The sequence below is a fragment of the Triticum dicoccoides genome, chromosome 5A (genome assembly GCF_002162155.2).
Source record: "Triticum dicoccoides isolate Atlit2015 ecotype Zavitan chromosome 5A, WEW_v2.0, whole genome shotgun sequence".
NCBI classification, from domain to species: Eukaryota; Viridiplantae; Streptophyta; class Magnoliopsida; order Poales; family Poaceae; genus Triticum; species Triticum dicoccoides.
The window spans coordinates 349,198,221-349,259,914 of NC_041388.1; the positions used below are offsets into that span (position 1 = coordinate 349,198,221).

The window sequence follows — 61,694 nt, forward strand, 5'->3', positions numbered from 1 at the left end:
TTTTCGCTCAAAGTCCTTGGAGGATGGGATGCTCTCAAATGACAAGTGTCAGTTTCTCTCGGAGCAGCCAACCAGCTAGTGGTTGTAGGGGGAGGCTATTTATAGCCTAGGGAGCAGTCTGACATGATAAGACATAAATGCCCTTCAATGATATGACCGTTAGGTGGGTAGATATTTTGGGACAGCTGGCGCATAGCACATCAATAGTCGGAAATTTGAGTATCAAATTCCTCAGGGCTATCATGTTCCTCACTGTGTAGGCAATCCGCACTGGTGAATTCCTAACTCCTTAGTCAGAACAAATTCCTCAGATACAAGAAGAACTTCGTCTCTGTCACTGAAGAATATGACTGAACTGTATGAGATTTCCAATGGCTTCACTCGAAGGGATTGGTAGGTGTAGGATTTTGAGTTGAGCATCACATGGAAATTTTTCCTTAGTATTTCCTCGACCCCCTTTAACAGTACGGTGTTTCCTACGAATCAAGAAAGAGAAAATGAAACTACGAAAACAAAAGTCTTCACGCTTCATGTTCCTCGAATGAATACCAAGTCTTCAAGGTCACACCAATTTCTTCACTTTCAAAGTCTTCAGAAAGTCTTCAGAAATCCAAAGTCTTCAGTTGAAGAACTTCATTTTTAGGGGTCGACTTTCTTTGTAAATATCAAACTCCTCATAGACTTATAGACATGTGTACACTCAGAAACACATTAGTCTCTTAACCTATAAGTCTTCAATACACCAAAATCACTAAGGGGCACTAGGTGCACTTACAATCTCCCCCTTTTTGGTGATTGATGACAATATAGGTTAAGTTTTCAATGGGGATAAACATATGAAGTGTAGATACCGATATTGAGGAATTTGATTGCAAGATATAGAAGAACTCCCCCTGAAGATGTGCATGATGAGGAATTTGCTTTTGAAGCATTTGCACACTTGAAGAGTAGAATCATGGAGATCTCCCCCTATATCTTGTAATTCATACACACATTTGACATGTCATAATGAAGAATTTGAAATGCATGATGAAATATGGTGAGTGATGTAATTCATCATGCGTGCATTAACATATATGAGGAATAAGCATGCAGAAAAACACATCAAAAGTATCAGAGCACCATCGGGTTTAAGTTTACAACTCGATCCAATAAAGTTTCAGAAGAACGAGAGTTGTAACTTAGCAAATAAAAACGCCCATATAGACAGACCCACTTGAAGACTAACTCAAAATTCTCCCCCTTTGTCATCGAATGACCAAAAGGATCGAAAATGAGGACTAACGCCCCTGAAGAATATCAAGTTGATGAAGGAGCACCAGCGTTGTTGGGGCCGTTTGTCATGGAAGGGCCTGCCGTAGTGTCGTCCAAGTCTTCGTACTCGTCGGTATCGTGTGATGAAGAATATGAGCTGGACACCAAAGAAGGAACCTTGACCTTCTTGAATTTCTTCGGTGGAGGTGCAGACCAGTCAAAATCTTCCTTGAGACCCATTTTCTTGAGATCTTCTTCACCATACAGATATGATAGAATAGCCCAGGTGCGACCGAAGACTTCATGGAGGTAGTAATGGTTTTTCTTCACTGCATTGTGTGTAGCAGTCATTGAAAGTGCTAGTGATCGACTAGAGGGGGGGTGAATAGGCGATTTTTAATAAAGTCTTCAAAACATGGGAGTTTCGAAGACAAACGATAGAAATAAACCTATTACCATGCAGCGGAAGGTAGACTACACTAAGCAAACCATAGTCAAGTATTCAATGAAGTGAAAGCACAACAACTAACGGCAGCTAGGCAGTATGGATCAGGTAGGAAGATAGTACGAAGCCAATCAGAACAAGCAGTCACTCAGTGAAGTCAGAAGATAATGCAAACAAACAATGACTTCACAAAGACCAACTGTAAATAAAGAGATGGGAAGGATAGAACCAGTGACTCGTTGAAGACAATGATTTGTTGGATCAGTTCTAGTTGTTGTGACAACTGTACGTCTGGTTAGGGAGGCTGAGATTCAACTCAGAAGACCGTGTCTTCACCTTATTCCCCTTGAGCTAAGGACACCCAGTCCTCGCTCAATCACTATGGTAAGTCTTCAAGGAAGACTTCCAAACCTTTACAGACTTCGTTCACCGGCGATCCACAATGACTCTTGGATGCTCAGAATGCGACGCCTAACCGGCTGGAGGATTCACAGTCCTCAAGTGTAATAAGTCTTCAGATCACACAGACAGGAAGACTTAAGTGATGCCTAACACTCTTTGGCTCTGGGTGTTTAGGGCTTTATCCTCGCAAGGAATTCTCTCTCAAAGGCTTCGAGGTGGGTTGCTCTCAAACGACAAAAGCACGTACACTAACTCTGAGCAGCCAACTATTTATGGTTGTAGGGGGTGAGCTATTTATAGCCACTAGGCAACCCGACCTGATTTGTCCGAAATGACCCTGGGTCACTAAGGAGCTGACACGTGTTCCAACTGTCAGATTTCAAACACACACGGCAACTTTACTTGGGCTACAAGCAAAGCTGACTTATCCAACTCTGGATAAGATTTGCTCTCATAGTCTTCACTCGAAGACATAAGATTTTGGTTAAGCATCACTTCAGTCATTCTGACTGGTTCTCTTGGACCCACTTAACAGTACGGTGGTTCCTATGACTCAACGAAGAAGAAAAAGAATGACGAAACAACTAAGTCTTCGCGCTCCATAGTCTTCACGCGATGTCTTCTCTTGTCATAGTCTTCAATGTGAATGTCTTCACATACCACCTTTGACTTCAATGTCTTCATACATTTTTAGGGGTCATCTCTGGTAGGAAAACCGAATCAATGAGGGACTCCTACCTGTGTTATCCTGCAATTCTCACAAACACATTAGTCCCTCAACCAGGTTTGTCGTCAATACTCCAAAACCAACTAGGGGTGGCACTAGATGCACTTACAATCTCCCCCTTTTTGGTGATTGATGACAAACTGGTTGAAGTTTTCAACGGGGAATAAAATATGTGAAATTGTAAAGGATAGGGTATTGTCTTCATAAGTTGCAAAGGCTCCCCCTGAAGATGTGCATATAAGTACTTTGCTCTTGGAATGCAAATGCACATGGCAGGTTGTACTTGTGGAGATCCTCTTCAACCTATGATGACAATTCATCATGCATGATATGATGTAACGAAGATAATGACATGCATAATAAAAAAATGGACATCTGCAAAATGACCTAAGTGCGGAATTTATCATCGCATATGCGGAATTTATCATCGCATCACAGAATAGCAAATAAGTAGCAGATGACCATCGAGTTTAAGTGTTACAACTCAAAGAACCAAATGTATCGAAAAGCAAGAGTTGTAAGCACTTGGCAAAAGTAGCAAAAGGTAAAGCAACCACCCATATGGACCCGCTTAAAGACTATCAACTCATATGCTTCTCCCCCTTTTGTCAGTAAGGACCAAAAAGGTTTGAAAACATAGAGCGCCTACTCGTTCCCATGAGGTGCAGGCGAGGCAGCAGGGTCGTCGTTGAGGTCCGGTGGTGCAGAAGAACTTGGTGCAGTGTCGACACGCGCTGAAGTTGGAGGAGGTGAAGTTGCATCATCTTGGTCATCAATGACTCTGGCATTCACTGTCGCAGCTGAGGACGAATAGTCAGAGTCTTCAAGTGAGGGTGTCCGACGCAAGTGAGCATTCCTGGGAGGAGTTGAGTCAAACTTGAATTGTTCGGTGAAGCCATCGTCTTGCAGATCAGCTTCAGCACTAAGTAATGTCAAACTCTTCCACGACCTCCGACAGGTTTCATGAGTGACAAAGGCATTCTTGGTGGCAAGATTGCGAATGCGGTTGACATCCACCAAGAGGCTTTGCATCTGACGCTTAAGACAGTCGTGATGTTTGTCCTGTTTCTGGTGTAGCATGACGAGAAGCTCTCGGCCATTTAGGACACGAGATCGCCTTCGAGGCCTTTGCGCAATGGTGCTACCAGTGGCGTCAGTTTGAGCGCGAGGGGCACGTGTGTTGCCAGCAAGGGGATAAACACGAGAAACTACTGGAACTCCTTCAATAGGCTGGGTGAAGCTTTGGTGATCAGCATTGTGAAGATAAATGGGATCCTTAGCAGGCTCTGGGTAAATAGCTTCAACCGACAGATCAACCTCTGGCAAGAAGACAAGATGATTGCACGCAGACGGCTGATAGTTGATTGCAGAGTGAAGCTTGATAAGGCGCATTACCCATGGAGCATAAAACTTCAGACCAAAAATGTCAGAGCCAGATGCAGCCAACTGTCTGATGAAGAAGTCTTGAGCATTGAAGCTGATGCCATTGAAGATATAGAAAACCAAAGTCTTCATTTCTCCTTCAAGCTTCGCTGCAGATGAATGTCCTTTGACAGGCCATAGAGTCTTTCTAATGATATGGTAAATGGTGCGAGGCAGATACTCTAGGTCTTCAACAAAGAATTCAGACGGGTATTCAGCGTCGTGAGGCAAAGGCTTCATCATGCTCAGCATATGACTCATGTTGGGTTCTGGCTTCTGAAAAATGCTTTCCAAGGCATTCTGGTGTTGTTGACAACCTAGTTCATAGTATTCACCAGGACTGGGCAGGCCTGTGAGCTCAATGATATCAAGAGCTTTAGCTTCATGATGGACATTGCATGTCATCCACTCAAGGACCCAAGTCTTTGGGTCCCTGTTGTAGCCTCGAATGTGAAGAGTTGCATAGAACTGTAGCAGAAGCTCTTCATTCCAGTATTCCTTATCTGTGACAAACTGCAGCAGTCCAGCATCTCTGAAGCAATCCAACACTTCTTCAAGGCAGGGCGGGCCAGCTATAGCTTCAGAGTCGAGGCGCATATGAGGAAATATGCGCCCTTGATTGTATAGGACGCAGGAATAGTAGCTGCGCTGCTAATAGTTCCAGAACCGATCTGATGAAATGCGAGGTTTGGTATAAGGGTTCTTGGCGCTGTTGAAGAAGGTGTTATGTGCCACGAAGCCATTCATATTGAAGACCCCAGGTGAAGTTGCATTGCCTAGGAATCGTGGAAGTCTTTGCTTGGGATTCTGGACGGGAGGTTTGTGATCGACATGATAGTCAAATTGGGGACCCGCAGCGGTGGAGGAACCAGAATGGGCCATCGAACCATAACAGGCTGACCACGATCAAATGCCAGCTCAATGGTGTGAGGTCTTGGAGGGGGGAACAGGAGCATTGGCATTGTCGTTGACATGGGCTTTAGGGGCCACATTGGCTTTAGGTGCTTGCACCTCAGGTGCTTCAGCAATGGCTTCGGGCGCTGCAGTGGCTTCAGGCGCTTGTACTTCTGGCATCGCAGTAGCTTCAGACGCCACATTAGCTTCAGCCATGACAACGTCATTGGCTTTAGTGGTGATGTTGGTGGCCGCCTCAGGATTGTTAACCTCCACTTCAGAAGCTGGAGGGTCGGACATGTTCTCCTCGAGAACAACATCTTGATGGGACGAGGGTGTAGCAACTCTTTCTTCTTCAACTCTTGGTTCTTCTTCTTCATCGGCTGATGCAGCCGGAATTTCTTCAGCCATTTTGGCTTCAGACTCAGACACGTGCATAGTGGGAGTGACTTGGGGCCTTGGTCCTTTGCGAAGCCTGCGTAATGCTGGCAACGCTTGCGGAGATGGAGTGTGCTGGGCCTCAAAGTCATTGTCATCTTGCACTGGTGAGGTGGCTTGTGGTTGGGGAAAACTTGGGGTGTCTTGTCGTTGTGGGTGATCAGCCCACGATGCATCCTGAGTAGTTGGCGTCAGAGGACGACCAATGTTGATGAGTTCGCTGTGCGTGAGCACAGGCGATAATACCAATTGGTGCTCGATCTGAGGAAGGACTTCATCATCTTCAACATTGTCGTGAGGACCAATGTCTTCAGCTGCGATGGGGTCAACAGCTGGATTGTCTTCAGCTTCAGGAGCCTCTGGGGAAGCAGGCTCATGAACTACCACTTGGCGTTCTTGATTTTCAGACACAGGACGAGCCACTGAGATTGGCTCGACCTCAAGGGGCTCTGTGGGAGCAGCCCGATCTCTCTTCTTGGTTTTGCGTTTCTTAGTTGGAGGAGCATCATCAGTGGTGCCCTTGGTTTTGCGCTTTCTGGCTTCAGCTTCAGCTTCCCTTGTTTTCTTCAGTTCTGAAGCCACTATGGGGACCTTAGGCTTCGAGCCTGTCATACTGGCTGGGAAGACAATTGGATGTACTTCCTACCTTGGTGCTTCGGGTTCTGCCATAGCTGGCTTCTTCTTCTTCTTGGCCGCTATTCTGGGGTCGATGCCTGGTCGCCCCAAGGCCTTGCCCTTTTCAGCTTCATTGTATCCCTGAACACATTTAGTAGCAAGATCCTTCATGCACTCACGAGAACCTTTGGCTTCTTCACGTTTGGTTCAGAATGCTTCCTTAAGCTCATGCATCATGGTCTGGAAGTTCTGAATGTCTTCAACATTGAGCTTGGCCATATGCTTCTTGAACTGAGCCTTTTCATAATCTATCTTATGCTTTAGTTCAACAATCTTCTGAGCTAGAGCCAGCTCAGCAACAATGGCTCCATGGAAGGCGACGCTGAGGCCAATGGGAAGCTGAAGATCATCAAAGCTAACATTTGGGCTGTCAAACCACTCATCAATGAATGTGTTGATGATTTCAACATCAAAGAGAGGAAGGTCATTGAAGATTTCTGCCTCTTGCTTTCTCTTGATCAACTTCTCAAGAGCGTCATCGCCAAGATCGTCGTCGCTGGACAGATCAATGGCGTCATTCTCATTTCGCAGAACAGCAGCAGGGGTCAGTGCTTGGCTGGTGGGTTGCATGGGCATCTTCACTTTGGAGGGCTTGGAGATGCGTGACAGATCTTCAGACTGCACATTGTGTTCAGGGGGTGCAGTGGCTAGAGGCTTCACCCGTGAAACCTTTGGTGCAGGGGCAGGCTTCGAAGCTTTAGGCTTCTTCAGCTTCTTTGGCTTCGGTGGTGCAGGCCCTTCGTTAGATTCAGCGTCATCTGCAGGTTGATCCATGACTGCCCCTTGAACCATAATATGAGTGATGAGACCTTCCAGGTTGTAGAAGGGCCCAACAAGATTGGGTTCAGCTTCGCGTGAGCCATCGGCACGAGGAGCAGAGGGACTTGGATTGAAGTCTAATCCCCGCGACTTCTTGTTTTCTTTGGCCAAGTTCCTGGCAAACTGAAGGTTGCGCTTGAACAGATTGCCGTCACGACACCATAGCAATGACGATGGGTCTACATCTGCAGGCTGTGGTCCACGGACCATGCAGGGATAGAAGCCTTGTTTAATGGCTTCAGCTCTGGACCTGGGTTGAAGATTTTTGTATAGGATGTCTCCCCACGGTCGCTTGATGGCATTCTTCTCAGCATACTCCTGGGTCACGAACCTGTACTTGAACCATTGTTCTGCCCAATATCTTCGAATCCATTGGATTCGAGTTTTCCGCTTATTGTAGTCCTCCCCCGGATCTATCTTGTATAACTCATAGAGGTCAGGAGGCAGATCTCTTGAGGTGTTACCACGACGCTGTCTACCACCCTTCCTTGCAGATTTTTCTGGTGCCATGAAGTTTAGACTGAAAGGCTTCAAAACTGTCAAAGTCTTCCGTCTACTGGTCAGACAAGAACTGGCTTCAGGAGAATTTATATGATGCTGTAAGAATTCTACAAATGAATGCAGACTATGAGAACCAAGGGATTCTCCCACGGACATGTACCTGTGATAGCATTAAGGTGCGAGGGAAGGGGAAGAGGTCATATGCATTCTCAGAAGATTTTGAAGATAAATCAGTTTAGAAGACATTGACCTCATAGTGCAAAGACATTCACTCATAGATAGAGAGCTGGTTCCAGATTTGTACGAATCCACGAATAAGTGCAAGTGAGGAATCTAACTACTTTGTGAAGCATAAGTGAACATACTAGGCATATTATGAGATGCAGTATGAAATAGATCCAACTTGTGTGAACAGAAACTGTTTGTGGTAGAAAAGGATGAATCTATCGGATCAAAGAGACTGTAAAAAGGAGGTTTTATTTACCACACGAAGGACTGCTAGACGGAGTGGGAGAGGAGGCCGAGCAGTTTGATCTTCCGTGCCCTAACTTGGGGACGGAGGACACCTACGGCGACGGCGGAGAAGACGATGTCCGTGGCCGGCGTGAGGACGGCGTCGGTGAGGTTGCGGCAGCTAAGCGCTTCGTCGGCAGCGTTGTCGAGGGCTAGCGGTGGCGCTAGGGTTTGTGCGAGAGTGGAAGAAAGGATAATGACTGTGGTGAGGCGTGTATTTATAGGGACAGGGACGGCACAGTGTTATTACACAGGTGCCCCTGGCGGTTCACATCTGAAGGACACGTGGCTATCATGCAACACATCAGAGGTTGTTCCATGTTCCTACACACGCCTGGATTGTCGGGTGGTCGTTCCCACTTCTCCGGGTTTCAGGTGGAAGGATTTAGCATTGAAAATGGATTAATGTTTGTCTCTGTGTCTTCTGCTGACAAGGACGCAGAGAAGACATATTGACAGTGTCAATAGAATGCATATGATTTGGATAGATAGACTTAGGAAAGAAGCATAGAGGGGTTAGGGTTTGATCACATTCACTTAGTTCAAAAGATTCAGCGGTGGAGAGAGATACACGGTTCTGCTTCTTTGAAGACCAACATACAAGTGATCGTCCCAGAAAATGACATGTGCCTGATGTAGACTTGCGATCCACATTGTCACCAGCATAATCAGCATCCGAGAATCCAACGAGATCAAACTCTGAGCCCTTTGGATACTATAATCCTAGTGTTGGGGTGTGAGCCAAATATCTAAGAATTCGCTTCACAGCTAAGTGATGCGATTCCTTTGGTGCTGCTTGGAATCGGGCACACATGCAAACACTAAGCATGATATCTGGCCTAGATGCACATAAATAAAGCAAAGAACCAATCATGGAGCGGTATACCTTTTGATCGAACTCTTTACCATTGTCGTCGGGACCCAGATGGTGCTTGGCTGGCATTGGCGTCGTGTAGCCTTTGCAGTCTTGCATTCCAAATTTCTTCAGGCAATCTTTGAGATATTTCTCTTAAGATATGAAGATGCCGTGTCGGGACCCGATCCCAAGTCACATTGATCTAGCTGGTAACACCTCATATCACTTTGCGGCCTCACGCATGGTATTCCCATGGGTGTCGCCTTACCCTGGCCCGGGACCATTTGCGCCTTTTGGCTCACCTATATGATTGTGTCGCTAGCATCCATATGACTGAGAACCCAGGCCGACATGGCTAGTCGTGAACCCAAAGCGGCACTAACCTATGGGAACATGCATACATGATTCACATCGAGCATGTCGGTCAGCAGCGTGTGAATCCAGGCTGTAGCCCTGGGCTAACAGGACTCGGGATGTCACCGCGTGACATTTCCCCGAAGGGACAGACACAGGAACCAAGTGAAACACATGCTGGCCAGTCAAGTGTCCTAAGCAGTAGTGCTGGGCTAGCAGGACTCCGATGAACCGGGCTGTAGCGGACTACTATGGCTCAAGGAAGCACTAGACTACATTTCCCCATATGAGAGGCTGCCAAGGATAAACAACTAGATTGTCGGATCCCACACATAGCAATACACGTCACACGTACGCATAACATGCAAGTATGTGATGTGCAACATGGCATCACAACATAACGCAACTCATATAGATAAAGGCCCAGAAGAGCCACATAGTATTAAATACAAACAGGGGTCACATGACCCATCATTCAGAGCATACAAGCAACAGGCAGAAGCATTACATGTCTGAGTACAAACAACTACAAAAGAAAAAGGCTAAGAGGCCTGACTATCTACAAGTCCCTCCCAAGGGTACAAGATCGTAGCTGAGGTAACAAGCTACTCGTCGAAGTCCAAGCGGTACTACTAGTGAGACAGATGTCTCACCTGCAAAACATAAATAAAGCAAACGTGAGTACAAAGGTACTCAGCAAGACTTACATCAGATCCTATCATACATGCATTTGTATCAAGAAGGTAATGTGGAGTTTAGTTGCAGCAAGCCAGCTTTGACTCAGTGGCTATCCTATTCTACGACAACAAGAAACTTCTTTGAGGTGAGGCAGCGCACACGAGTCCACTAATCACCACATCAATACGCCACTATGGATTCATCCCCGCCTCTCCACGAGAAGGCCATCCATAGCACTCACACTTGTCTTGAGCATTTTAGAGTATGCACTTTAAGTTGTCTATGTACCACGTAAGCATCCAAGAAGTCCATAACCGAGGACATGGCTATTCGAATAGATCATGATAACCCTGCAGGGGTGTACTTCTTCACACATGCTCTCACCACTTATCTCCGTTTACACGACGTGTACTCGACAACCTTCAAGCGGAAGCCCAGCGAGAGTGTCGGCCATGACATGACTAACCATGCAAGTCTCTCATCCAGGTTTATTGCCTATTCAGGTTCCATCCGCAAGGAGATCCGACCGGGGTGTCGCTCACGACCCCAAACAATGTGAGCAGGGTTCCCAAGCCCACCATCCGGGTGCCACTTGGTACACCATGCCACTTGGTACATCGTGCCACTGTGCCTAGTCTGTCCCAAGCCCACCTGGCCCGGTGCCACTTGGTAGACTACTAACACTACCTACAAACACTAGAAACTATTTGCAACTCCTGGACAGAGATCAAGTTGGCTAATAAGTCGAGAGAGCTTGGAGCGCCCGGAGCCCAATGTGTGGTAGCAACTAGTCATTGGACAACTTACACAGAACTCAGTTCTTAAGGACAGTTCCAACGAGACAACCCACCATGTACTCCTACATGGCCTCTCACCGCTACCTTTACCAAATCGTGTTCACACGCCTAACTCTCAGCACCAGAACATATCGTACCACTCCAATTCATTCCCGATGAATCAGACCTGACACAAACCTAAGCAATAGCAGGCATGGCATGGCAAGAACACAACATGGCTCAATCAACTCCTACACATGCTAGTGGGTTTTAACTATTTACTGTGGCAATGACAGGTCGTGCAGAGGAATGGGTTCAACTACCGCAGCACAAAGTAGCAGTTGAATCGTTGTTGTCCTAATGCAATAAATGAGAACAGGAGCGAGAGAGTAGGATTGTATCAAAATGAACAAGGGGGTTTGCTTGCCTAGTAGATCAACAGGGGGGCACTGCTCCTCCGACAGGTACTTTGGATCGGTCTCCGGAGCAGGACCTATCGAGAAGGAACGGTGTCGACAATCAAACACAAGCATATGCAGCAATATGATGCATGATCATGGCATGAGTATGTGATGTTTGTTTGAGTTAATGCATCTAGCATTCATTTGCATGAAGTCCATTTGAACCAAGATTCAAATGCATTACCAAAATAAGCTCTTTATATAAGCCATTTTAGTGTTTCACTTATACAGTATGTATAGATTGGTTTGTCATGCTTGAAAATGGTACAGATGGATTGATTGGATTTTTCTGATCATTTTTCATATATAAATTATTTCAATCTGAGCTACGGTTGAATTTCTACGAATTTTTGAAGTTTATAGCATTTTCTGGAATTTCCTGATTTATTTAATACCAGAAAATGATATATTGCGTTAGCACAGCGTCATGCTTGCGTCAGCAAGTCAACAGCGCTGACCAAGTCAAACCTGACGTGCGGGGTCCACACGTCCGTGACTCAGTTAGTTAACAGGGGGTTTATTTAGTCTAATTAGGATTAGTGGGCGCCGGGCCCACTGGTCAGCGACTAACTAGCTAACTAACCTAGGTTAATTAGTGTTAAACTAATACTAACTAAATGTCAGGGGGTGGCCCACGCGTCAGTGACACAAGGGGGAGGTCAAACTGGGCCCACCCAGTCACGGTCAGCGGAGTCAAACCCACCGGCGGCTTGACGCCGGCGAGCCCCGAGACAGCGGCACGGCTCGGAAAACGCCCACAGGGCACGGTTTTACTCGTGGTTTGCTGCTACGGCTAGCTGGAGATGCGGCGTATCTAATGGAGCGAACGGAAGGGGTGGCCTGAGCCGACGGCGGCGAGCTCTTTTGCGGCCGCCGGAGTTCGACCGTCGGTGGTCTGACTGCTGCGACGTGCTAGTGGGCGAGCGGATGCACTAGCGAGGCTCTACGGGGTGCGGGGAGAGGTTTGGACTCGCTGGGGCGACCATTTGGTCACCGGAGCTGCGTCGGCGACGAGCTCAGGCGGCGACGGTCACGGTCATCAGCGAGGCAGCGGCTAAGGCATGCAAGAGAGCAAACGGAGGGGGGGGGAGGAGCAGCAGCTCACAGTGGTCTCGGTGGGCTTGACGACGAGCTCAGGGATGCACTGGAGACGGCGGGGCGACGATGGGGATCCACGGCAGCCGGAGATGAAGACGGCGGCGATGGAGGCGCTCCAGGGCCACCTGAGGCGCGTGGCTCGACGGAGAGCTTCAGGGCGAGGTGGCGGAGCTCGCAGACACTGAGAGAGGGCGAGGGGGAGGCAGTGGCTGCGGCGGCGACGGCAGCGCTCAGCCGTGGGAGAAAAGCGAGGGGGAGGCAGTAGAGAAGGGGATCGGCTCGGGAGGAAAGTTGAGAGGGTGGTCGGGGGAGTATGCGGCGGCTCCAGGAGCCTCTCCCGCGTCAGCGGAAGCAGGAGGTGGCGCAGCACATGCGCGCGTGGCGACCACGCGCCCTTCGTCCTCCTGGCAAGAGGAGGAAGGCGACAGGGGAGGTGGGGATGGGCTGGGCTGGCTAGCTGGGCCGGCCAGGCCACACAGTGCCGGGCCAGCACAGGAGCTGGCCGCAGGTAAGGTCCAGGTAGGTTTTTCCATTTTTGTTTTTCTTTTCTATTTTCTGACATTTGTTTGGTTTAATAAAAATACTAAACCAATTTATTTTCTTATGCCAATTTTTGCAGGGGCTAGTGGTATTATTCCAGAGCTCCTCAACCACTGGCATAATTTTTGGACATATATTATATCTATATATCATATATATATATATCCAAGCAAATAATTACTGGATTAATTCCAGAAGGCCAAAATAAATATTTATGAGCTCCTGAAAATATTTGTTTGAATTTTACTTTTGACCAATATTTTCAGAAAGCAACATGAACATTTTCTTGGACCTTTTTGGAGCAATTTTTATCTGGGTCATTTCCAAAAATGAAATCTGAGGGTTTCACAATTCCCCATTTCAATTTTAAATGGAATTTAAACATGATGCACAAATGACTAGCTAGTCTAGGTCATACCAGAACTAGGGATGTGACAACTCGCCCTCACTCGAAAAAATCTCGTCCCGAGATTCAGGAATTGGCGGAAAGAAAGCGGGGTACTCAAGTCGAAGACGATATTCATGCTCCCAGGTAGCTTCTCTCTCGGAATGATGAGACCACTGGACCTTGAGAAACTTGATGTTATGACGTCGGGTGACACGCTCTGCTTGATCAAGGATGCAAATAGGGTACTCTCGATAAGTGAGGTTATCTTGGAGATCAAGCATTTCGTGGTCCACTCCGTGGATGGGATCCGAGAAGCAACGCCTGAGTTGAGAGACGTGGAAGACATCATGTACTCGAGAAATATGTGGGAGTAGTTCCAACTGGTAGGCAACCTCTCCTCGTTTAGCGAGAATGCAAAAAGGACCAATGTAACGAGGAGCCAACTTGCCCTTGATACCGAAACGATGGGTACCCTTCAAGGGAGTAACCCGAAGATAAGCCTTGTCGCCATTTTCATAAGCCACTTCCTTATGACGACGGTCATACTGGCTCTTTTGATGAGATTGGGCTGTTTTCAAATTCTCACGAATGACGCAAACTTGCTCTTCTGCCTCCTGGATCATATCAGGTCCAAAGAATTGTCTTTCACCGGTTTCTGACCAGTTCAAAGGTGTTCGACATCTTCGTCCATACAGAACCTCAAAAGGAGCTTTCTTGAGGCTGGATTGGTAGCTATTGTTATAAGCAAACTCGGCGAAGGGAAGACACTTCTCCCAATCCATATCGAATGAGATAACACAAGCTCTAAGCATGTCTTCGAGAATTTGGTTGACCCTTTCCACCTGACCACTTGATTGAGGGTGGAAAGCGGTACTGAAGGAAAGATGGGTGCCCATGGCAGTTTGGAAACTCCCCCAGAAATGAGAAGTGAAAAGACTACCACGGTCTGAATTGATCTCTAGTGGAACACCATGAAGTGACACTATTCGAGAAACATATAAGTCAGCGAGCTGACTAGCAGTGATACTCTCTCGAACAGGTAGGAAGTGAGCCACTTTGGAAAGACGATCAATGACTACGAAGATAGCATTATTCCCTTTCTTGGTCCTGGGAAAACCGGTGATGAAGTCCATACCAACTTTATCCCATTTCCATTCAGGAATAGCTAAAGGCTGAAGGGTGCCAGCAGGTCTCTAATGCTCTGCCTTCACGCGACGACAAACGTCACAGTTAGCAATAAACTGAGCGATTTCTCTCTTCATCCTAGTCCACCAGAACCTCTGGCGTAGGTCCTGATACATCTTAGTACTACCGAGATGAATCGTGAGAGGAGATTCATGCGCCTCCTTAAGAATCAGTTGTCGCAGATGTTGATTCTTGGGAACCACCAAGCGATTCTCAAAGAAAACAACACCACGATCATCTATAGAGAAACTGCCACCAACTCCCTTGTCAATGTTTCTCTTGATCCGGGAAATTCCCGTATCCTGCTTTTGAGCAGAGATGATCTGATCCACAAGAGTAGGTTTCGCCACCAAGCCTGCTGCAACATGAGATTGTTGCAATAGGACTTACGACTTAGCGCATCAGCCATGACATTCCCCTTGCCTGGGGTGTAGGTAATCCCTAAGTCGTAATCTGAGATCAACTCCAACCAACGTCTTTGCCTAAGGTTTAAGTCAGGTTGGGTGAAGATATACTTGAGACTCTGATGATCGGTGTAAATCTCACAACGTTTACCGAGAAGGTAATGTCGCCAGGTCTTAATTGCATAGACTACGGCTGAAAGCTCTAGATCATGTGTAGGATAACTCTCCTCATGTGGATGCAACTGTCGAGATGCATAGGCAATCACATGGTGATCTTGCATAAGAATGCAACCTAGTCCCTGTCGTGAGGCGTCGCAGTAGATAACAAAGTCTTTAGTGAAATCTAGTGGCACAAGTATGGGAGCAGAAGTCAGGCATCTTTTCAGTTCCTGAAAACTGTGCTCACACTGTGGGGACCACTCAAAGTTTTTATCTTTCTTGAGAAGTTCCATGAGAGGTTTGGCCACTTTGGAGAAGTTCTCAACGAAGCGGCGACAATAACTGGCTAGACCAAGGAAACTCCTAACTTGCTTAACTATTTCAGGCGGAGTCCAATCAAGAACAGCCTGAACTCTCTCGGGATTGACAGCAATGCCCTTACCAGAGATTACGTGGCTGAGATAGGTCACTTCTGGTAACCAAAATTCACACTTGGAGAACTTGGCATAAAGGCGGTGCTCTTTGAGTTTTTCTAACACAAGTCTAAGATGTTCGGCATGCTCTTCCTCGTTCTTCGAGTAAATAAGGATATCATCGAGGTAAACCACGACGAACTTATCTAAGTACTCCATCAAGATCGAGTTCATCAAGCGGGAGAATGTAGCTGGAGCATTGGTTAGACCGAAGGACATGACGGTGTACTCGTACTGGCCATAACGAGTGACGAAAGCCGTCTTAGGAATGTCCCCATTTCTGATCTTGATTTGGTGATAGCCTAACCTCAAATCCATCTTGGAAAAGACTGAGGATCCAGCGAGCTGATCATACAGGTCGTTGATCCTAGGAAGCGGATACTTGTTCTTTATCGTGACCAAATTAACGTGACGATAATCTACAACCATCCGATCCGTACCATCCTTCTTCTTGACGAAGAGGACGGGGCAAGCCCAAGGAGAAGAACTAGGACGGATGAAACCCTTTTGCAAGGACTCATCAAGTTGTTTCTTAAGCTCGGCTAGCTCTAAGGGTGCCATCTTGTAAGGTCTCCTAGAGATTGGAGCGGTTCCTGGGATAAGATCTATGACAAACTCCACATCTCTGTCAGGTGGAATACCTGGCAGTTCCTCTGGAAAGACATCCAGAAAGTCACGGACTACCGGGATATCTTCAAGGTCTGGAAGAGGGCTGGCATTAAGAGAATAGAGTTGACACTTTGCAACTCTAGTGGAGACAGTGACTATCTTGCCAGATGGGTGTGTAAGCTGAACAGACCTTTTGTAACAATCAATCTTGGCATAATGAGCTTTCATCCATTCCATACCCAAGATGATGTTAATATCTGTAGACTTGAGGGCTATAAGTGATGCAAGGAATACAAGTCTGTCAACAAGGATTTCATTACCATTGCTTGCACTAGAAGTTTGCCATTTGGATCCAGGAGTTTGAATGACTAGTGGAGAGGGCATATCACAAAATGAAATGTTGTGCAAGTTAGCATAGCTTTCAGAAATGAAGGAGTGAGATGCTCCAGTGTCAAACAGAACCGATGCTGGATGACAATTAACAAGGAGTGTACCAAGAACGACATCCGGATCATCATGAGCGTCTTTAGCTGAGACGTGATGCACACATCCATGTTCAGTGGGAGATGACTTGACACTGAGCATCTTGCGTGATGGCTTACCACGAAGAACAGACTTCTCGGGCTGGGGTGGAGCATAGTTGGTTTGAGAGCAGTCACGTGCATAGTGTCCTGGCTCTCCGCATGTGAAGCAAGTCCCTGAAATAGGATGTGGACCCGCATTGACAAGCGGTCTACCAGTAGGCCTAGATGGAGCATGTAACTGAACTGGGTGAGGCTCCACATAAGAGGGCCTCGGTGAATAACCGGGTGGAAGAGCGGAGTTCGGAACCCAAATCCGGCGCTTCTGCGAAGTAGAACCGGAAGAAGAACCCAAATCATGGGTGTGCTTACGAGACTCCTCGTAAGTGAGTTGAGCTGTCTCTGCATTAATGGCCTTGTTCACAAGAGCCTGGAATGTATCACAGTGATGCAGGTGGAGATCACGACGCAACTTGGGGTTGAGACCCTTCCAGAACCTAGCCTGCTTCTTGGCGTCCGTGGACACCTCTTCTATAGCATAGCGGGCAAGGTTCTCAAATTCCCTACTGTAAGCATCAATAGCCATCTTACTCTGGGTGAAACTACAGAACTCTTCTCTCTTGTGGTCAATGAGAGCCTGAGGAATGTGATGCTCGCGAAAAGCCTCAGTGAAATCTCTCCAGGTGGTTATTTGTCCAGCTGGAAGCATAGCCTCATAGTTCTGCCACCAAAGACTAGCAGGACCTTCCAGGTGATAAGCAGCATATGTGACCTTGTCACCTTCAGCTACGTTCGCAGAATGCAGCTTGTGTGTGATACTACGGAGCCAGTCATCTGCATCGAGTGGTTCGATGGAATGATGGAAGGTAGGTGGTTTCAGACCAATGAAATCATAGATGGTCGCTGACTCTTTGTGCTGATGGGAGGTGTTCTCCTCAATACGTGCTAACAAGCGGTTAGACTCGCGCTTGTTCCTCTCCATCTCTAACATGAACTCTGCCAACGAAGACTGGTCTGGAGGATCCCCATCCCTACCATCTCCGTGGTTCTGACTACGAGTAACAGAACTTCGGTTAACCGGCAACATCCTGAAGAACGAAACCAAGGAAAACAAAGATGGATTCAACATCATCATAAGGATGTAGAAGGTAGCACAAGAATTTAGTATCTCCCAAACTCCTAGGACAAATCCGGCAGCATAACGGCAGTAAAATGCTCAAAATGAGACATTCTGCAAAAGATGGGGTAGCACCAAACTTAACATCATCCCCCAAGGTTCTGAGATATTACTAAACAGGCTACACCGGAGGTACTCAAACTGGGATAAGACTCAGATCAACCAAACCTTAGAAACTACGGAGTAGTAACACGTGATCCTGAAAGACAGAAGAGGAAGCCTAGTTCCTTAACCCTGTAGGAAAGATAGGATGACTCAGATCAGAAGGGCATGAGGTATAAGGAGTAAAAGAGCCTTATGTTCCCTTCCACAATCAATTCCCTTACATAACTAAAGAATTTCTAGACTCAACTTCGACTAGGTTTGCTTGGAAATCCTACAGGCAGTCAGGCTCTGATAACAAAGCTGTCGGGACCCCGATCCCAAGTCACATCGATCTAGCCGGTAACACCTCATATCACTTTGCGGCCTCACGCACGGTATTCCCACGGGTGTCGCCTTACCCTGGCCCGAGACCGTTTGCGCCTTTTGGCTCACCTATATGATTGTGTCGCTAGCATCCATATGACTGAGAACCCGGGCCGACATGGCTAGTCGTGAACCCAAAGCGGCACTAACCTATGGGAACATGCATACATGATTCACATCGAGCATGTCGGTCAGCAGCGTGTGAATCCGGGCTGTAGCGCTGGGCTAACAGGACTCCGGATGTCACCGCGTGACATTTCCCCGAAGGGACAGACACAGGAACAAAGTGAAACACATGCCGGCCAGTCAAGTGTCCTGAGAAGTAGTGCTGGGCTAGCAGGACTTCGGTGAACCGGGCTGTAGTGGACTACTATGGCTCAAGGAAGCACTAGACTACATTCCCCATACGAGAGGCTGCCAAGGATAAACAACTAGATTGTCGGATCCCACACATAGCAATACATGTCACACGTACGCATAACATGCAAGTATGTGTTGTACAACATGGCATCACAAGATAACGCAACTCATATAGATAAAGGCCCAGAAGAGCCACATAGTATTAAATACAAACAGGGGTCACATGACCCATCATTCAGAGCATACAAGCAACATGCAGAAGCATTACATGTCTGAGTACAGACAACTACAAAATAAAAAGGCTAAGAGGCCTAACTATCTACAAGTCCCTCCCAAGGGTACAAGATCGTAGCTGAGGTAACAAGCTACTCGTTGAAGTCCAAGCGGTACTACTAGTGAGACAGATGTCTCACCTACAAAACATAAATAAAGCAAACATGAGTACAAAGGTACTCAGCAAGACTTACATCAGATCCTATCATACATGCATTTGTATCAAGAAGGTAATGTGGGGTTTAGTTGCAGCAAGCCAGCTTTGACTCAGTGGCTATCCTGTTCTACGACAACTAGAAACTTCTTTGAGGTGAGCAGCGCACACGAGTCCACTAATCACCACATCAATACACCACTATGGATTCATCCCCGTCTCTCCACGAGAAGGCCATCCATAGCACTCACACTTGTCTTGAGCATTTTAGAGTATCCACTTTAAGTTGTCTATGTACCACGTAAGCATCCAAGAAGTCCATAACCGAGGACACGACTATTCGAATAGATCATGATAACCCTGTAGGGGTGTACTTCTTCACACATGCTCTCACCACTTATCATCGTTTACACGACGTGTACTCGGCAAACTTCAAGCGTAAGCCCAGTGAGGGTGTCGGCCACGACCTGACTAACCACGCAAGTCTCTCATCCAGGTTTATCGCCTATTCGGGTTCCATCCGCAAGGATCCGGCCAGGGTGTCGCTCACGGCCCCAAACGATGTGAGCAGGGTTCCCAAGCCCACCATCCGGGTGCCACTTGGTACACCGTGCCACTGTGCCTAGTCTGTCCCAAGCCCACCTGGCCGGGTGCCACTTGGTAGACTACTAACACTACCTACAAACACCAGAAACTATTTGCAACTCCTGGACAGAGATCAAGTTGGCTAATAAGTAGAGAGCTTGGAGCGCCCGGAGCCCAATGTGTGGTAGCAACTAGTCATTGGACAACTTACACAGAACTCAGTTCTTAAGGACGGTTCCAGTGAGACAACCCACCATGTACTCCTACATGGCCTCTCACCGCTACCTTTACCAAATCGTGTTCACACACCTAACTCTCAGCACCAGAACATATCGTACCACTCCAATTCATTCCCGATGAATCAGACTTGACACAACTCTAAGCAATAGCAGGCATGGCATGGCAAGAACACAACATGGCTCAATCAACTCCTACACATGCTAGTGGGTTTTAACTATTTACTGTCGCAATGACAGGTCATGCAGAGGAATGGGTTCAACTACCGCAGCATAAAGTAGCAGTTGAATCGTTGTTGTCCTAATGCAATAAATGAGAACAGGAGCGAGAGAGTAGGATTGTATCGAAATGAACAAGGGGGTTTGCTTGCCTGGTAGATCAACAGGGGGGCACTGCTCCTCCGACAGGTACTTTGGATCGGTCTCCGGAGCAGGACCTATCGAGAAGGAACGGTGTCGACAATCAAACACAAGCATATGCAGCAATATGATGCATGATCATGGCATGAGTATGTGATGTTTGTTTGAGTTAATGCATCTAGCATTCATTTGCATGAAGTCCATTTAAACCAAGATTCAAATGCATCACCAAAATAAGCTCTTTATATAAGCCATTTTAGTGTTTCACTTATACAATATGTATAGATTGATTTGTCATGCATGAAAATGGTACAGATGGATAGATTGGATTTTTCTGATCATTTTTCATATATAAATTATTTTAATCTGAGCTACGGTTGAATTTCTATGAAATTTTGAAGTTTATAGCATTTTCTGGAATTTCCTGATTTATTTTAATACCAGAAAATGATATATTGCGTCAGCACAGCGTCATGCTTGCGTCAGCAAGTCAACAGCACTGACCAAGTCAAACCTGACGTGTGGGGTCCACACGTCAGTGACTTAGTTAGTTAACAGGGGGTTTATTTAGTCTAATTAGGATTAGTGGGCGCCGGGCCCACTGGTCAGCGACTAACTAGCTAACTAACCTAGGTTAATTAGTGTTAAACTAATACTAACTAAATGTCAGGGGGGTGGCCCATGCGTCAGTGACACAAGGGGGAGGTCAAACTGGGCCCACCCAGTCAACGGTCAGCGGGGTCAAACCCACCGGCGGCTTGACGCCGGCGAGCCCCGAGACGGCGGCGCGTCTCGGAAAATGCCCACAAGGCACGGTTTTACTCGTGGTTTGCTGCTACGGCTAGCTGGCGATGTGGCACAACTAATGGAGCGAACGGAAGGAGCTGGGGTGGCCTGAGCCGACGGCGGCGAGCTCTTTTGCGGGCGCCGGAGTTCGGCCGTCGGTGGTCTGACTGCTGCGGCGTGCTAGCGGGCGAGCGGATGCACTAGCGAGGCTCTACGGGGTGCGGGGAGAGGTTTGGACTCGCCGGGGTGACCATTTTGTCACCGGAGCTGCGTCGGCGATGAGCTCAGGCGGCGACGGTCACGGTCATCGGCGAGGCAGCGGCTACGGCATGCAGGCGAGCAAACGAGGAGGGGAGGAGGAGCAGCAGCTCACAGCGGTCTTGGTGGGCTTGACGGCAAGCTCGGGGATGCACTGGAGATGGCGGGGCGGCGATGGGGATCCACGGCGGCCGGAGATGAAGACGACGGCGATGGAGGCGCTCCAGGGCCTCCCGAGGCGCGTGGCTCGATGGAGAGCTTCAGGGCGAGGTGGCAGAGCTCGTAGACACGGAGAGAGGGCGAGGGGGAGGCGGTGGCTGCGGCGGCGACGAGCTGCGGCGACGGCAGCGCTCGGCCATGGGATAAAAGTAAGGGGGAGGCAGCAGAGAAGGGGATCGACTCGGGGGGAAAGTTGAGAGGGGGCCGAGGGAGTACGCGGCGGCTCCAGGAGCCTCTCCTGCGTCGGCGGAAGCAGGAGGTGGCGCAACGCGTGCGCGCGCGCGGCGACCACGTGCCCTTCGTCCTCCTGGCAAGAGGAGGAAGACGACAAGGGAGGTGGGGATGGGCCAGGCTGGCTAGCTGGGCCGGCCAGGCCACACAGTGCTGGGCCAGCACAGGAGCTGGCCGCAGGTAAGGTCCAGGTAGGTTTTTCCATTTTTGTTTTTCTTTTCTATTTTCTAACATTTGTTTGGTTTAATAAAAATACTAAACCATTTTATTTTCTTATGCCAATTTTTGCAGGGGCTAGTGGTATTATTCCAGAGCTCCTCAACTACTGGCATAATTTATGGACATATATATTATATATATATCATATATATATATATATATCCAAGCAAATAATTACTGGATTAATTCCAGAAGGCCAAAATAAATATTTATGAGCTCCTGAAAATATTTGTTTGAATTTTACTTCTGACCAATATTTTCAGAGAGCAACATGAACATTTTCTTGGACCTTTTTGGAGCAATTTTTATCTGGGTCATTTCCAAAAATGAAATCTGAGGGTTTCACAATTCCCCATTTCAATTTTAAATGGAATTTAAACATGATGTACAAATGACTAGCTGGTCTAGGTCATACCAGAACTAGGGATGTGACATGCCGTTGCGTTGCTGTCGTATTTGAAGACCAAGGAAGAACTTCAGCTCACCCATCATGGACATCTGATATTGCTCTTGCATCATATATCCAAACTCTTCACTGTATTTCTGGTTAATGCAGCCGAAGATAATGTCATCCACATATATTTGGCACACAAATAGTTCACCATCATATGTCTTCGTGAAGAGAGTGGGATCCAGGGAACCAGGTTTGAAGCCTTTGCTCTTCAGGAAGTCTTTGAGTGTGTCATACCAAGCTCGAGGGGCTTGTTTAAGGCCATACAGTGCCTTGTTGAGCTTGTAGACCATGTCAGGATGTTTTGGATCTTCAAAGCCAGGCGGTTGTGCAACATACACTTCTTCTTCAATCTTGCCATTGAGAAAGGCGCTCTTCACATCCATTTGATACAGAAGAATGTTATGATGATTTGCATAGGCCAGCAGTATGCGTATAGCTTCAAGCCTAGCCATAGGAGCAAATGTTTCATCGAAGTCAATTCCTTCAACTTGAGTGTATCCTTGAGCAACGAGACGAGCTTTGTTTCTGACAACTTGACCATGCTCATCTTACTTGTTGCGATATATCCATTTAGTGCCTATTATATTGTGCTTACGAGGATCAGGATGCTTAACCAGTTCCCATACATTGTTCAACTCAAACTGTTGAAGCTCTTCTTGCATAGCTTGAATCCATTCAGGTTCCATGAAGGCTTCATCAACTTTCTTGGGTTCAGATATTGAGACGAATGCGAAGTGCCCACAGAAATTTGCTAGCTGTGTTGCCCTTGAACGAGTGAGTGGACCTGGTGCATTGATGCTATCAATTATTCTCTCAATCTGTACTTCATTTGCAACACGAGGATGAACATGACGAAGATTTTGCTCTTGCTGATCATTGTCATCATTAGAAGGATTGTCGTCAGGCTGAGCATTGTCTTTAGGTTGATCTGGTGCAGAGATGATGAGTTCCTCTTTAGGCTGAACTTCAGACGGTATGATTTCTCCATTTCCCATGAGTTTGATGGTTTCATTGGATGGAACTTCATCTAGCACATTTGGCAGGTGCTCTCTTTGCGAGCCGTTAGTCTCATCGAACCGCACATCCACAGTTTCAACCACTTTATAGTGAAAGAGGTTGAAGACTCTGTAGGAGTGCGAATCCTTTCCATATCCAAGCATAAAACCTTCATGTGCTTTCGGTGCAAATTTTGAAGTGTGATGTGGATCCTTGATCCAGCACCTGGCACCAAATACTCTGAAGTAACTGACATTTGGCTTCTTGCCAGTAAGGAGCTCATAGGATGTCTTGTTCAGAAGCTTGTGAAGATAAACACGGTTGATCATATGGCATGCAGTATCAATGGCTTCAGGCCAGAACTTTCTTGGAGTCTTGTATTCATCGAGCATCGTCCGGGCCATCTCAATAAGTGTTCTATTCTTGCGTTCCACGACGCCATTATGCTGCGGCGTGTATGGAGTTGAGAATTCATGAGTGATGCCCAAAGTATGAAGATAAGTGTCAAGGCCAGTGTTCTTGAATTCAGTGCCATTGTCACTTCTGATGTGCTTGACCTTGACGCCATAGTTGTTCATGGCTCGATTGGCGAAGCGTCTGAAGACATCCTGCACTTCAGTCTTGTAGAGGATTATATGCACCCAAGTATATCTTGAATAATCATCAACAATGACAAAGCCATAGAGACACACAGTAGTAGTAAGAGTTGAGTAGTGAGTGGGACCGAAGAGGTCCATGTGGAGCAATTCAAAGGGTTGAGTCGTTGTCATGATTGTCTTCGAGGGATGCTTGGCCCTCGTCATCTTTCCTGCTTTGCAGGCACCGCATAAGTGATCCTTCTTGAACTTGACGCCCTCGATGCCTATGACATGCTTCTTCTTTGCAAGAGTGTGCAGGTTCCTCATGCCAGCATGCCCTAGCCTCCGATGCTAGAGCCAGCATTCTAAAGCTTTTGCTAGAAGACATACGGCAAGCTGTGGTCCTGCTGAGAAATCTACCACGTATAAATCATCTTTCCGATACCCTTCAAAGACTAGAGACTTGTCAGATTCCATTAGAACAAGGCAACGATATTTTCCAAATATCACAATCATGTTTAAATCGCAAAGCATTGAGACAGACATTAAGTTGAAACCAAGGGATTCAACAAGCATTACTTTATCTATGTGTTGATCCCTCGAGATTGCAACTCTACCTAGACCCAATACCTTGCTTTTACCAGTATCAGCAAATGTGATGTGACTCTTGTCAGATGGACGTAAATTTGAGTCCATGAGAAGACTTCGCTTGCCAGTCATGTGATTAGTACACCCACTATCAATAATCCATTCTGAAGCAGCTGGTGTCATACCCTACAGTGTAGTTAGGGGATAGGCTTCACGAAGAGAATTGTGAAGCATAAACATTTGACGAGCAGGTGGATTATGAAAGCTTAGATCGAGGTTAGGACTGATAGGGCAAGTAGCAAGCGACTCAGGAACAAAATACATAATAAGACCATTTGGGCATTTGATCTTGCACCCTACAAGATGTTTAAGGTCCCCAGCAATAGCTTCAGACGAATTTGATTTTCGGCTGGAGACCCTTCCCTGCAAAAGAGAGTTAAGCTTTCTTAGCCACCCACATCTTCAAGGGTGGCTTCGAAGCAATGAGTCTAAGTGCAGCATCTAAGAACTTTGGCTTTAGAGCCCTAGCAAATAGTCTTGCAAGTGGACAATAGTACTCATAAGAATAAGCAGAGTAGTTCTTGGTCTTATGAACATGGCGGTTTGATGAAAGACGCTCATATTCATAGGCCTGAGTATGGTTTCCCTGCAAAACATTTTCGTTAGTGCGACTCAGGTGATTCCTTTGTCTGTATGAAGCCTTTGGACCATATGAAGCCTGTGGTCTGGGGTTTGTCTTCTTCACTTCTGGTGTCATGACGACATTCACAGGAATATTCTCCAACCACTTTTTTGGCACCCAGACTTTCTTCATAGGTGGCCCATTCCTGCAGTTAGTACCAATATACCTAGCAAACACTTCACCATTCTGATTCTTAAACAGTTTATAGTTTGCATCAAAGGATTCATCAATAACAATGGGATTAGCACAAGTGAAGCCAGACAGGGTGGATGGATCCACTGAAGGTTCCTTTGCAGCAACCCATGTGGTTTTGGGGTACTCCTCAGGTTTCCAGTAAGAGCCATCAGCATTCATTTTCCTTTCAAACCCAAGACCCTCTTTCCTAGGGTTTCAGTTCAGGATCTGCCTTTTGAGGACATCACATAGTGTCTGATGCCCTTTGAGACTTTTGTACATCCCTGTTTCAAGCAATGTCTTCAATCTAGCATTTTCATCAGCAATAGCAGTGGTATCCTCAGCAGAGGGGTTAGTTACCACATCAACAGTTGAAGATATTGCAATAGTAGCAGCAGTAGAACATCCAACAACAGAAGTAGAGTTGTCACGCTCAATGCATTTAAGACATGGTGGTTCAAATCCTTCCTGAGCGGAACTGATCTGTTTGGCGCGAAGTGACTCGTTTTCCTTTTGAAGATCTTCATGAGCCGCTCTCAATTTCTCAAGATCTTGCTTCCTTTGAAGATAATCATAGGAAAGCTTTTCATGAGTTGTTGAGAGCGTTTCATGACGACTTTCAAGTTCCTCATACTTAACATGAAGATTTTTTATGTCTTCAATTAAGGACTGAGATCGAGTCATTTCAGTGTCTAACAGGTCATCGCTTTTGTCTAACAGTTTTTGAATATGTTCCATAGCTTTCTGTTGTTCAGTTGCAATTTTAGCAAGTGTTTTGTAGCTGGGTTTGGAACCACAATTAGAGTCATCTTCACTGGATGTTTGATAGTGAATAGTGCGTGTGTTTACCTTGACACCACGTGCCATAAAGAAGTAGGTGGGAGCGGAGTAGTCCTTGTCATTTGCATCGGCGTCGGTGATGAAGCCATTGTCTTCAGTGTTGAAGATGGACTTGGCAACGTATGCTGTAGCCAGACTTGCAACGCTAGAATCGGACTCCTCCTCAGACTCCACCTCCGCCTCCTCAGAAGCGGACTCCTCCTCTGAATCCATTTCCTTGCCAACGAACGCACGAGCCTTGCCAGATGAGCTCTTCTTGTGAGATGAAGACTTTGAGGAAGACTTGGAAGAAGACTTTGAGTATTTCTTCTTCTTCTTGTCGTCAGAATCATACTCCTTGCTCTTCTTCTTCTTGTTGTTCTCATTGTCCCACTATGGACACTCAGAGATGTAGTGGCCAAGTTTCTTGCACTTGTGGCATGTTCTCTTCTTGTAGTCATGAGCAGAAGCTTCATCATTCCTTGAGCTTGATCGTGAAGACTTTCTGAAGCCTTTCTTCTTGGTGAATTTTTGGAACTTCTTCACAAGCATAGCAAGCTCCTTTCCAATGTCTTCAGGATTATCAAAACTGCTGTCAGATTCTTCTTCAGATGAGGAGACAACTTTTGCCTTCAGGGCACGAGTTCGCCCATAGTTGGGACCGTAGATGTCTCTTTTCTCAGAAAGCTGAAACTCATGTGTGTTGAGCCTTTCAAGTATGTCAGACGGATCGAGTGTCTTGAAGTCAGGACGTTCTTGAATCATCAGGGCTAGGGTATCAAACGAGCTATCAAGTGATCTTAGGAGTGTCTTGACGACTTCATGCTTGGTGATCTCAGTAGCGCCAAGGGCTTGAAGTTCATTTGTGATGTCAGTGAGTTGATCAAACGTGAGCTGAACATTCTCATTGTCGTTTCTCTTGAAGCGGTTGAAGAGGTTGCGAAGGACACTGATTCTTTGATCTCTCTGGGTTGAGACGCCTTCATTGACCTTGGAGAGCCAGTCCCAGACTAGCTTAGATGTTTCCAAAGCACTCACACGGCCATACTATCCTTTGGTCAGATGACCACAGATGATGTTCTTGTCAGTGGAGTCTAGTTGAACGAACTTCTTGACATCAGCAGCGGTGACACCTTCACCAGCCTTGGGAATGCCATTCTTGACGACATACCATAGGTCGACATCAATGGCTTCAAGATGCATGCGCATCTTATTCTTCCAGTAGGGATATTCAGTTCCATCGAAGACTGGGCACGCAACGGAGACTTTGATTATCCCTGCAGTCGACATAGCTAAAACTTCAGGTGGTTAAACCGAATCACACAGAACAAGGGAGTACCTTGCTCTTATACCAATTGAAAGTGCTAGTGATTGACTAGAGGGGGGGTGAATAGGCGATTTTTAAGAAAGTCTTCAAAACATGGGAGTTTCGAAGACAAACGATAGAAATAAACCTATTACCATGCAGCGGAAGGTAGACTACACTAAGCAAACCATAGTCAAGTATTCAATGAAGTGAAAGCACAACAACTAATGGCAGCTAGGCAGTATGGATCATGTAGGAAGATAGTACGAAGCCAATCAAAACAAGCAGTCACTCAGTGAAGACAGAAGATAATGCAAACAAACAATGACTTCACAAGGACCAACTGTAAATAAAGAGATGGGAAGGATAGAACCAGTGACTCGTTGAAGACAATGATTTGTTGGACCAGTTTTAGTTGCTGTGACAACTGTACCTCTGGTTAGGGAGGCTGAGATTCAACTCAGAAGACCGTGTCTTCACCTTATTCCCCTTGAGCTAAGGACACCCAGTCCTCGCTCAATCACTCTGGTAAGTCTTCAAGGCAGACTTCCAAACCTTTACATACTTCGTTCACCGGCGATCCACAATGACTCTTGGATGCTCAGAACGCGACGCCTAACCGGCTGGAGGATTCACAATCCTCAAGTGTAATAAGTCTTCAGATCACACAGACAGGAAGACTTAAGTGATGCCTAACACTCTTTGGCTCTGGGTGTTTAGGGCTTTATCCTCGCAAGGAATTCTCTCTCAAAGGCTTCGAGGTGGGTTGCTCTCAAACGACAAAAGCCGTACACTAACTCTGAGCAGCCAACCGTTTATGGTTGTAGGGGGTGAGCTATTTATAGCCACTAGGCAACCCGACCTGATTTGTCCGAAATGACCTTGGGTCACTAAGGAACTGACACGTGTTCCAACGGTCAGATTTCAAACACACACGGCAACTTTACTTGGGCTACAAGCAAAGCTGACTTATCCAACTCTGGATAAGATTTGCTCTCATAGTCTTCACTCGAAGACATAGGATTTTGGTTAAGCATCACTTCAGTCATTCTGACTGGTTCTCTTGGACCCCACTTAACAGTACGGTGGTTCCTATGACTCAACGAAGAAGAAAAAGAACGACGAAACAACTAAGTCTTCGCGCTCCATAGTCTTCATGCGATGTCTTCTCTTGTCATAGTCTTCAATGTGAATGTCTTCACATACCACCTTTGACTTCAATGTCTTCATACATTTTTAGGGGTTATCTATGGTAGGAAAACTGAAGCAATGAGGGACTCCTACCTGTCTTATCCTGCAATTTTCACAAACACATTAGTCCCTCAACCAGGTTTGTCGTCAATACTCCAAAACCAACTAGGGGTGGCACTAGATGCACTTACAGTCATGTTTTGAAAAAATGAACCAAACTGACGCTTAACCCATTTATGGTTTCGATCCACCTTCTGGTGAAGACTAAGCAGAAGCTTTATTGGATCCTTGGCTCTAGTGGCCCTGACTTGTCTGTCTCTGATGATTTCTGCAAGTTCATCATCATCAGAGGGCACTTGGAAAGCAACTTGTTTCTTGTGAGGACTTGGTCGAGGACCTTGTCCAGCAGTAGTCTTCTTCTTCAGAAGAGAGGGAGCAGCTGAGGAACTTGCAGAGGCTCCTGAGGCAATAGATATGCCTGTGGTCCTTTGGCATGTGGCGAGATGCACAGGTGCTGAGGATTTGGTCGGAGCAGCTGAAGATTTTGGTGGAGGAGCTGAAGATTTTTGTAGGAGCATGATCAGCGTGAGGAATTTGCCGTGAGGGCTTTGAGGAATCTGGTCGTGAGGGCATAGCTGAGGAACTTGGCCATGAGGGCATTGCTGGTGAAGCACTGGGCTTGTGAGCAGGCTTCTTTGGCATGGCCTTCTTCGTCTTTACAGAGGCCTCACAGCAGCAGCGGCAGCAGAGTCTTCGTTGAATTTCCTCACTGCATCTTTTGCTTGTTTGGCCAACTTGGCATGGCGCTTGGCCCATTCATTAGGATAGTCCTCACCGCGCTTGAGGCTGGTGGGATCAGCTATTTGGCCATGTACCAACGGAGGTCTTGGGCATGGAGGATTTGGTGCAAAAAATTTCATACATTTGGGAGTGACATATCTGTACTCCCTCCACTCTCTTGCCCATCTCCTCTCAATCTTTTGAATGCGCACCTTGCGCTGATTTTTATCTTCCCCAGGGGGTGTGCAGTACCCAGCATAGATATCCTCAGGGATTTCAAAAGCAGTATTGACCTCAGGCCTCTTTCCTCCTTTCCGTGGCTTCTTACCATCATCCATTTTCTTCAGTTGAGGATTTGAACAATTGAATTCTCTGAAGAGGTATGCAACTTTTCTTCGAGGAACGCTGCAAATGAGTTAAGTTGATGAGAACCTAGTGATTCAGCCGCTGACATGAGTACCTGCGAACAGAGTATAGTTGCGAGGAATTTGGAGAGGTCATATGCGTTCTCAGAAGGTTTTTTATAAAGAACAAGTTTGAGGAATTTGACCAGATGAGTCTTGAAGAATTTCACTAAGCGTTCTTTGTCTTAGGTTCCAGAGATGTATAGATCGAAAATCCACACATTTGAGGAATCTTGAAGAAAAACATAGCTTAGAGAAACGAATCAAGAACATATGACATGTGAGGTGTTTTAGTGTGTGAAGATATGAAGAAAAACACCTTTGAGGATTTTGAAGAAATCATTTGAATCAAAGAGGGCAGTAAAAGTAACTTTTAATTACCCTGGACGAAGAACACGATGAACTGGCATGTGGAGATGTGAAGTTCGTCAGTGCAGATCTTCCACGCCCTAACTTGGCGGAGGAAGACAGCTATGGTGGCGGCGGAGTGAAGATTTCCGCGACCGACGCGAGTACGATGACGATGAGGTCGAGGCAGTGAAGCTTTTCCTCATCGGCAACGATGATGTAGCGGCGGTGCTAGGGTTTGAGAAGCTCGAGCTGGAGAGAGGTCGAGCGGAGTAAAAGGAAGTGAGGAAGGGGAAGGGGGTATTTATAGCCACGGTGAAAAACTGTTCGCCCGAAGAATTTGGATGAACGTGCCCCTGACCCTTCTCATTCACTTGACATGTGTCACCCACGTACTGAGAAGTGGAGATTGTGTGCGATCGTGGGTGAATGGATAAGTATATCGTGGGATGCGGAACGGTTTGAGCGGCAAAACCGAAAATTTAGATAAGATAGGTTTTAAGGTTCCGTTCGCAATTTCTTCAGCTGACAAGGACATAGTGAAGATTTTGAACGAGTTTCAAATAGAACGAACATGAAGAATTTGTGAACAGATTGGGTTGAGTATAGCATAGAAGGGGGAAGGGTCCGATCACATTCACTTAGCAGAAAAACCAACTTGAAGAAATAGCCATAAGTGAATGCTGTAGAGGACATAAACTCGTATATATATATATATATATATATATATATATATATATATATATATATATATATATATATATATATATATATATATATATCCAATGAAGAAAAACAATGGAAATAGAGAAGACAATGCAAAGTTGAAGAATCTGAACAACTGAGGAATTTCAACTTTTGGTGGTGGCGAGACCCACCATATAAGAATGATGATTCCAGACACCGCGTACAATTGTCGTAGGGTTCTGGGAATCAAATTCTTCGTTAATTTCTTCACACTTAGAGTGTTATTATTCATTGATTGAAGAAAAACTTTCTTGATGTGTTGCACATCTAAGTCATCAATTTTGCATAAGTGTTAGGATGAGTGTCCTTTTCAAAGAACATTCGAAGATTTTAAGATATTTAGCTCAAACCGCAACTTGCTAAATCTCTTCTCATCCAAGGGCTTTGTGAAGATATCGGCTAGCTGTTCTTTAGTCTTCACATGCTCAATAGAAATGTCGCCCTTCAACACATGATCACGAAGAAAATGATGACGAATCTGAATGTGCTTTGTCTTCAAGTGCTAAACTGGGTTGTGAGCAATCTTGATGACACTCTCATTGTCACAGAAGAGAGGCACATTCTTCATGGTGACGCTGTAGTCCTTGAGAGTTTGTTTCATCCATAGCAATTGAGCACAGCAAGAACCAGCGGCAATGTACTCAGCTTCAGCAGTAGATAGTGATACGCAGTTCTGTTTCTTCGAGGGCCAACAAACCAAAGATCGTCTGAGGAAATGACATGTACCAGATGTTGACTTGCGGTCCACACGATCACCAGCATAGTCAGAGTCAGAATATCCAATGAGATCAAAAGCCGAGCCCTTGGGGTACCATAATCCAAGTGTTGGTGTGTGAGCTAGATATCGAAGAATATGCTTCACAGCCTTATGGTGTGATTCCTTCGGTGTAGCTAGAAATCGGGCACACATGCAAACACTAAGCATGATATCTGGCCTAGATGCACATAAGTACAATAAAGAACCAATCATGGAGCAGTATACCTTATGATCGAAGTCGATACCATTTTCATCAGTGCATAGATGACCATTTGTGGGCATAGGAATTTTGACGCCTTTGCAATCTTACATGCCGAATTTCCTCAGTACATCCTTGAGGTATTTCTCCTGAGATATGAATATGCCATTGTGTTGTTGACGAATTTGAAGACCTAAGAAGAATTTCAATTCTCCCATCATAGACATTTCATATTCCTCCCTCATCATATAACCAAATTCATCAGTATAACATTGGTCAGTACAACCAAAGATAATATCATCAACATATATTTGGCACACAAATAATTCACCATCATAAGATTTAGTGAAAAGAGTAGGATCGAGTGAACCGGGTTTGAAGCCTTTCTTCATAAGGAATTCCTTCAAAGTATCATACCACGCCCATGGGGCCTTCTTGAGGCCATAGAGGGCCTTATTGAGTCTGAAGACTTTGTCAGGATGCTTTGGATCTTCAAAACTTGGGGGTTGAGCAACATATACTTCTTCCTCAAGCTTACCATTAAGGAATGCACTTTTCACATCCATTTGATATATAGTGATATCATGATGGTTAGCATAAGAAAGTAAAATGTGAATAGCCTCAAGTCTAGCAACAGGTGCAAAAGTTTCATCGAAATCAATTCCTTCAACCTGTGTGTAGCCTTGAGCTACAAGTCGTGCCTTATTCCTTACCACAAGGCCATTTTCATCTTGCTTGTTGCGATAGATCCATTTTGTGCCAATGATATTGTGCTTGCGAGGATCTGGATGTTTGACCAATTCTCAGACATTGTTGAGCTCGAACTGATGTAATTCTTCTTGCATGGCCTGAATCCACTCAGGCCCCAGAAATGCTTCATCTACTTCAGTGGGCTCTGTGATAGAGACAAAAGCATAATGCCCACAAAACTTAGATAAATGTGAAGCTTTTGAGCGTGTGAAAGGACCTGACGCTTTAATGTCATTGATGATCTTTTCAACTTGCACTTCTTTTGCAACACGAGGATGAGCTGGTTGTCGTTGAGGAATTTGATCAGCATTTTCTTCAGCACCATTTTCTTCAGTATTTTCTTCAGGTGCATTAGCTTGACGTTCTTCATGTTCTGAAATGAATTCTTCAGCAGATTCTTCAGTAGGAATGACATCCTTAGTAGCCTTGAACTTGATAGTTTCCTCAGGTGCTGGTTCATCTATCACAGAAGGTAGGTGCTCTTTTTGCGAGCCATTAGTTTCATCGAACCGCACATCTACAGTTTCAACAACCTTGTGAAGAACGTTGTTGAAAACTCTGTAGGTGTGCGATCCTTTTCGTAACCAAGCATAAAACCTTCATGTGCTTTCGGTGCAAATTTTGAGTTGTGATGAGGATCCCTAATCCAACATTTAGCACCGAAGACTTTGAAATAACTTACATTAGATTTCTTATCTGTGAGGAGTTCATAGGCAGTCTTCTTGAAGAATTTGTGAAGATATACTCTGTTGATGATGTGGCACGCAGTATCAATTGCCTCAATCCAGAAACGATGAGGCGTTTTGTATTCATCAAGCATAGTGCGAGCCATCTCAGCAAGAGTCCTGTTCTTGCGCTCCACGACGCCATTCTGCTGAGGAGTATAAGGAGCAGATAACTCATGAGTAATGCCAAGTTCATCAAGGTAGTCATCAAGACCAGAATTCTTGAACTCAGTTCCATTGTCACTTCTGATGTGCTTGATCTTCACACCAAAGTTGGTTGAAGCCCTCGAGGAAAATCGTTTGAAGACTTCATGCACTTCATGTTTGTAAGTAACAATGTGTACCCATGTGTATCGAGAGTAATCATCAACAATAACAAAGCTATATAGAGATGCATCATTTGAGACTGCAGAATAATGGTTAGGACCGAAGAGATCCATGTGAAGCAATTCAAATGGACGAGTGGTGGTCATGATAGTCTTCGCTGGATGCTTAGCCTTTGTCATCTTCCCAGCTTCACAGGCTCCGCATAAGTGATCCTTAAGGAATTTGACATTCTCAATGCCAATGACATGCTTCTTCTTCGCAAGCGTGTGCAAATTCCTCATGCCTGCATGACCAAGTCGTCGATGCCAGAGCCAGCCTTCTGAAGCTTTTGCAAGTAGGCACACAGCTGGTTGTGGTCCTGTAGAGAAATCAACAATATACAGGTCTCCTCTCCTAAAGCCTTCGAAAACTTTGGACTTGTCAGCTTCCATAACCACAACACAACGATACTTGCCAAAGACAACTACCATATCAAGATCGCAAAGCATTGAGACAGACATGAGGTTGTATCCTAAGGACTCGACAAGCATGACTTTGTCCATGTGTCGATCCTTTGTGATCGCAACCTTACCTAGACCCAATACCTGACTTTTTCCTTTGTCAGCGAAGATGATATGCTTCAGATGTGATGGTGATAAGGGAGCATCCATCAATAGATTCTTGTCACCAGTCATGTGATTTGTACATCCACTATCGAAGACCCACTCAGTGGCTTTGGGTTGATCATCCTGCAGATGAATTAGTGCAACTTACGAACTCATATACTTCATCAGTGAAGAATATGACATCAATTCATCAGATCAATTTCATCAAGCAACAGAATAGATGAAGCAGTATTCATGATTAGCCTGCGTCCTTTCAGGCACATTCAGGTCTCCAGCAAATTCTTCAGACGATTACATACGTCTAGAGACCTGACCCTGTAGAAGAGATTAGTTCTTTTTCTTCACCACCCACATCTGAAAGGGTGGCAAAAAGTTCATCACTCTGCGAGCTCCATACGAGAAAGGTGGCATATAAGCCAGTCCATTTCGTTTCACATAGGAGGGGTTAGGATAAGCATATGAATAAGCAGAGAAATTCTTCAAGGACTTATGAACATAATGATTAGAAGAATAATGCTCATATTCATAGCCCTTAGCTCTTCCCTGCGAAACAGAGTTGTTAGCACGATGATATTCATATGAGGACTTTGATCCTTTTGAGGAATTTGGTCCATATGAAGAATTTAATCCGGGGTTCCTATTCTTCACAGGTGGTGTCCTGAGGACATTCACCTGAAGACTTTCAAGGCACTTTTTGGGAACCCATATTTTCTTCATAGGAGGACTGTTCCTGCAGTTAGTGCCAACATATCTAGCAAATATTTCACCATTCTGATTTTTGAACAATTTATAGTTCGAGTCAAATGACTCATCATCAGAACGAGGAGATTCACATGCAAAGCCAGATAAGTTAGATGGATCAACTGGAGGTCCCTTTGCAGCAACCCATGAGATTTTGGAGTACTGCTCAGGCTTCCAATATGTACCATCAGCATTGAGTTTCCTCTCAAAGGCAATACCCTCCTTCCTATGGTTCCTATTGAGGATCTGCTTTTTAAGCACATCACAAAGAGTCTGATGCCCTTTGAGGCTTTTGTACATGCCTGTCATGTACAATTCCTTCAGCCCTGCATCTTCAGTGATACTGGCAGTGTCCTCAGATGAGGAATTAGTGATAGCAGAGGCATGTGAAGAATTTGAAACATTAGCAGCATTCGAACATTCTGGTGAAGAATTAGCAGTTTCACGTTCAATGCACTTCAAGCATGGAGGAACAAATTCTTCCTGAGAAGCGTTGATTTATTGAGCAAGTAATGAACCACGCTCCTTCTGAAGATCTTCATAACTCACTCTTAGCTTTTCAAGGTCTTGCTTTCTTTAAAGAAATTCATATGAAAGCTTCTCATGATCAGATAAGAGAGTGTTATGACGACCTTGAAGGTTGTCAAACCTAGACTGAAGTCTCTGAAGATTTTCAGTCAAGGTTTTAGTGCGATCCATTTCTTCACCCAACATATCATCACTTTTGTCTAGCATGTTTTGAACCTTTTCAAAAGCCTTTTGTTGTTTTACAGCAATCTTAGCAAGTTTGGAGTAGCTGGGTTTGAGGTTTTCATCAGATTCATTCTCACTTGATTCAGAGGAGGGGTATTTGAGTACCTTGGCACCTTTTGCCATGAAGTAATAGGTGGGAGCGTAGTCATCATTGTTTCCATCAGCCTTGTTGGTGAAGCCATTTTCTTCAGAGTTGAAGATGGACTTGCTGACGAAAGCAGTAGCGAGAGCCAGGCTCGCTACACCAGACTCAGACTCCTCAGATGCCTCCTCTTCCTCATGTTCCTCAGATTCAGCCTCAGAGTCCATTTCCTTGGCAATGAACGCCCGAGCCCTCTTGGAGCTGCTCTTCTTGTAAGACAAAGACTTTGAGGATTTTGATGATGATGATTTTGAGGATTTCTTCTTTTCCTTCGCATCATCAGAACTGTAATCCTTGTATTTCTTTTTCTTTGATTCCTTTTCCCACTGAGGACAATCTTGAATATAGTGTCTAGGTTTCTTGCATTTGTGACAAAGCCTCTTCTTGTAGTCACTGGATGAGGAATCATTGCTCCTTGAGGATTTTCCAAAGCGACCACTCCTTGAGAACTTCTGGAATTTCTTCACGAGCAGTGCTAGCTCATGGCTCATACCTTCAGGATCACCAAGGCTGCTACCAGAATCTTCATCTTCAGATTCAGACACTGCCTTGGCCTTTAGGGCACGTGATCTACCATAGCTCGAACCATAGAGATCTCTCTTTTCAACAAGCTAGAACTCATGAGTATTTGGCCTCTCCGAAATGGGCAGCCCGCGGGGCCACCTCGGGGCAACTCGAGGGTTGGTTTCACTCGTAGCTTGACCTATCCGGTGTGCCCTGAGAACGAGATACGTGCGACTCCTATCGGGATTTGTCGGCACATCGGACGGCTTTGCTGGTTTAGTTTTACCATTGTCGAGATGTCTTGTAACCGGGATTCCGAGTCTGATCGGGTTGTCTTGGGAGAAGGAATATCCTTCGTTGACCGTGAGAGCTTGTGATGGGCTAAGTTGGGACACCCCTGCAGGGATTTGAACTTTTGAAAGCCGTGCCCGCGGTTATGGGCAGATGGAAATTTATTAATGTCCGGTTGTAGAAAACCTGAAACTTAACTTAATTAAAATGAATCAACAGAGTGTGTGCCCGTGATGGTCTCTTTTCGGCGAAGTCCGGAAAGAGAACACGGTCTCGTGTTATACTTGAACGTAGGTTGTTCTAGGATCACTTCTTGATCATAGTTTCTCGACCGTGCCTCGCTTTCTCTTCTCGCTCTCTTTTGCGTTTGTTAGCCACCATATATGCTAGTGCTTGCTGTAGCTCCACCTCATACCTTTTACCCTACCTATAAGTTTAAATAGTCTTGATCGCGAGGGTGTGAGATTGCTGAGTCCCCGTGACTCACAGATTATTTCCAAAACCAGATGCAGGGACCGATGATACCGCTCCAGGAGATGCGACTGAGCTCAAGTGGGAGTTTGATGAGGACTCAGGATGATACTACGTTTCCTTTCCAGACAATCAGTAGTGGAGCCCAGTTGGGGTCGATCGGGGACATTATGCATTTGGGGTTGTCTTTATTTTGGTTCCGTAGTCGGACCTTGATTGTATCTGGATGAATGTAATGATATATTTATGCTATTGTGTGACGTGGCGAGTGTAAGCCAACTATGTATCTCTTTCCTTTATTTCAGTACATGGGATGTGTAAAGATTACCCCTCTTGCGATATTGCTTACAATGCGGTTATGCCTCTAAGTCGTGCTTCGACACGTGGGAGATATAGCCGCATCATGGGCGTTGCACTGTCTCCCCTCTGCCCGTCCCCGAGGCGTCCACCTATTTCCACGCCGAGATCGAGCGTGTGCGGGCGTCCCTGACGGCCGCGGAGCGGGCGCTCCCGGAGTACGCCGCCGACAACCACGCGGCGTGGGCGGCGTACGTCGAACGCCGGTAGGAGGTGCAGCTCGCCTCCACCAACAACGCGCTGGCACCGCGCGGCCGCAACAACAGCGAGGGCCGCTGCCTGTGGTGGGGCGTCCCGGGCCGCACGCTCAGCGATATCCTCGCGCACCTCGAGGGCGGCAATGACCCGCCGTTCGAGTACCCGACCACTCGGAGCGGCAGGCGTGGCTGCCGAGGAGGATGATGGGATGGTCATCCTCCTCTTCCTCCTCCTCCTCCTCCCGATCCTCCTCTCACTCCTCCGGCGCGCCGGCGTTTGTCAGCGTCAAGCCAGAGCCGTCCGAGACGCCGCTCGGTAGGCGCACCCGCGGCGCCGGCCTCATCATCAACGACGGCGGCCGTGGCTCCTCCTCCTCGGCCACTCCTCGCCTAGTCAAGCTGAAGAGGAGCCAGGGCTGGCGACGGTGAAGCCGGAGCCGGGGCTCGCCGCCGTGAAGCCGGAGCCTGCTCTCGCCGAGGAGGCCGACCAAGAGGCCGCCTTGCAGTGGGCGCACGAGGACTACGCGCGCATGGAGCTGGACCGCCAGCGCCGCGCCCTGGAGGAGATCGCCGAACGCCGCCGCCGTGAAGCAGCGCGCCGGGGCGAGGGGTCGAGCAGCGGCGTCGGCCGTGTCAAGGAGGAGAAGCAGGAGGACGACGCCGGCGACGACTACGCCCTGCTCAGCGCCTACTTCGGCCCGTAGTTTAGGGTTTTTTTCTGTGCATTTTATTCGTGTAAAAATGTCTAAATTTCGCTGAAATATGTCGTGTTTGTTGAAATTTGGCCTAAATATATCGTGTTTGCTGAAATTTGGCCGAAATGTGGGGACGGCTGGGGACGTACTCGCCCCCACGCCGAAAAAACCGCCAGCTCGCCCCCAAGAGGCGATTTTCGGCGTGTCTTGGGGGCCCAACGGCTGGAGATGCTCTTACACTCTATTTCCCGTCCCACTATTTCCCGCCCCCTTTGTGAGTCTCTGGAACGGATGTATTTTTGTTTTTATGCAACGGAAAGGGGGTATGCCTGGTTAAGAAAACACAATGTTATATCTTAAGCCTTTGATTAGGTGTGTTGTAGAAAAAAGGCTTAAGCATGCTATGCATATCTATATTCCTCACTTCCGTTATTAATTCATGATTAGAGTGCCAACCCGCTTAATCACTGAGTGCCATCTGTTACAGTTGGAGCTAAGAAAATTTACATTGATCGTCCCTAAACTCGCTGGCCCATAATCAAAATGTTGTTGAACTTAAGAAACACTATAATACGATACTTATACATGCGGATACGTGAAATCTACGGTCCTGCGTACAATCTTGGCTATGGTAGAGCGTTGTCATGCCGCCACGTCGCATTGTCTTTTTGCAGAAGGACCCCTCACTTTTTCAGAAATTGACCCGCGCCCTACTCCTTCTTGTCGTCAACACTATGAGGCCTTGTTTGGTAGACAGGGCTTTGAGGGGCTTGTGGGGGGCTTATCCCTATTGGGCTTAAAAGCCCCAAAACCCCCTAAGCTCTTGTTTGGCGTACAGGGCTTGACCGGGCCGGCCCCTCTAGATCCCCTAAAATCCCCCTCAATCCACGGGGCTTCTGCGCATCGAGGGGGAGCTCGCGGCTTTCCTGGAACGTGACAAGACGGAAGTAAGCAGCCGCAAGAACAACCGCAATAAAAGCCGCCGCCGTCGCTGTCGCTATCAGCGCACCGCAGCCGCCGCCGTCGCCGTCAACGCCACCACCGCCATCGCCATCGGCTTCCTCTTCTTCTCCGGCAAGCTGCTCTCACCGGAGGTACGTCCCCACACCACCTCCCGTTCCCGTTCCCTCCCCTCTCCTCCCTGGGGTTTTGATCTGGGACTATCTGTGTACCAAACACATTATTTCAGAGAAAAGGGCTTGGGCTGGAAGGGGCTTTGATGAATGGAAGGGGATTTGAGGGGATTGGTGGAGGGCAGGGATTCACCAAATCCCCACAAATCCCCAGCCCCTTACGGGCTTGAAAACCACCTGTGCCAAACAAAGCCTGAAGGGGGGAGTCCCATAATCCGTAACCTTAGCGTGTAGCGACGATGTAGATTACCCAGTCGCTGGCGAAGATTCTTGTTCAGGTGGCAGAGGGCAATGCGAAGAAGCTCGCAAGCTTTGCGAGATTTGTAGTTGGTTTCTGAACATGGCGATCCTCTACGAGCAATCAGCGGAGATTGCATTGGCTGCCATGTAGGAGGAGAAGGCATGGATGATCGAAGATGGAGCCATTCCGATCGTGATAATCCGTTGGGTGATGATGGAGACAGAGGGGGAGGATCCGGGGCATAGAGGGTGTTGGAAGGCTTACAGGTCTCGCGTTCTTCATCTGTCGGGTCCGTGCTCATGGCGATATCGGCGCCAATACCAGGAAATTAGGCGGCGCTGGACGACGACTAGTTAGTCTCGCCAACAAGGAGGAGGTTGCAGGCAAGCGACGTGCAACTGCCTCATCGCTCTCCCCGCTTCCTCGCTGCTCTCCAAGGCTTGGAGCCCTTGGTCGCTCAGCCGACGAGCAGCAGGGGCCACCGCCACTCCGACCGGCAGCCGACGCCTAGCTCAACTATTATGATCCCTCCTTCTTCTTGTTCATCGATTTCAATTTAAATGTACTGATTGATTCCTCATTCTTTTGTAGATTCATCGATGGACGGTGATTTGGTGGAGGCTGCTACTTGTTAGATTGGTGCAGACAAAGAGCTTTTGCTTCAAATTTATGTAGTTTGTCTGAACATATGATGCCATCCCTATGAAGAACTTATGTATAGTTAGTTATGATGCTAGCCCTCTCAAGAAGTTTATCTAGTTAGATGAACAGATGATGCCATCTTTGTTAGATTCATGGCTATGTTTAATTAGTTGTTGAATAAGTTTTGTTTAATTAGTCATGACCAAGTTGCCATATGGCTTGTCTGCTGAGTTTTGTATTCCTGAAGAAGATGCAAAAATGCTTAATTTATTTGGTATATGATTCAAGGCTGGAGCGTGATCATTTGATCTTGTTCTTGTATGAATATAGGCTTAAAGTGTTCATATGTTGTCGCTGAATTTTCAATGGCAACATTGTACCGGCGCTGACAGAAAAGATGGCTAAATTTTTTAATGACAACATTGTGTTCATATGTTGTTGCCAAATTTTACAATTTGTATCAAGTTTGTATCAGGGTTTTTATTGCTAAATGGATCAACAATGTGTTCATAGGAAGAAAATCTTATGCGACCCGGGTCGCACCAACCTGATCGTAAGACCCTCCCCATCGAAGGACACCTGGCTTAACAAATCTCAAAGCAGTCAGATCAGTTATCCTCAAATCCCGTATCCCCTTTTCTTCTCTAATGCCCACGTTCGCTCGTCGCCGCCGCCGGCAATCACTCGCTCGTCGCTGCCGTACTGGAGCTTCGTCCTGCTGCTCTGCCCGAATTCCCTTTTCTTCTACGGCGGCCTCACTCGCTCGTCGCCCCCGCTGCTACTCTTTTCCTCTGCTCGCTAGGAACCAACAAGACTATCACTACTGAATATTGATGTATTAACACTTTGGCTGAAATCCAATTGACGAGCAGCATGCAGTGTTATGCGAACTACGTGAAATTCACACAGTAGTCTTGTATATCCTCAAAAACTAACAAATACTCACCGCACGCTATGGCTGTGGGTGGATTTATATTACCCGCATTCGCTTTCTCCATCTGTCAGTGGAACAAATACTGGTTGGCGTGGATGTTTTTCTGCACGCAGGGAGCAGAGAGCTGCGCCTCCAAGAGCGAGCTGTCGGGGTGCTGATCGAGGAGTGTGGTCGTGAACGACGGGGGAGAGCAGTGGGGACGAAGCTCCAGTGCGGCGGCGACGAGCGAGCATAAGATTGGCGGCGGCGGCGACGAACGAACGTGAGCATAGAAGAAAAGGGGATACGGGATGTGAGGATAACTGATATGACTGCTTTGAGATTCATTAAGCCAGGTGTCCTTCGATGGGGAGGGTCTTACGATCGGGTTGGTGCGACCCGGGTCGCATAAGATTTTCTTCCGTGTTCATATGTTAGTCTGGCTCTGGACTAATGCGTCGTAATTCTGGTAAGGACCAGAATTCCACTGGTTTGGTTCTGTGATGGTTATATCGGATTTCAGGTAAGTGCTGGACATCTGGTAGGCAATGTGAGACCGGACATCCGGTAAGCCTAAGACCAAATGGGTTTCCTAAGACATAAGGAATATGTCTTTTTTGGGTCAATACTCAAGAGTGTTTTGTGGGTGTATGTGTGACATGGATGTATGATGTGAGTGTAAGGCATTGGAAGAAACCATGGGTTTTAAGCAAATCTTTCATGAGTCCCGATGATCCCCTCTTAATAGAGTGGGACCCCTATACTCAAGAACAAACCGAAAAGCCTAAGCTATTTGTTTTTATTTCTTTGTTCTTGAGCAATACACTTATGTAGTTCATGATCCACACGCATGATTCCGCGAACTCTAAAACCTGTGATATGCTTGACAAACATGATTAGTCCTATATATGTATATTATATCATCAACATTAAAATATGATTAAGGCCATGATTGCACTTTAAGCGGGGCCCTGCACGTGAGCCAGCACCGCACGCATCGACTGACGTGACCGATCCAGCTCGAACGGTGCCGGCGAACGCGACCAGGCGAGCCCGGCCTCCCCTCGCGCGCGACCAACCCTAACAGAATGGGCCCACACCCACGCGAGCCGGATCACGCAGGAGCACACATCTGGCCGACTGACGCAATAGAACGGCCCCTACGCCTAACCAAACATGCTAATAGGCCCGTGTATCGCGACCGGACCAGCCTGACGCGGGGCGAGGACACCGACAGGCGGGTCCGTCGCGCGTGAGAGAGCGCGTGAAAAGGCCGTCTCGTCGCACCCGGTGCCATCGAATGATTGTGGCCTCGGGCTCGCCCCCGCGGTCCACCCGTCATGATCGTCGAGCTGGGTCGCCTGGGCGTGCGCTGTTCGGACAGATCAAACGGTGCATAGAGCCCACGAGAGGCCGCATCTTGAGTACACCAAGTCTTGGGAAAATTTCATCTTAAGTAAGGGTCATGGTAAACATGGCCATTCTTCGGTTGTCGGTGGGTCCTTGGCCCGACCCATGACTAGCAGGCCGACGTGGTGAGTACCCCTCAACCCAGGACAACATCAAGCATGTGGTGTGGGACTTCATGCCGTGCCGAAGCATGCGGTCGGCCGTCCAGATGCGACGTGGCATAGCAAGCCAGATGTGGAGCTTGCACTTGGCCCGCGCCCAAGTCTTCCAGACAAGCTTGCTGCATGGGAAGAACTCCAACACAGCAAAGAAAACGGCATATGCAGAGCTGGTAGTGTACGCGCCTGCCGCAATCCATTTCCAGACGGCCCGATCGGGGACGTTGTAGTTGAGCTCAATATCCTGAAGGCGATCCAGAAGGTGCAGGAATTGCGCAATCACACACACAGAGAGCGTGCCAGGGATGTCTCTAGCCACACACGGTTCAACAGTGCATCAGCAACAGTACGAGAGGAACGCGCACGGGCGTCCACTGCACTGGCAAGGTCCGGCGCGATCGAGTGGATGGCGAGGCCGCCGATCCAGGGGTCCGACCAATAAGGCCTCGTTTGATAGGGGAGGGGGATCTAAGGGGATTTGGTTAATCCCTTTATTTCACCCAATTCCCTCAATTCTCCATTAATCCTTTCCCTTCTCATAAACCCCTCTATTTGGTTAAACCTTCTACAACAGCAGCAACAAAGCAAGCGTTCAGTTTCATGGGTGCCTTGGGGGGTTTTCTGTACCACATGAATTGAGGGGGATTTGTGGGGATCGGAGAGGATTAGCATGCTCAATCCTTACATGTCAAATGGGCTGACAAGGATTTCTGAAAATTTTAAACCCTGTGAGGATATTCCTCTCCAAACCTCCCCAAACCTCCTCCACCAAACTAAGGCCTAAAGGGTTGAGCGGCCGTTGCCAACAGCGACTCGAATGGATGAATCGAAGAGCACCTGGACCTCGGGCTCAGCGACTTCCTGCATCTGCAAGCCAGCCCAGCATGGGGCGCCGATCCGTAGTTGCCACAGCCATAGAGTATGAAAGCAAACCCCAAGAGCTTGAGATTGAGGCCGCCGTATTCCACCGGGCGGCGGAGTTGCTCCCATGCAACGAGGACGAGGTAGTTCCCCCCTTTTGATCGCGTCGGCGTCGGCGCCCTTCCAGAAGAAGGCGCCAATGCGCTTCTCAAGCGCGAGCAGCAGCCATGCTGGAAGTTGCATCGCTATGGCATGATACACCGGAATCGAGGTGAGCACTGATTTGACTGGCAGGTGGCCAGAAACAAGAATGACTGCAGAAGATTAAGCTGATATATAATCTTATCAATGCAAATCGCACACAGATAACTTAGAATAAAGTTAACCGGAAAGGTTGGGAAGAACACAACAGGGTACACACAAGGCCAATTCTGCAACTAAAATTTTGGGCAGTTGGCCGGAAGCTGCAGTGACTTTGTTCACTGCGGTGGTACAAATCCCTAAACTACCTGGTGGTGTTGCATTCCACCAAAGACGAGGCGCAAGAACAAGGTTCAATTTTGCAGCACAGGCGCAGCAGAGCACCGATCAGACCATGTATGTCATCCCCACACGCATGATGTTCGAGTGAGGCATCTTCAAGGTTGCGGTGCCACCCCTGCAGTTCCTCCTCAGGAAAGCGTAGAAATAGTTGATGATGAACTTCTTCGTGAAGAATGATTGCTTCCTCGCCCTCACATCGCCATGTGCTAAGAGATATGTGAACCCAGATGCCATGGCTTCCCTCAGTGCCGCGAGCTCGTACTCTAAGCTGGGGTCTTCTTCTGCGGACATGGAGCTAGAGGGGAGCAAAGGAACGCTGCCTTCCATGCCCAACATTCGACTGTCATCGCCCGGTCTCTGATCAGAAAGCAGTGGAGTGTGCAGATCCTCAGCAGCAGTAGCAGGAGATGATGGAACGATCTCGGACACTTCAGACACATCATCACGCTCTGCCTCCATTGTGCTCACCTCGAGCGCGAGTTCCTGGGCCTCCCTCCTCAGAAATCTCTCTAGGCTTTCAACCAAGAGATGCTCAAATGAGCCATGGTCCTCTTTCCTGACATCCTTGTAGCCATACCGTGCAACACAACGGAACATGTGGTAGTCCTTCTGGCCAACCCTTCTGAACAAGAACCTTTCTTCAAGCGGCACATATGGGACAGGAACATATTTGATGCAAACAAAAACGATTGTGGAGTGCATTGCTGGCAGTGTGATCAACAGATGACCAAAGATCGATGGGATTCCCTGGACCAGCTCATTGTACACAAGTCCAATGCCTGGAACTCTTACTGTGCCAAGTGTTGATCCCAGGTCAAGAATAAAGTCCAGGGATATCTTCCCACGCATCTCACTCTGGTATTTCAACACGCTTCCATAGTTCCATGTATACATTATGCAGAGAAACAATGATGAGAAAGCAAGTGGTAACCATCCTCCTTCTAGCAGCTTTGACATGACGGCAGTTAAGTAAATGAACTCCATTGCACCAAAAAATATAGGGAAGCACAAAACAAGATACAGATTGGTTTGCCATATAAGAAGCATCACCAAGGTTACCAGTGCAGTACTGACCATCATGACTCCAACTTCAGCAATGCCTGGATTTTTTTTAGAGAATCGTGTCAGAAACAAATCAGATAGTTGCTTTGCTGAAGATAAATAATATCATATGCAGTGTTCATCATGAAATGGAGCAGTAACTGGCCATCAGCTGATTGTTATGCAACATAATCTGTTATAGCCATGCCAAAAAGCTGAACATTATTGCCACAATAGTTTATCAAAGATACGTATTCTAGATGCTAAAACAAGAAAGATATTGTTGTAAATTCCTTAAAAACGAAAACACTGACCATATGCATTGGCAATATCGTTCGTACTCCTGAAAGTGGCCACGATGATGATGCACATGATCATGAGAAACCAATTCATCACAGGTATGTAAATCTGACCCATGACTTTCTTGGAGGTATGGATTATTTTGATCCTAGGAAAGCAACCAAGTGCCATAGCCTGCTTTATGCAAGAGAAGGTTGCAGATATCATAGCTTGGCTGGCAATCATAGCAGCAAGTGTAGCAATCACAAATACTGGCCAGAACAGAACTTCTGTTTTGCAAATAGAAAAAAAAAACACTTAAATGAGGGAACATCAAATGGATAATTATTTACAGTGGTAATAACCTAGACGGTCTGATATATCTATGCCATCCGAGCAGCTTACCTGGTACAGAATCATAAAATATCCTTTCTACGGCAAGTGGATGCTTCATCAAATATGCAGCTTGGCCCATGTATGCAATAAGCAGGCAAGGGAATACCACAGCAGTGAATGCTAGCTGGAAGAAACAAAAGGAAAGGTCAATTTAGCTCTGATAAAAAGTGATTCACAAATTTGAAATATATCACACGGTAAAATCAGGAAAAGGCGTATCTCAGTTGACTAGTCAATGTCTTAACCTGTATTGATTTGACAGTGAAATGGCCCAGATCAGCAAACATTGCTTCAGCTCCTACAATTGCAACAAGAAATGAGTCTTGGGCTCTTGGCCGTATGCAGCAGAATAACTTTCAGTGGTAGGATTTATGACTGGTAAAATCGATGACCAATCAGCCCTTATGATTCACTCAGCATAAATTTCGAGTTGCATTTGTTAGTAGTGCAACAAGTGAAGCACTGCCATCCAAATTATGTCAGATAATATCATGACATCCAGAATACTACAGTATGGGGACAGGCAGAAAAGGATAATTTTCATCCCTTGTAATACTCTTATAGTTTCTATGTAACAGTTTTGGTACTGCTAAATATAAGAATGCCAAAAACATCACAAGACACAGTGTGAATGTAAATTCTGTAATATTGGCGCTGGCTATTTTAACGGATACAAGAAAAAAAACTAGATTAAGAAACCAGACAATGCTGGAGTAAGAGGTACCTGTGATGCACAAGACACAACCACCAAGAGCTGACCATGCCTTTATGCCGTTCATCTTGAAAAAATAATAGATGTACATTGGATTGAGAGCTCTCACTACTGACGTGTCATACTTAATTATGTTGTATATTCCAATGGAGCCCAAATTAAGAAACCACAAAGCCAAAACAGGAGCGAACATGATTCCAACTTTGCCAGTTCCAAAGCTCTGGACACTGAATAATAGCACAAGAACTAGGATTGAAACAATTACAACAGCATCTGCAAAAGAAGATGAAGCAAGGAGATACTTATGTTCTTGTGGCTTTGGAAAGTAGGATTATATGAAAAAATGGTTTAATATGTCGGCGATGATATTCATGAAGGGCATAACAAATACCAAACCTGCATCAAATCCAGCAACTTGACCCTGGAGACCACTGACAGCAGACATAACTGAACATAACAAAAACAAGAGACGAGGGTCAGCGATTATGCAGTTTCGAGGTGAATAGCCAATTCATTTCAGAATCTCTGTTGGTAGAAGAAATAAGGAAAAAAGAGTGTGGACATGAAGCACCTGACATTGACGGAGTGAGGATGCCATCTCCAATCACCATGGAAGTCCCCATCAGAACCAAGAAGAGGAGAATATTTTTGTAGAGTGGCTTCTTTTCTAGGTAGTCTTTGACAAGCAGAGCACGTTCAAGCTCAGGAGTAGGTAACTTAAGCCTAAAACTAGAAATATTTTCATCCACACGCTGCTGATTCGGTAACAGGCTGACTTTTGCATACCTGCAAATCAACGAATATAATGCAAACGTGCCCCCTGCAAACGATGAGATGATACAGTCAGTAAGCCAAACCAATCTGGACAGGAGCCTACACAACTGACGGTCTACAAGCATTATGTACCGAACCAGTTTTGCATCTTACCTTCGCCATTGTCATTGGCTTTCAGGACTATGAATACGTATTTCGCAAAAGGGATCAACGCTATCGTGTACATGACCAGCGAAAGCGCTCCAAGGATCTCCACCTCTGACTTGATGGGGACCTTGCTGAACACATCGCTGAAGACATAGAGAGGGCTCGTACCCATGTCACCATAAACAACTCCGAGGGTTTGAAATGCCATTGCGACGGTGCCCATCAACGATATATCCTGGTGCAAGGTGCAGCTAAGAGGGGTCAAGCACCGCTTCCATTGCTAGTACATGTGGTAGAAAAATACCCTACTCGTCTAGAAAAAAAGACTAGCGCATGTTTTCAGAGTCAGGCGCGCAGATACTAGTTGATATATGAAATGCCCAACCAAAATGGCAGCAAAAGCACAGGTTCATCAGGGCTACGACCTCAGTAAACCTCGGACGATCGATCCTGTATCGTTATGATGCTTTCGCCTATTGAGAAATGGTCAAAGGTCGCGTCGTTTTATACTGAAACAATTCCGACTCGTACGCTAAGTCGCCAGCGCCGATCAAAACGTCCCCAAATCAGCGGATCGTCAGGGCGACGAACCTGGGCGCTGTGGCCATGCGCGCCGCGCACGTTCATGGCCTCGACGTCGAGGGAGTCGGCCCTCTTGGGCCGCTTCCCCAGCCTCCGGCGAAACGCGGAGGAGCTCCTCCGCGAGAGCAGGGCCCCTCCCGTGGCGCAGAGGACCTCGGCCTCGTCGGCGGCCGAGAGGGCCCAGGGCTCCTGCTCGTCCTCGAGCGACCAGTGCGGGGACTCGGACGAGTCGACCTCGCTGGCGTCCACCCACCGCGAGCTGCCCCCCAATCGCCTCGGCCTGAGCGGCCGCGCCGACGGCGGCTGCTCCTCCTCCTGGATCCCGCCGTCGTCCATTTTCCCTCCCCTGCCGCCTGGCGCGGCGGCTCGGATCCGCGGAGAGCGCGGGCTGGTCCTGAGCGAGGCTGCGGCGAGGCGAGGTGTGGTGTGGTGTGGCGTGGCGCTTCGCGTTGGGCTTTCTTCGGGTTTGGGATTTTTTTAATCGGGATTCGGGACCGTGTCAATGATGCGGGGGCAGCGCACGGCTAGGATTTCGTTTGGAATTATTGCGATTTGTTTACGTGATCCGATGAGATGATCACGTTTGGCTTTTGGCGGCCAGTTGAGCTGTCTGTTGGTGAAGCTGCATGCAGTTTGTCTCTACACGTCCAGCCTCCCACATATTTGTAACTGAACCCTTTGTGTACTTGCTATAGTAATTTTCAGCGGTACGTGTCCCCTCCCACATATTTTTTTCAGTGAAGTCCTTTATTTTTTTACTGTAGTAACTTTGTTTCTTTCATGCCAGGCAAGGGATCGGTTTTTCTTGTTGTTCTTTTTAGACTCACCAAAGTGGTGAGTGAAGACAACATGGGTTACACTTACACGCTACAGTGCCATCTTTCAGTTGTTGATTGCTTCGTCCTCTCGCCCTCTGCCCTCTGCGCTACGTCACGTGGAAAACTAGTACGGTACGGCGACAATAATAGAGACATGACATCACAATGCTGCTCTGCCAGTCTATTGCATGGGGTGGGGCCGGCACAGGTTATTAGTACGTATCAGCGTCGTGTCGATACATTGGTGTGTTCCCAACCGGGGACGGGTTTTTCTGATGAGAATTGAAGCGTGAGATGAGACCTCAGGTCCGATGGGTCGCCGTCGCAGGCGGCCTCCACTTGACAATGGCCCGGCACGGCGCCGTAACTGCGTACGCGACGCGGTTGCGCCCGACGAAAGCAGCGACTCGTTTTCTTTTATCTTTTTTATCATTTATTTATTAGATTTAGATTTCGGCCAAGGACTACGAAGAGATACTGATGTATGATCCGTACAACGACGGGTATATCCTCGTTTCAGATTGCTCATTGCTCCTCTTATTTTTAACATTGAGATGGCTCTTTTTTTTTCGAAAAGAGGATTCTCCGGCCTCTGCATCTGAACGATGCATACGACCACTTAAATAAATAAAATAGGTTAAAAGATGTCAAAGAATCTTGAAGCAAAATAAATGCGAGCTCACAAAGAACCTCGACGCTGAAAAAAGAACAGGCCAAAAAGCCACAACCGGCTGGCAAGATAAAGATAGGAAAACTAATTGCCTATCATATTACATGACCGCCATCCAAACCGGTTGAAAATATCCCGCGCTACCATCTTTCACCGGACAGATCCAGTAACCAAACGCTTCCTGGTCTCCGTCGGAGTGAGTAAGGACCACATACGGATCAGCGCCGTAGCATGGAAAATAACCTGCAAAAAATGAATAGTAGTTATTCTGTTAAAAGCCAAATCATTTCTGCAGTTCCAAATTGCCCATAACAACGCACAAACTCCTACACGAATATGTCTACCTGTATCGGACTCTATCCCATCCAACCATGTTCCAAATAACGACCCGACCGAACTCGGAGGAGTAATGTTAAAGGCAATTTGCACGGTGTACCACAGAATTCTCACCAACGGACACTCAAAGAAAAGATGCTTAATGGTCTCGTCATGATCACAGAAACTACACCTAGTAGATCCTGTCCAATTACGCTTAACCAAGTTGTCCTTTGTTAAAATAACCTGTTTATGGACAAACACATAAACACTTTAATTTTCAAAGGAACTTTTACTTTCCAAACATGTTTGGAACTAGGAATGACAGTCGAGTTAATAACATCGATGTACATCGACTTAATAGTAAATTGTCCAGACCTAGTAAGTTTCCAGCACAACTGATCGGGCTGATTAGCTAGCTGAACTTCCATCAGTCTACGCACCAGATGAAGCCAAGCTTCCCATCTATCACCAACAAGCACCCTCCGAAATTGAATATTAAGAGGAATGGACTGCATGATCGTTGCAACTAACGCATCACGTCGCTGGACAATACGATACAAGGTTGGATAATGTAGTGCCAATGGTGTATCACCCAGCCAAGTATCCTCCCAGAATCGTGTATCTTTGCCATCACCGATAATAAACTTTGTTCTATTAAAGAAGGCTGCCTTAACTCTCATAAGCCCCTTCCAAAACGGTGAATCAGTTGGTCTCACTGTCACCTGGGACAAAGTTTTGGAATGCAGATACTTGTTGCGGAGAATCTGCGCCCAAGTTGCGTCAGTCTGAATAGAAAGCTTATACAGCCACTTGCTAAGCAGGCATCTGTTCTTGACCTCAAGATTCTCGATACCCAAACCCCCTTGGTCCTTTGGTCGACAAATAACATCCCATTTGGTGAGTCTATACTTTCTCTTAAGTTCATCACTCTGCCAAAAAAATCTCGATTGGTAGAAGTCCAACCGTTTCCTAACCCCAACTGGAACCTTAAAGAAAGATAGTAGGAACATCGGCATACTTGTAAGCACCGAATTAATAAGAATTAACCGGCCTCCATATGACATAAGTTTGCCCTTCCAGCAACTAAGTTTCTTTTCAAACCGATCTTCGATACATTTCCACTCTCTGTTCGTTAGCTTACGATGGTGAATGGGTATACCTAGGTATGTAAAAGGTAAAGTCCCTAATTCACAACCAAACAATTGCCTATAAGCCTTTTGTTCCTCCTTGGCTCTACCAAAGCAGAACAACTTGCTTTTATGAAAGTTAATCTTTAACCCGGTCAATTGTTCAAATAAGCATAACACCAGCTTCATATTTCTCGCTTTTGCCAGGTCATGCTCCATAAAGATGATTGTATCATCAGCATACTGTAGAATAGACACACCCCCATCAACAAGGTTGGGCACCAAGCCACCCACCTGACCGGCCTCCTTTTGCCTACCAATGAGAATTGCCAACATGTCAACCACAATGTTGAACAAAATCGGGGACATTGGATCACCTTGCCTCAGGCCTTTGTGTGTCTGGAAATAATGCCCTATATCATCATTTACTTTAATTCCAACACTTCCTTTTTGTGTAAAGGATTCTACCTGGCGTTGCCAATCCTCATCAAAGCCCTTCATACGTAAGGCCTGTTGAAGGAATGGCCATTTGACTTTGTCATACGCTTTTTTGAAATCCACTTTGAAAACAACCCCATCCAGCTTTTTCGTGTGGATTTCATGGAGCGTTTCATGAAGGACCACTACCCCCTCAAGGATATTCCTGTCCGGCATGAAAGCAGTTTGGGTAGGCTGCACAACAGCATGCGCGATCTATGTGAGCCTATTGGTCCCGACCTTGGTGAAAATTTTGAAACTAACATTAAGAAGACAGATTGGCCTGAATTGCTCAATTCTCACAACCTCTGTTTTCTTAGGAAGAAGGGTGATCGTTCCAAAATTTAGCTGAAAAAGATGAAGCTGTCCAGCAAACAAATCATTGAACAAATGCAACAAATCCCCTTTAATGATATGCCATCATTTCTTATAAAACTCCGCTGGAAATCCATCGGGGCCCGGCGCCTTGTTATTTTTCATTTGCGAAATGGCCTCAAGTACCTCTTTCTCGGAGAAAGGAGCCGTAAGAATATCATTCTCCACTGCTGTGAGCTGAGGAACATCCTCAACCTTGGACTCATCCAGAGACACACAGTTCGTTTTTGGAGGACCAAACAACTGCTTATAGTACTCAGTAATGTACAATTTTAGGTTTTCCTGTCCTACAATTGTACCCTCATCTTGCTCAAGCTGAAAGATCCTCTTCTTTCGATGCTTACCATTAGCAATCATGTGAAAGAATTGAGTGTTCGCGTCCCCCTGGACTACTCGCCGGACCTTGGCCCGCAACGCCCACTTCAACTCTTCTTCCCTAAGAAGTTCTTTCAGCCTCATTTCGCGTCAAGCTTGGCATGAAGCTCCGCGGCCGGCAGTATTGTGGTTTCTGCTTTTACATCCAGGGACTGAATAAGGGATAGGAGCCTTTCCTTTTCGACCTTATAAATCCCGCTAAGATGCTTAGCCCATCCACGCAAGAAACTCCTCAAATGCCTAATCTTGTTCTGCCAGCGCTGAAGCGCAGTCTTCCCTCCTTAAATCAATGAATGGTTTTCTTTTTGCGGGATAATCAGTGAATGGGTTGTCGTTGTCGATCGTCATTGGCTACATATCTATCGTTGATAACGGTGATTGGATTTTTATGTAAAACAAAATCTTCGCACTCACATATATGTAAACGCGGTTAAGCGCCAGAGGGTCAACCATGGGAAAAGCCCTGCAGCGAGCGATAGGCGATCAGTAGGCATCGCTAGGGTTAGGGTTTCTCCTACAGATGTGTTCGACCAAGGACTATGAAGAGATATACTAATGTATGGTCCGTACAACGACAGGTATATCGTCGTCTTAGATTGCTCCTCTTATTTTTTTAACATTGCGATGGCTCATAGAACAGGGATAAGGTATACACTAAAGTTAGTAGTGTCACTGTCAGCTCCTTAAATCAATGAATGGGTTGTCATTGGCTACATATGTAACACCCCGGATGTAACTTACCTTATTTGTACTCCAACTCTTGTCGTTTCCGGTGTTAAGTTATTTTATTTCCTCGGGTTCGGGTTTTTGTCTCCATGTGTTGTTGTCGTTGTCATGCATCTCATATCATGTCATCATGTGCATTTCATTTGCATACGTGTTCGTCTCATGCATCCGAGCATTTTCCCCGTTGTCCATTTTGCATTCCGGCGCTTCTATCTCCTCCGGTGGTCATTTCTACCTTCTTTTCGTGTGTGGGGGTTAAACATTTCCGGATTGGACCGAGACTTGCCAAGCGGCCTTGGTTTACTAGCGGTAGACCACCTGTCAAGTTTCATACCATTTGGACTTCGTTTGATGCTCCAACGGTTAACCGAGGGACCGAGAAGGCCTCGTGTATGTTGCAGCCCAACACCCCTCCAATTTGGCCCAAGGCCCACCAAAACCCTCTCCATCATCTAGAGCGTTCGATCACGATCGCGTGGCCGAAAACCGCACCTCATTTGGACACTCCTAACTCCCTCTATGCCTATAAATATCACCCCCTCCGAGATTCACGGGTCTCCCCTCCCCTAAAACCCTAGATCCGTCTTCCCCGCGCCGCCGGACACGTCCGAACCGTGCCGTGTTGGAAATATGCCCTAGAGGCAATAATAAATTGGTTATTATTATATTTCCTTGTTCATGATAATCGTTTATTATCCATGCTAGAATTGTATTGATAGGAAACTCAGATACATGTGTGGATACATAGACAACACCATGTCCCTAGTAAGCCTCTAGTTAACTAGCTCGTTGATCAATAGATGGTTATGGTTTCCTAACCATGGACATTGGATGTCATTGATAACGGGATCACATCATTAGGAGAATGATGTGATGGACAAGACCCAATCCTAAGCCTAGCACAAAGATCGTGTAGTTCGTATGCTAAAGCTTTTCTAATGTCAAGTGTCATTTCCTTAGACCATGAGATTGTGCAACTCCCGGATACTGTAGGAGAGCTCTGGGTGTGCCAAACGTCACAACGTAACTGGGTGGCTATAAAGGTACACTACAGGTATCTCCGAAAGTGTCTGTTGGGTTGGCACGAATCGAGACTGGGATTTGTCACTCCGTGTAACAGAGAGGTATCTCTGGGCCCACTCGGTAGGACATCATCATAATGTGCACAATGTGACCAAGGAGTTGATCACGTGATGATGTGTTATGGAAAGAGTAAAGAGACTTGCCGGTAAGGAGATTGAACAAGGTATCGGGATACCGACGATCGAATCTCGGGCAAGTATCGTACCGCTAGACAAAGGGAATTGTATACGGGATTGATTGAATCCTTGACATTGTGGTTCATCTGATGAGATCATCATTGAACATGTGGGAGCCAACATGGGTATCCAGATCCCGCTGTTGGTTATTGACCGGAGAGTTGTCTCGGTCATGTCTGCATGGTTCCCGAACCCGTAGGGTCTACACACTTAAGGTTCGATGACGCTAGGGTTATAGGGAAAGTATGTATGTGGTTACCTAATGTTGTTCGGAGTCTCGGATGAGATCCCGGACGTCACGAGGAGTTCCGGAATGGACCAGAGGTAAAGATTGATATATAGGAAGTATGGTTTTGGCCACCGGAATTGTTCCGGGCATCACCGGTAGTGTACCGGGACCACCGGAGGGGTCCGGGGGTCCACCAGGTGGGGCCACCAGCCCCGGAGGCTTACATGGGCCAATAGTGGGAAGGGACCAGCCCCTAGGTGGGCTGAGGCACCTCCCACCAAGGCCCAAGGCGTCCTCAAGGGGAGAGGGGGCAAACCCTAGGCGCAGATGGGCCCTAAGGCCCACCCTAGGTGCGCCCCCTCTCTCTCCCCCTTGGCCGCCTCCCAGATGGGATCTGGGGGCTGCCGCCACCCCTAGGGAGGGAACCCTAGGTGGGGGCGCAGCCCCTCCCCTCCCCTATATATAATTGAGCAAAGGGGCAGCCCAACACACGATTCAATCTCCCTGTTGGCACAGCCCTACCCCTCTTCCTCCTCGTCTCTTGTAGTGCTTGGCGAAGCCCTGCTAGAGTCCCGCGCTCCTCCACCACCGCCACGCCGTCATGCTGCTGCTGGATGGTGTAACACCCTCGATGCGACTATAGCTCCCACGTGTCGAGGCACGACTTAGAGACATAATCGCATTGAAGGCATATGTCGCAAGTTAGGCAATCTTCACAACATCCCATGTAATAATAATAAAAGGGGAGATAACATAGTTGGCTTACACTCGCCACGTCAATCAAGAACATAAATAACATTACATCATCCATACACTCAAGGCCCGACTATGGCGCCAAAATAAAAGAGAACCCAACATGCGACAACGGTCCCGTTCACCCCCAACTGGGCACCACTACTGATCGTCGGGAAAGGAAACATAGTATCGTTGAGAGTCTTTGTCGAACTCCCACTTGAGCTCATACGCGTCTCCTGGAGCGGAATCATCAGGCCCTGCATCTGGTGTAATAGTAATCTGTGAGCCACAGGGACTCAGCAATCTCGCACCCTCGCGATCAAGACTATTTGAGCTTATGGGTATGGCAAGGTAAAATATGAGTGGAGCTGCAGCAAGCAGCTAGCAAGTATGGTGGCTAACTTATTCGTAAAAGAGAGCGAGAAGAGGAGGCAAAGCACGAGCGAGAAACTAGAGAGCAACCTGCGCAAACATTACTCCAACACCGTGTCCACTTGCCGGACTCCGCCGAGAAGAGGCCATCACGGTAACACACTCGGTTGATTCATTTTAATTAAGTTAAGGTTCAAGTTATCTACAACCGGACATTAACAAATTCCCATCTGCCCATAACCGCGGGCACGGCTTTCAAAAGTTCAATCCCTGCAGGGGAGTCCCAACTTAGCCCATAACAAGCTCTCACAGTCAACGAAGGAATAGACCTCCTCCCAAGACGTTCCGATCAGACTCGGTATCTCGGTAACTCATGACACTTCGACAGGTTAAAACAAAACCAGCAACACCGCCCGAATGTGCCGAAAAATCCCGATAGGAGCTGCACATATCTCTTTCTCAGGGCACACTCAGATTGTCTTAGGTACGGGTAGGCCAGCCCAGAGTTACCCCTGGTGGCCACCGGCAGCTGACAGGTGGACCAACACTTAGAGGAGCACTGGCCCGGGGGGGTTAAAATAAGATGACCCTTGAGTCTGCAGAACCCAAGGGAAAGAAAAGGCTAGGTGGCAAATGGTAAAACCAAGGTAGGGCATTGCTGTAAAAGCTTTAATCAAGGCGAACTATCAAGGGGTTCCCATTATAACCCAACCGCGTAAGGAACGCAAAAAATCCGGGAACATAACCCCGATATGACGGAAACTAGGGGGGCAAGAGTGGAACAAAACACTAGGCAAGAGGCCGAGCCTTCCACCCTTTACCAAGTATATAGATGCATTAAGATAACATGGCAATATAGTGATATCCCAACAAGTATATAAATGATGTTCCAACAAGGAACGGCCTCCGATCTTCACCTGCAACTAGCAACGCTATAAGAGGGGCTGAGCAAAGCGGTAACATAGCCAATCAACGGTTTGCTAGGACAATGGTGGGTTAGAGGTTTGACATGGCAATTTAGGAGGCTTTCAAGCAAGTGGTAGGCATCGTAGCAATGGCATAGCAAAAGAGCAAGCAAACTAGCATAGCAAAGATAGTAGTGATTTCGAGGGTATGATCAGCTTGCCTGCACAGTTTTCAGAGTTGACTAGATCCTCAAAAGCAAACTCAATGGGCTCCTCATTAGCGAACTCGTCTCTCGGCTCTACCCAAACAAGACAAACAAGCAACAAGGATACAATCAACCACGTGCAAACTCAAACAACATATGAAATGACGATATGCTTTGCGGGATGCGATGCGGGATGCAAAATGCAAGATATGACAGGAAATGCATGAACCTGGCCTCAACTTGGAAAACCAAGTGTGCCACTGGAAAGATGGGTTGAAATCGCTTGAAAACGATATAAAGATCATTGGAATCGGAGTTACGGTTTGGAAATGGCAAGCGTTTTAAGAATGACACCGGTCTGCGATTTACAGCAAGTAGGCATCTAAATGCAATAAAATGAACATGCCACAGCATCCAAACATGGCAAAAAAATACATGGCAGGGAAGCATTCAAGATGCTTAACAAAAGACTAGCACTGAGCCACGGCCAATTCATCCATTACGAGGTTCAAACAAGCATGGCAAAAACGCAAATGCAAAACAGATTTCAGACTTAGTGAAATTAACACTTGTCTGAAATTTCAGATCATGAAGCCCTCTTCGGAGCAACAGAACAACATGCTACAGGACCTGATCAAGACAAAGAAAGATATGGCATGGAGCTACTCAACAAGCTTAACAAAAGTCCCTTAGTGACCTTGAGGCAAAAGGGATCACAAAATATACTAGCAAGCACACGAACATAGCAAAACATAACCAGTTTTCAGACTTAGTGAAAACCGGGACATGCTGAAACATAACTCAAGAAGGCATGTTTACGAGCTCGATGCACTCACCATGGTGCAAGTCATGGCAAGACAAGCATACATCCCTTAAGATGGTACAAAATACAAGCTAGACATAGCAAGAACAATGGCATAGCATGCACGGATCAACTACAACAACATCGGCAAAATCGCAAACAAGTTGACGATCTGCCCAGATTCACAACGAAGCAAAAGTAGAGCTCGATTGACTCAAGCTAGGGTAATCCATAATTGCAAACAAAGACATGGATGGATAGATAACTACAAGGTTAACAAAACTCCCTTACTGATTATCCTCAAAAGAGGCACAGATCATCATAAAACCATTGGAACGATTCCAACATACCCGCGTGATCCTAAATTTTTTTTAGTGAAATTTGAGAAGAGAAGAGTCAAAACTCTACGTCAGGATGCCTTACCAGAGCGATGAGGAGACTGGGAAGTAAAAAAGAATTCCTAAGCTCTCCGATATATAATTCCTAAAGACTCAAAACATTTTTCTAGACACAACTCGGCCGCTAAAAAGGATCAAGCAATGGGGCTCCTAAGGTCGGGGAAGGCTCTGATTACCAACTTGTAACACCCTCGATGTGACTATAGCTCCCACGTGTCGAGGCACAACTTAGAGACATAATCGCATTGAAGGCATATGTCGCAAGTTAGGCAATATTCACAACATCCCATGTAATAATAATAAAAGGGGAGATAACATAGTTGGCTTACACTCGCCACGTCAATCAAGAACATAAATAACATTACATCATCCATACACTCAAGGCCCGACTACGGCGCCAAAATACAAGAGAACCCAACATGCGACAACGGTTCCGTTCACCCCAACTGGGCACCACTACTGATCGTCGGGAAAGGAAACATAGTATCGTTGAGAGTCTTCGTCGAACTCCCACTTGAGCTCATACGCGTCTCCTGGAGCGGAATCATCAGGCCCTGCATCTGGTGTAATAGTAATCTGTGAGCCACAGGGACTCAGCAATCTCGCACCCTCGCGATCAAGACTATTTAAGCTTATGGGTATGGCAAGGTAAAATATGAGTGGAGCTGCAGCAAGCGACTAGAAAGTATGGTGGCTAACTTATTCGCAAAAGAGAGCGAGAAGAGGAGGCAAAGCACGAGCGAGAAACTAGAGAGCAACCTGCGCAAACATTACTCCAACACCATGTCCACTTCCCGGACTCCGCTGAGAAGAGGCCATCATGGTAACACACTCGGTTGATTCATTTTAATTAAGTTAAGGTTCAAGTTATCTACAACCAGAAGTTAACAAATTCCCATCTGCCCATAACCGCGGGCACGGCTTTCGAAAGTTCAATCCCTGCAGGGGAGTCCCAACTTAGCCCATAACAAGCTCTCACGGTCAACGAAGGAATAGACCTCCTCCCAAGACGTTACGATCAGACTCGGTATCTCGGTAACTCAAGACACTTCGACAGGTTAAAACAAGACCAGCAACACTGCCTGAATGTGCCGACAAATCCCGATAGGAGCTGCACATATCTCTTTCTCAGGGCACACTCAGATTGTCTTAGGTACGGGTAGGCCAGCCCAGAGTTTCCCCTGGTGGCCACCGGCAGCTGACAGGTGGACCAACACTCAAAGGAGCACTGGCCCGGGGGGGTTAAAATAAGATGACCCTTGAGTCTGCAGAACCCAAGGGAAAGAAAAGGCTAGGTGACAAATGGTAAAACCAAGGTTGGGTATTGCTGGAAAAGCTTTAATCAAGGCAAACTATCAAGGGGTTCCCATTATGACCCAACCGCGTAAGGAACGCAAAAAATCCGGGAACATAACACCGATATGACGGAAACTAGGGGGGCAAGAGTGGAACAAAACACTAGGCGAGAGGCCGAGCCTTCCACCCTTTACCAAGTATATAGATGCATTAAGATAACATGGCAATATAGTGATATCCCAACAAGTATATAAATGATGTTCCAACAAGGAACGGCCTCCGATCTTCACCTGCAACTAGCAACACTATAAGAGGGACTGAGCAAAGCGGTAACATAGCCAATCAACGGTTTGCTAGGACAATGGTGGGTTAGAGGTTTGACATGGCAATTTAGGAGGCTTTCAAGCAAGTGGTAGGTATCGTAGCAATGGCATAGCAAAAGAGCGAGCAAACTAGCATAGCAAAGATAGTAGTGATTTCGAGGGTATGATCATCTTGCCTGCACAGTTGTCAGAGTTGACTGGATCCTCAAAAGCAAACTCAACGGGCTCCTCGTTAGCGAACTCGTCTCCCGACTCTACCCAAACAAGACAAAGAAGCAACAATGATACAATCAACCACGTGCAAACTCAAACAACATGATGAAATGATGATATGCTTTGCGGGATGCGATGCGGGATGCAAAATGCAAGATATGACAGGAAATGCATGAACCTGGCCTCAACTTGGAAAACCAAGTGTGCCACTGGAAAGATGGGTTGAAATCGCTTGAAAACGATATAAAGATCATTGGAATCGGAGTTATGGTTTGGAAATGGCAAGCGTTTTAAGAATGACACCGGTCTGCGATTTACAGCAAGTAGGCATCTAAATGCAATGAAATGAACATGCCACAACATCCAAACATGGCAACAGAATTCATGGCAGGGAAGCATTCAAGATTCTTAACAAAAGACTAGCACTGAGCCACGGCCAATTCATCCATTACGAGGTTCAAACAAGCATGGCAAAAACGCAAATGCAAAACAGATTTCAGACTTAGTGAAATTAACACTTGTCTGAAATTTCAGATCATGAAGCCCTCTTCGGAGCAACAAAACAACATGCTACAGGACCTGATCAAGACAAATAAAGACATGGATGGAGCTACTCAACAAGCTTAACAAAAGTCCCTTAGTGACCTTGAGCCAAAAGGGATCACAAAATATACTAGCAAGCACACGAACATAGCAAAACATAACCAATTTTCAGACTTAGTGAAAACTGGGACATGCTGAAACATAACTCACGAAGGCATGTTTACGAGCTCGATGCACTCACCACGGTGCAAGTCATGGCAAGACAAGCATACATCCCTTAATATGGCACAAAATACAAGCTAGACATGGCAAGAACAATGGCATAGCATGCACGGATCAACTACAACAACATCGGCAAAATCGCAAACAAGTTGACGATCTGCCCAGATTCACAACGAAGCAAAAGTAGAGCTCGATTGACTCAAGCTAGGATGCTCCATAATTGCAAACAAAGACATGGATGGATAGATCACTACAAGGTTAACAAAACTCCCTTACTGATCATCCTCAAAAGAGGCACAGATCACTAGGAAACAACAAGAACATATGGTATCATGAACTAAACAATCCCAGACTTAGTGAAAACTACTAAGTCCCTGAAAACAGATTTACCGGGTGCCTCACTTTGCAAGCTTGCACAAGTCACCACACACATCACAAAAATGCATGGGTTGCACCTCTGGAAAGATAACAAAATCCTTAACAAAACATCTATAGGACTCATGGGCATATCATGCACACAATAATCATGGCAAAAATGACAAAAGCCTAAGATGAACTAGCAGATCTGACAATTAACTCATGAAGCCTCCTTCTAACAGCATTTCGGGCATCAAGATGAACTTAAATGAAAATGATGCAATGGAATGAAATGATGTACTCATCGGGGCGAGCATTTTTATATACTATATGCCCAAATTGAAGCTACGGATGCGGAGATATCACAGGTCAAAGTTAGCATAAAAATTAGGGTTCTGGGGAGAAAAAGTCAACCGTCAAATTTCAGATCTCAGATCTGGATCGGCATGGATTCCGAGGATCGCCGGAAAACACTGTTCACCCCCGGATTTTGAGGTCGCCGGAGACCGGATCCGAGGAGGGAGAGGCCGAGGGCGGAGGCAGCGGCGCGAGGCGGTGAGGAGGGGTGGCGGAGCTCGGCCGGCTCGGGGCGGAGCGGTGGCGGGGCGGCCCGCGGC

The 61,694-nt window shown here is 46.6% G+C and overlaps 1 protein-coding gene and 1 long non-coding RNA gene across 2 annotated transcripts; one reads left to right on the top strand and one right to left on the bottom strand.

The window, feature by feature from the left end:
• Positions 1–39,388: 39,388 nt before the first annotated feature.
• On the top strand, positions 39,389–40,794 carry LOC119297324. The gene is made up of 2 exons (XR_005145616.1): positions 39,389–39,593; positions 40,465–40,794. It is a non-coding gene; the product is annotated as an uncharacterized LOC119297324 (long non-coding RNA).
• A 3,374-nt stretch (positions 40,795–44,168) lies between these two features.
• LOC119301455 (potassium transporter 23-like) lies at positions 44,169–48,779 on the bottom strand. Its single transcript, XM_037578417.1, has 9 exons — positions 48,341–48,779; positions 47,756–47,984; positions 47,400–47,648; positions 47,225–47,275; positions 46,841–47,101; positions 46,362–46,414; positions 46,126–46,240; positions 45,756–46,010; positions 44,169–45,500 (listed from the first exon to the last, which is right to left on the bottom strand). Exons 1-9 carry the CDS (start codon positions 48,665–48,667, stop codon positions 44,446–44,448), a joined length of 2,595 nt encoding a protein of 864 aa, XP_037434314.1. The 5' UTR covers positions 48,668–48,779; the 3' UTR covers positions 44,169–44,445.
• Between the last annotated feature and the right edge of the window lie 12,915 nt (positions 48,780–61,694).

Excerpts from the sequence above, each read along its gene's own strand:
- LOC119301455 (XM_037578417.1), bottom strand. The coding sequence starts at position 48,667 with ATGGACGACGGCGGGATCCAGGAGGAGGAGCAGCCGCCGTCGGCGCGG. Across the intron at positions 47,102-47,224 it reads AGTTGCTGGATTTGATGCAG|ATGCTGTTGTAATTGTTTCA; the intron begins GTTTGGTATTTG and ends CTTCTTTTGCAG. Across the intron at positions 46,011-46,125 it reads ATTTTATGATTCTGTACCAG|AAGTTCTGTTCTGGCCAGTA; the intron begins GTAAGCTGCTCG and ends TTTGCAAAACAG.